The following is a 57345-nucleotide window of genomic DNA, read 5'->3' on the forward strand; positions in this document are numbered from 1 at the left end:
GAAAAATGATCATTTCCAGGGGAGAAAACATCAGGTTTTAAGGTGTGGCACCTGGAATGTCAATCATGTTCCAGTAGAAGGCTCCACACCTTAGTATATGGGCAGCACTTACTAGTTTTTTAAGGACAAAGTTTGGAAGCCATAAGGAGATTGAAGAGTGGATCTTGGAGGAGTTAAAAAGAACAGGGTGCTGAATATGATCAAAATACTTTGTATACGTATATGAAATTCTCAAAAAGTAAATTATAATAAAAAACTTTCAAGAAAAAAATAACTATAAGCATTGTACTTAAAATGATGCACACTAGACCTTCAAAAATTAGAAACAGCATTAATGGAAAATTTTTATTCATTAATCAGATATGATAAGCTAAGAGCAGGAACAGCTTTTAAAAATGAGAATATATGAAGGTAGCATACAATTTTATTGCAAATTAGTCACTTTTTAAAAAATGGATCAGAGAAGACATCATCAAACCATGTGCACTCTGGAGAAATGGAGAAGTGACAACTTCTGATCCACAAAGCTAGATACTTCAGCAGGCTGAAGCTTCCTGGTTCTAGAGGCCTGGGGCTCTTCACTTGATGTTGAAAAGCTGAAGAGATAGAATATGATGCCATCAGAAGACAGTGGTGACAACTATAAATATGTGCTCAGGAAGAGGGATATCAGGTGATGCTACTTCTTCCTTGGACCACCAATTGATAGATATCAACATAGGTACCACCCACTTTGAGGATGAGTCCCACCCCACTCAGTTAATCTCCTCTGGAAAAACCCTTGTAGAAACACCCAGAGGCATGTCTCCCAGACCCCAGTCTTCAAGTAAGACCAACTACCCACAAGACTCAAGAAGGACACTTCTAATTCCTATAGAATCTCTGACTAGTAACAGACTAGCAAGTTTTAAAAACTAACAGTTTTAACAATCAGGAAGGCATGATCTAGAAGCTGTTTAAGGGCAATGTGTCTTTCATCAAACAGGACCTGTCCTTAGCTGTTTTCTTAAGTCATACCTGACAAAGCTGAAAAGTATTAGTTTGGTGTCTCCTTACTTGGGTGGAACTGCAGGAGCAGCTTGCTCATCTCTGGGTATTGTCATATCCACTTCCCATTCAGGAGGATTGCCAGTGAAATCTCCTCTGCTTTCAGCTTCACAGAAAAGAGGATAGCGACTAAAGGTAGGGGAAGAAGAAAGAGAAATATCATATAGGGGGCCAAAGATTTAGTCAGACCTTAGAGTTTAGAAGGCTGTGCTCAAGGCCAAATTCCAGTGACTAGTAGATGTGCTGATTCAAGTGAATCACTTACAACAATGTTAGCTTAGGATATGTGATTTTAAAATCTTAGTTGTAGTGGGCAATGGCTCACAGAAACTCACTACTGGCCAAGTGTAGAAAACAAGCATCAGTAGAGTGTTCAGCCACAAACAGGTCATTTATATCACCATCATACACACAGTTACACCCATGTATACACACACACTCGATACTATAAAGAAAGCATGGAAAGATAGTAAGAGCTAAAGGTCATAGAGGACCAGACAGAGTGTCTCTAAAAATAACAGGACCTCTGCACTCATGAGCTCACAGTACCTGTGGTTAACTTAACAAGACCTGCATAAGAGGAGCCATGGACAGTCGATGGCATAAGGGGAGGGTCAGGCAGAGTCAGGTGTTTTTTAATGGTTTGACTCCTGGTAGGTCAATCATACTCCAGTGGATGACCCCCACACCCATGAGTATATGAAGAGCACAAATTAGAGTCAATGAGTTTTATTCTTTTAATTTTAAAAAGAACACAATGTTAAGGAATAGGTAGGAGGTGGGAGGAGATAGAGTAGAAGTGGGGATGGATATTATACAAACACATTGTATGCAATTCTCTAGGAATTAATTAAAATATTGCATTAAAAATGTTAGCTGCTCCAGGACAGCCAAGGCAGTTACACAGAGAATCCCTGTCTTGAGAAACAAACAAACAAAATTAGCTGCTATGGCAGATATTACTCTTTGTGTGGAAAACATGTAATGTTGGCTTCAGCAGTTACTTGAAGGGAAAATGGTTTCCAGGTGAAAATAATGAATGTTCTCTCACATGTGGGTCCTGAATCATACACAGAGGATATGAGTGTACACGTATTATTTGGGTAAAGAAATAGCATTAGCAGAAAGGAGGAAACGGGTAATGGGGAGAATATGGTCAAAGTACATGAGACACTTGAATTTACATATATTTATGAGCCCCTTCACTATGTACAATGAATATAGGCTAATTAAAGTGTCTAAGTGATTATAATAAAGTGAGGTGATGAGAGTGAGGTTTCAAACATGATGAGGAAGACCGGCCATTAAAAACATAATATCCCAACTTTATGACACATTTATGTGCAAAACCATTTTAAAAACAAACACATTTTAAATTCCTTTTAAGATGTTCATTAAATGATTTTAACCAGAAAAATCTAATAGATTGCCCCCTAAAACCTGCCAAGTTTAACATAACCTTGCAAAAACCAGATCAGAGTTGCTAGTGAACTATACCTTAGACTTTCTCAAATGGATTAACTAATAAGATATAAAAGGAAGCTGAATCTCACCCCATGGGTCAGCTTTAAATCTGCCTCCTCTCCCTGTGGCTTCAACCCACCCACCAATGCTGCATGCTGCCCTTGATTTTTCTGATATTTCTGTATCTTTCAGGCTTTTTTTTCTGTCCTCAGTAAACTTGAATATGGACTTGTTTTTAAAGTAGCCTAGTTTGATTAGTTGGGTGAGACCTGTGAGGTTTTCAGCCATTCTGACACTAGTATTAGAAACATGGATTAATATCCTTCTCTTCTCTAGCATTCTAAAGCTCTAGGAGACAATTGTAATTTTGAAGACTCAGGGCCAAGGATAAAGAGATTTACATTCCCTTTAGACATTGGATTCCACCACCACCACACCAACCCACACTCTGAGTTGTGTGGTTTAACATTTAGGGCTTGGGTCTTTTATCAAGAGGGCCGAGGTGAAGCTGGGGCGTTGGACAGGTGCTCCACATGTGATACTCACCTGTGCATAACACAGGACAGAAGCATCTCAGCCCGTGCAGTAGAGTTTTTTGAGATATATGTAAGTTTAGTCTGAAGCAGAGTGACATCACAAAGAACCTACAGAGGCAAAGAAAGATTTAAAATCTCTGTTTATCTCACAGATCTCAGGAGATTTCAAGGGATTTGAATAAGAGCTTATAGATACTTCAAGTTCTCCCAAAGAAACAGCCATTTCCCTAAACAATTACTCATGAGAAGAACCATCTTCTAAATGAAGAGATAGGTTCAATCTGGTACATTATTGGGGTGTAAACATCAGATAACGCTTGTTTATTGAAAGAGATCAGCTCTTAAGTTCATATTTTTAGAGATCACCCATCTTACACCTCCTTTTCAGAAACACAGTAGAAGGTAATGTGTGCTTATTTTGGAGAACATCAGCTTTCAGATCAGCTGAAGCCCATCTGGAATTCAGACTTCTGAGACTTTCATTTAAATGATTAACTCTGGACTTTTGCTTTGAGACTGGGTCTCATATAGTCTATGCTGTCCTTGAACTCTCTAGGTAACCAGGATGGCCTTGAATTCCTGATCCTTCTCCTCCTGCCTCTGCCTCTCCAGTGAGAGGGTTACAGGCATGCTCCACCAAGGCAAGTTTCTGTGGTGTTAGGGATCAAACACAGAGCCTTGTACATGTTAGATGAGCATGCTACAACTGAGACACATAGAGAGAGCCCCAGTGCCTGTTTCAATTCTTAAAAAGGAAGGAAGGAAAGAAGGAAGCGAGAGAGCGAGAGAGCGAGAGAGCGAGAGAGCGAGAGAGCGAGAGAGCGAGAGAGCGAGAGAGCGAGAGAGCGAGAGAGCGAGAGAGCGAGAGAGCGAGAGAGCGAGAGAGCGAGAGAGCGAGAGAGCGAGAGAGCGAGAGAGCGAGAGAGCGAGAGAGCGAGAGAGCGAGAGAGCGAGAGAGCGAGAGAGCGAGAGAGCGAGAGAGCGAGAGAGCGAGAGAGCGAGAGAGCGAGAGAGCGAGAGAGCGAGAGAGCGAGAGAGCGAGAGAGCGAGAGAGCAGAAACCACCGTGATGAAGTTCTAGTTCTAATCAGTTATCTGGCTGAATTGCAAACAGCCTTCAGGATCACCCACAGCTGTCTGAGTTCACCACAGCCCAAGGGCACTTAATAAACATCCTGAATCCCGCATGCACAGTGCCATCTAAAATATTCTTCCTGTGTTACCAAACCTGTCATTCATCTCAACCTGTCAAAGTTGTGCAATGTCTTGTAATAAGTAATGTTATAGCAAAGTTTCTGATTTTTATTTTTTTTAATCAACTCAAAATCCCAGTTAATGTTAGATAGCAATGAATAACTAACCTGTCGATGCTCCCAGTAGGGAACTCTGAGGACCTTTGTGATGTTTAGCCAATGTTACTCTCTTCCACCTGAGGCTAGCCAAATGTCAAGGACTGTAATGTGCCAACTAGTTTGGGATACTACTTTGTCATGTTCAGAAAACAGGTCTCTTCCCATCAGCAAGTTAACATACTTCCTGGATGTGACTTTTAAAGACATTAACCCAGCTATATGACAAATAGAAACTTTATGATTTCCATTTTGCAGGTCCAAGGAAGGGACCATAGACAATAGCATTTCTTCTTACTTTATTGACAATGCCGCAGGAGTAAGTACGGTAGGTAAAATCATAGACATCGTTTGGCCAGACGGTGTTCACAGGACAGCCAATTCCTAAAAACACTTCATCAGGTTCCATAAATATATTGGGAAATAGTGTGGCCTTAACCCTGAGATAGAACCAATGATTGGTGCACTGCAGACGATAGGCTAATAAAAAGAAAAGAGAATATTCCTGTTAACAGGCTGTATGGGAATCATCACAGAACATCTGAGCAGAGCTACTTAATGCAAGAGTTCATCCCTTAACAAAATAAAACATGTTTTAGAGAGAAGCAAGTCTGTAAAATATAATCATCTGCTATTAATTCATCCCTAATATACTCACATACACTCCTATCTACTAAAGACAATTTTAATAAGTCTTTCAGGGGGAAGAGCAATACAAATTTAAAACATTTTTAATCCTTTAATTCCATTCTCAGAAGTCAATATTTTTCTTAAGGCAAGTCTCACTACATAGCTCTGAATGACCTGGAACTCTCAATGTAGACCAGACTGGCCTTGAACTCACAGAGCTCCACCTGTCTTTGGCCCCCAAGTGCTGAAATTGAAGGTGTGCAAAACCATGCCCGATCTCAAAGCCAGCATTTTGTACAGCTGGGACACAAGAACACATTTCTAGTATACACTCTGTGAAGTGCAGAGCACGGCCGCACTCATAATCAACTCACATTCCTCCACACTAGTCCGTGTTTTCATTTCTAAATCCACAGCCTTGTGGTATATATACGCAAACATGGAGGGTTGATATAGCAATAAACACAAGTCAAGAACACTACAACCAACTTGTTATGCCATGTTTGGTGGAAATCCCTGGGAGGCCTGCTCCCCCCCCCCACAAAGGGAAATGGAGGAGGAAGGGATCTAGGGGAGAAGGGAGGTAGGAGGAGTGGAGGGAGAGGAAATACCTCTAAATAATACTGAGCAAAATAAAGCTATAGAATTAATTATAAATAATACTTTAGATACCTGTAAACCATACTTCTGCTTCTGTAAAGCTGAAGTAAAATTATGAAACGTGCAGAGGAATGGATGATTACTAAGCTTCCGATGGATAGAGGGAAGACACTGAGATCAGAGGTGACCACAGGGACTCCCATTCTAACTCACTTGGATAATTTAAGCAAGGAAAGCAAGTCAGCACGGATTTAACAAGTCTGTGTGATGAGATGGTGGATACTAATATGATGGCTTAGAGCAATCCCCTTTAAGTAGCTCCTAATAACAAGAAATAAAATACATTAACCAACACACTAAGAGTCTTGCAACTTCCCTAGCATCAAGACTAAGTTATCTTGTTGAAAGAAATTTGACAAAAATACCTAACTTTTTGTTGTAATTCTAAACTTTCAAACTAAGAGTTTGCACTCATATTTAGGTGACCAACCACTCAAGTTTGCTTAAAGTAGACTTGTTGGCACTTAAACTGAGGAAACTGGATCAGTTAATCATCTTACCACAAGGAGCTGGCCTTCCCTCTCAGATACTGTGGCTCTACAGAGGATAAGGCCAAGGAAGAATGCTGAACCCTTGAAAAGGCTCCTTTCCTACATGCCACAGGATGTCCTGAGATCATTTATTTATTTATTTGCTTACGTATTTATTGGTTTTTCGACACAGGGTTTATCTGTGTAGCCCTGGTCTGTAAACCAAGCTGGCCTTGAACTCAGAAATAAAGGCATGCACCACCATGTCCAGTGAGTCCCAAGTTCTTAATAGCCCATGAATACCTCTGTGCTTTCCAGGCCACTCCACTTTCCTCAGAGCTAACTCACCTCAAGCACTGAATCCCCAGAATGTAATGTGATCTGGGAAAGATCAAAAGAAAAGGGGACTGGAGAAAGAAGGAACTCAAGTTAGGACAGTGTCTAGTCTCAGTAGAAACGTGAGATTCTAAGATCATGCATCTGAAAGACACCAATCTCTATGAAACAATCTAAAAGCCCCATCCCTCAGCACATGTTAAGACATCCCAATTCTCCAAGTCATGTGTGATACCTGCCCAATCATCAGCCCAAGTTCTCATAAAGAAAAGCAGAAGAAGTTGCCGCAGGCCCAGGAAAGTCTTCATTGCTCAGACTGGAGATCAAACCCCACAGAAGAACAGGAACAGAGAGAGTGAAAGGCCTTCTTATATGCTGGAATAGATAACCCTCAGTTGGGAGTAATTAACTAGCGCCTTTTACAGCACACATGTGCCACGAATACACCCTCAGTCCATCGTTTAAAATGTAACACCTTATTTAGGTAGTTAAGAACTAGTGAGAACATGATGTAAACTGGAGTGTTCACATAGCACACTTGAAACTCACACACAGCTCTCAGTCATGACTGCTGAGAGATGAGACTTCTGCAGGTGGTCCAGAAAAATACAGAAGGCTGACTTGCATTGGAATCTGTGCCATTATGTATAGAGAGATTTTATACACTAAGGTATACTTTGTTAAAACTCCCTACCACCCCAAAATATCTGTGTCTCATTATCTGAACACTACAGGAGTAACTGTATAAGGATATGGTTGCCCTGTGTCACTCAGAATGCAAAGACTCAACACCTTGAGACCTCCTATACTTCCACGTCATCCCACCAGTCCACCTCTGAGCAGAAGCCCTCAATCAGATTCACCTGCAGAGTATTCTTTTTAATACATGATGACTGAATTACAGCCATTCTTTTTTTTTTTTTTTTTTTTTTTCTGATTCAGCAAGGCGAGAGTGGAACAGGGAATTTACATTTCTAAGTCCCCAAATGACACCCTTACTAATGCCCTCAGAATTGATGGGGCATGGGGATTTGCCTCCCAAGCATGCCGTCTTGATACTCATGAGAAGAGCTTGTTTGCAAACTTACATACATACATCACCTGAGTACCTTGTCATAAAGCAGATGCTACTGCAGAAGTGGGGGTCAGACCCAGAGACGCTGCACTCGGGATAAACTCTCAAGTGATGCCCATGATTCTCTATGACTACAGTCCGAGTAGCAAGGCCTGCAAGTAATTTACACGGGACTTCAATTCTTCTAAACAAAAGGCGACACTTCTTCAAAATGAGAAGTTAAAAATCTCACTATGAAAAAACAGCTTAAATGCATATTGAGAGCTGGGAATGTAGCTTAATGGTGGGAAAGTTACCTGCCTTGTGTGGGCCTAGAAGTTTGATTCCCAGCACCTCAAAAAGCCAGATTCAAGCTCACCCTACTTTTCTAGATCATCAGTTACTTGAGTTCAGAATTACATCCCATGATGATATAGCATGAAAGACAGAGCTACTGAAAGGCGAAGTGAATAGAGGAATGTACCGGCTCATGACTGTATTTCCTGAAATGTATTATTGCACTAATAATCTGTCCTAATATAGGGCTGGGGTTGTAACTGAATGGGTAGATCTCTTGCCTAGCATACACAAAACCCTGAGTTTGAACCTCAGCCCTTCATAAATTAAGAGTGATTATGCATAAGACACTATCTCAAAACAAAATACACACACCAAAATAAATAAAAAAAAATAGTAGTTCTACAAGGTCACTATGCTATGAACTCCTTAAGGCAATACATTCCATGTATAGTTTCATCTCCAGGGCTTAAAAAAATCTGTTACAAATGAGAGATTAAAATATAACAGTAGAAAAAAATGTAACTGCTTATTTACCATGTAACAATTTCTTTTTTATATAATTTAAATTTTTCTTTATTAATTTAGGTTTTTTCCTTTATTAAAAATAAAAAGCTGTATTCAAATAGCCCTTCCACTACACAAATAAGAACCTGGGGAAAATACAATTCTATATTTATTTTTTAATTAATTAATTAATTAGTTAATTAATTAATTTCCCCAGCCCTTTCCTTAAGGTTGGGAGTTAGCTCAGTAGTGGAGCACTTGCCTAGAAATCTCAAGGTCTTGGGTTCAGTCTCCAGCACTGGAAAAAAAAAAACTTCTCAAATATTTTCATCCCACTTGTAGTACAGATGCATATTTCAACTTGAAGAGCTTTTGATACTTGCTGCCAAATAAATGAGCAAATTCCTCTCCTCCTATAAGTTACAGGGTGTGGCCCATGTGTGTGTGTGTGGTGTGTGTGTGTGTGTGTGTGTGTGTGTGTGTATGGTGTGTGGTGTGTGTGTGTGTGTGTGTGTGTGTGTGTGTGTGTATGTGTGTATGGTATAGTGTGTTGTGTGTGTGTGTGTGTATGGTGTGTGTGTGTTTTGTGTGTGTGTGTGTATTAACAAACGTTCAGTATGGAATACAATGCCATCAACTATAGTCTCCGCGCTGTATGTTACATCTCTAGGTTTCATCATCTTAGATAAATGAGTGTTTGCACCCTGGGACCTTTTCTTATTGCTGTTACTGTTTTCATTTCTTAATACAATAAAGATGTATTCAACCAATCTCTAATTTTTCTTCTGCTTAAATTTATCTTACTTCTTAGTTTTTAAAAATTAGGGTATGAGGGCTGGAGAGATGACTCAATAGTTAAGAGCACTGGCTGCTCTTCCAGAGGACCTGGGTTCAATTCCCAACCACGTGGTGGTTCTCAGCCATATTTAACTCCAAGAGACACAACACTCTCTTGGGACTTCCACAGACACCAGCCACAAACATAATATGCAGACATATATGCAGTCAATATATAAATATATATATGATATATATACAATAATAAACAGTATTTTTAAAATATGTAGCTTTTGAAAAAAATCAGAGTATTTTTATTTTACTAAATGAACACAATGTTAAACTGCCATTAAATATTTATGTTTGTGCCCACAGTTTACCACTGCTCCCAGATTTCAGCAGAGGAGTTCTGTTTGCAGAGGGCGATGGTCAATGCAGAGAGTCACAACTAGTCAATGTGCTGAGAACAAGTGACTGTGGGGAGCTCAGCCCTAGATGGGCATCTATATCACCTTCTCCAGGGCTCAAGGAGCATCTCCTTAGAAATAATCCTGTAAGTACAGTATTTCAGGGGTCGTCACATAAGAGGGGTTGAAAGAATGTAAGAACTGGGGACAGGGAGGGGTGGTATAAAATGTCCTATAGACATGACATGGCTGTTGCAGCCATGAGCTCACAGTTGCATTGTCTATACTCAGGGAAAACTGTACAACTGAAGATGGGGCCCTCCAACATACCATCATGGATGAAGGAGAAGCCCATAACATCCCACCCTTCCCTGAGGAGCAACAGGCAATTAATGGTTGCTGGAGGAGGGGAAGTCATATGCTCAGGGATTTTGCCAGTGGTAGTGTACCCTCCCTCACACAAATAACCTGCAGGCCCATACTCTGCAAGCATCTCTAATAAAATGCAGTGGAACACACAGACATACAAATAATATAAAACTGACTAAATGAATCTGTGTCTACAGTTTACTTCTGCAGACACACATAGTACATATTTATACAGCATATATGTATCTATACATACACATGGACACTTCATACACACATACATACCTTCTAGAAAACTCTAGAAAGTATTACAATATCTATCACTAAGGAATATATTAAGTAGGCCTTTAGGTTTATGGTTATTTGTTATGTAGGTTTTTTGAAACAAGGTTTCTCTGTGTTTAAGCCTTGGCTGTCTTGGAAATGGCTTTGTAGACCAGGCTGGCCTCCAACTCAGAGATGTGCCTGCCTCTGCCTCCAGAGCACTGGGATGAAAGGTGTGCACCACCATGCCTTGGTAAGGTTTATGTTTTTAACAAGTTTTGTACTTGCAATTTCTTTCATGTTATAGATTTTCTTTCTTTTTTGGTTTTGTTTTGTTTGGGGCCAAGGGATTGAGACAGTAGTCTCACTATGTAGTCTGGCTGGGGTGGAACTCATGCAACAGGCTGATTTCAAACTCACAGTTTGCTTCTGCTTCCTGAGTTCTAGGATTAAAGGTATGTGTCACCACACCTGGCTCATGGGATCTCTGGTTAGCTGGTTAATAGGACTCTGTGCCCTCTCTGCCTCAACATACTTAGCACTTAGATGTTAGGTTTGCTCTACCTGGTTTAACTTTTAAGTTATTGTGAAAAAGTAATGATATTTTCAGACTATCTCTGAAGTGGAAAAAACTGAACTCCAAGTATAGGAGGTTTGAGATGAAAGTTGCGTGTTTGAAATACAGTTTTATTCTAGGTATACACAAAACTTCTCTTTTATTTTTTTTACTTTTTTTTCATTTTTTCTTTATTAAGAAATTTTCTACTCACTCCACATGCTATCCACAGAACCCCCCTCCCTCCTCGCACCCCCAGTCCTCTTTCCCAGCCACCCTGAATCCCCCACATCCCCCAAATTGAGGTTTCCCATGAGGAGTCAGCAGAGCCTAGCACACTGAGCCTAGGCAGGTCCAAGCCCCTTCCCACTGCACCAAGGCTGTGCAAGGTGTCACATCACAGGCACCGGATTCCAGAAGCCTGCCCATAGACCAGGGACAGATCCCAATCCCCCTGCCTGTGTGCCCCCCAAACAGTTCGAGCCAAACAACCATCTTCCATATCCAGAGGGCCTAGTCCAGTCCCATGGAGGCTCCACAGCCACCAGTCCACAGTTCATGGGCTTCCACTAGTGTGGCCGGTCATCTCTGCATGTCCTCCCATCATGACCTCAATGTCCCTCGCCTACAGTATCTCTCCTCTCTCTCATCAATTGGATTCCTGGATCTCAGCCTGGTGCCTGGCCGTGGATCTCTGTATCTGCCTCCATCTGTCAATGGACAAAGGCTCTATGATGATAGTTAGGTTATTTGCTAGGCTGGTCACCAGAGTAGACTGGTCCAGGCACCCTCTGGACCACTGCCAGCAGACCAAGGTGGGGTCAACCTTGTGGATTCCTGAGAGCCTCCCCAGCACCCTGTCTCTTCCTATTCAAAGCTAGACATCAAAATACTGAACAATCCAATTTAAAAATGGGCTATAGAGCTTAACAGAGAATTCTCAATAGAAGACTCTCAAATGGCTGAAAGGCATTTAAGGAATTGCTCAACATCCTTAGTCATCAGGAAAATGCAAATCAAAACAACTCTGAGATACCATCTTACACCTGTCAAAATGGCTAAGATCAAAAACACTGAAGACAGCTTATGTTGGAGGGGATGTGGAGAAAGGGGAACACTCCTCCACTGTTGGTGGGAATGCAAACTTGTACAGCCACTCTGGAAATCAGTATGGCGGTTTCTCAGAAAATTGGGAATAAGTCTTCCTCAAGACCCAGTTATACCACTCTTGGGCATATACCCAAGGAATGCTCATTCTTACCACAAGAACACATGCTCAACTATGTTCATATCAACATTATTCACAATAGCAAGAACCTGGAAACAACCTAGATGTCCCCCAACTGAAGAATGGATAAAGAAAATATGGCACATATACACAATGGAGTACTACTCAGCAATAAAAAACAATGATATCATGAAATTTGCAGGCAAATGGATGGATCTAGAAAATATCATCTTAAGTGAGTTAACCCAGACTCAGAAGGACAAACATGTTATGTACTCACTCATAAGTGGATACTAAATGGGAGGGAAGGGATGGCCAGTCTGCAACCCACAACTCCAGAGAGGCTAGCTAACAGGAAAAGACCCTAGAAGGGACTAATGGATGATCCTGTGAAGAAGTGATGAGATCTGCATGAGTGGACTGGGGGTAGGGGGGTGGCAGATGGCAAGGAATGGGGGATGAGAACATAGGGAAATAGGAGGGTCAAGCTGGAACAGAGACAGAGTGGGAGGGCAGGGAGGAAGATACCATGATATATAAAAACTTCTCTTTTATACCACAGTATCCTTTTCATTTGTATAAAATTGTTTTTCAGATAAGTCATCAAGCACCTCTCTTAATAGACTTCCCAGGATATTTTCCACATGTACTTTTTATTGTTGGTTATATCAAAAACACAACACTAGCATCCTGAGCTTATACAGTAAATACTAGTGTGGGGGAAAAAAGCAATGCTACTGGTGAAGTTAACAAACATCTTTATTGACATACCTGGTCGGGTGGTTTGAATGAAAACAGCCCCCATAAGCTCATATATTTGAATACTTGGTTGCCAGTTGGTGGAACTGTTTGGGAAGGATTAAGAAGTGTAGCCTTATTGGAGGAGGTGTGGTCACTAGGGGCAGGCTCTGAGATTTCAAAAGACCATTCCAAATTTTCTCTCTCTCTCTCTCTCTCTCTCTCTCTCTCTCTCTCACTCTCCCTCTCTCGCTCTCGCTCTCTGCCTCATAGTTGTGTCCTAAGATGTGAGCTCTAAGCTACTGCTCCAGCATCATATCTGCCTACCTGCTGCCAAGCTCTCCACCATGATGGTCATGGGCTCTTCACCTCTGAAACAATAAGCCCCAAATAAATGCTTTATTTTTATAAGTTGCCTTGGTATGGTGTTTTAGCACAGCAATAGAAAAGTAAGACATGTAGATCATAGGAATTTTTGAAGCCTTCATGTTAAACAGACTATGCAGGAAGTAGAAAACACTCTCCCAGGCCATCCCATGGTGCCTGGAACATCAGACTCTAGTGGTCTAGAAAGGTTCAGTTACAAAGGAATAAGAAATTAAAGGCTTAGACATGTCCCTCTTGCATGGGCATTAGGAAATCACTGAAGAGCGCTGGGTTCTCTCAAGGTTGATTTAGGAATAGTCAAGATTGGGGTATCTGACAGCCTCTCCTTCCTTGTTGTTAATGGGAAGTTCTGCTAAGATCATCTCCTAATCCCACCAAGGAATTAACTAATTAATGAATTAACATTTAATTAAGCTAAATATGTATCACAAACTTGGGGCAGATGGGCTTCAACCACAGATGACCAAGTACATCATTGTGTCAGAGTTGGTGTCATCCCTAAATCAACTCATAGAATACCAAAGACTAGCCAGCAATTGACCACATAGTCAAGCATTTTGACTATGGGACAGTTCAAAAGCACCTGATAATGTGTGGCTGTATTCACTTAGCCAACACTCTATTTCTCTAGCCCATATGATAAAGAAAGGCTCAACATTTAGAGTTGATGGTACTGAAGGGTTGTGGTTTTTTTTTCTCCTCTCTGAATTGGTTCATTGAATACACCTGAGTACGGCCTGAGTAAGGCATAAAAACACTTCCAGCTTCCCAGTTCCTCTCACTATCTAATACCTGAGGAGGTCCCAGGCCTGGTCTAGCATAATGAAGACTTTTATAACATCAGGACTGCTACTGCTGCTGCTGCTGCTGCTCACAGCATGGAGGTGTTCTGGGCAAGAGCCAGGTATCAGAGTGGACCTTGACTGGTAATGTTTTCAAGGGGTAGTTCCTCAATGACCATGAGTCATGGGGCTCTTGGTTTCGAGGGCTTTATTGTTCCATCTGAAAAAGTTAACAACTTAATAATTCCCAGCCCTATATGTTATCTCTACCTGGGTTACCAGAACATTATAGTGCCTTCATACAGGTTGCAAACTTTGTCTTCCCTGTCCTCGTGAGTGAAGGTATTTGGACTCAAGTCGTTACTTTGGCTGAGGTCTCAGAGTTGGATTCCCATCCCCTCCTCCCACTTCTTCCCACACAGGCACTCTTCAATTTCCTACCAGGTCACCCTGAGCCATCTGTTCTTCCTCAACTTGTACCTTATCTGTCTTTTCAGGTTCCTGCCAGCACTATTCAACTACACATTCTTAACTAGCTCCCCTTGCATAATCATCTCTCTTGCCCTCCCTACATCATTTCTAAGATATTCTGAATACAATTTTCTTCAGTTTCCCAATAACCAACTCATGGCACAAAGACTAGCCTTCAACATCCCATACAGACTGGTCCCAAGCTGTTCTCAGGCCCCAGGAGGTCTAATGGTTTCCCAAACAACTAAGGAACCTTGTTTCACCACTGGCATGGAATCATGTTCCCTAAGACAAAGTGGGACAGTACTCATTTAAAATACCTCCAAGTCCTGCAGACCACCAGAGACTCAGCTGAAAGGAGGCAGAGGTTAACTTAGGAGTTTTTCATATGAACTATTATAATGTCTCAGAAGGAAAGTTGATTTTGAGTAAGTACAGGTACTAAGAATAATGTGTGTAGTATTTGGAGGACAAAAGGGAGTTCCTGGAGGCAGCATAGTTACCATGGGACCTTAGAAATAATATCATCATTGCTTACAGGAAGGTGGGCTGTTAGAAAGCAGGAAACACTCCCTATTCCTTGCCTTTAGATAAAACAAAAGCAGAGTTCTGCAAAATACCTTTTGCAAATGTGATAGTCCAAGCTGATGAACTGTGTCCAAGATAAATGAAACATTTTCTAATAGGAAAAAATATAACTTGAACGTTAAAATGTTAGACAGGGGAGTGGAGTTTTGAGATGGTGGGAAAGGGCTGTAAGCAAGAGGATCCTTCCATCTGCAAAGGGCAGCTGAGAAGAATGAAGGGCATGAGACTGGGGGGCAATGAGCTCCTCCAAGAGGCTGCTGAGGTTGCCCGGGGAAGGGACAGTGATGGAGCCCAGGGTACAGCCATGCAGAAGTAGATGGGAGATCAGTTTTGAAAGCAAAGTGAAAAGACTCAGTAGGAGACTGGGGTAAGGAAGGGAAGTGGAAACTGGGGCTAGATCCTAAGGCCTTTGGGCTTCAGTGGTAGGTGGGTGTGATGCTGTTGACTGTGATGAGGAAGCATCAAGGGAGGTGAAGGAAAAACCAAGAGTTCCACATAGAACTTGTGCGTGCATGAGGAGGACTGCTTCACATAGCATCTGTATATCTGATAGCTAATTGGAGAGCTGATCCTAAAGCTTGGAAGAAGAATCCAGCAGAGCCCTAATTGAACATTCTGGTCTCCAGGGTGATGCAGTGTAGTGGGTCCAAAGAGCATAATGTTCAGTCCCAGCTCTTTATTCATTCTGGGACCTTGAACGACTCACATCTTCTTTCCATCTGAACTGTATATCTGCTACTATTTGACACACCACCATGGCCTGAAAATTAAAACCTGACGGCCATGGAGATGGCTCAATTAGTTCCATGTGAGTATGAAGAGCTGAGCTCAGATCTCCAGCACCCAGGGGGAAAGCTGTAATCCCAGTGCTGGGGAGGTAGAGACAGATAGATTGCTACTCTAGCAGAGTTGGCAGGCTCCAGGTTCAGTGGGAAAACCTGTCTCAAAAAGTAAGGGGGGGGGGAGCAACTGAGAAAGATACAACATCTACTGATGACCTCCATGTGTACATATACCAGCATGCACTTAAACCGAGAGAGAGAGAGAGAGAGAGAGAGAGAGAGAGAGAGAGAGAGAGAGAGAGAGAGATATTAATCAAGGCTTGAGGAACTTAGTACCCAATATAGCACCTTGATTTAAAAAAATGCATACCTCTGCTTCCATTCCAAATAGCCACCACATTTAATCTCAGGCAGAACTTCGGGGGTTTTGCAAGTTGATTCATTTCAGGGATGTCAGTGGGAAGAAAATAGAAGTGGAGTCATATTATGAAAGGAATCATCTTTGCCCACATCCCTAACCGCTATTTGTTTTGGTTAACTTGGGCCTTCTTTCATGTCAATGTATTGAGGAGGAGCAGCTGACTGCCTTTTCTTCTCTTTCAACAGTATCAGTGGAATGCAATTATCTTAATCTCCGTGTTATAGCTAAAAGGACACTGTTTTATCCAGATGAACGTGTAGGCCCTGATGAATTATTCCTAGGGACAGGCTGTTTGGTGATTCGTGTGCGACCAAATGAACTTGAGTTTAATTATCCTATCAATCTCTGTGGGATTGTTTCAGAGGTAAGAGAAGGACCGTTTTACCTGGTGCCATATGTAGTCTTTTAAGTGTTGTTTCCTGTTCTTGTCTTAATACATATGTAACACTGGTATTGCCAACCTAGTGCCTTAGCCTAAAAGAAACATGAGGAATGTTTTCACCATTTCTACTCATTCCGGACTTACATGAAGATCCTTCAGTCTTCTCTGCCTTGTAGTATCATGCAATGATTGTCTATCTCAGTCTATTTCTCAAGCCTGTGCCTACCCAAAGCAAGATGCCAGACACTCATATTTGTTCCCATACACCCATCCAAAGAAATCCAAAGGCATTTGGGGGTTTTTAGCAGCTAAAAGCAAGTGTCAGATATAGGGCCCTTCACAGAAGTCTAAGACCATAGTTATCAAGTGGGGAAGATCCTTCCAACAGGGAACACTGGGCAATTTGAGGAGACAATGTTAATGACTCCATCCAGAGAGAAGGGTACAACTGACATCTGGGGAAGAGGAGCAGGTGTTTAGCACATGTAGGCACCGGCCCCTCCACACATAACAGAGAGATACCTAATCTAAAGTACAAGTGTCACATCTGAGAAACCCTGGTCAAAATACCCCTACACCCATCTTCTCTCCTTACCCTTTGCTCTGGGCAGATCCTCCACCACTGATGCAACCTAAAGTCTGCCAATCATCATAAGGCCATTTCATGGTTTTAATAGTGTCTGTCTGTCTGACTTCTGGATTTGAAAACTGGATAAAATAAATCAGACCTTGGGAACCACATGAATCATCAATCCTACTATTTATTTAACAAGTTACTGACTTTGGGATCTCTCTATTAACTTGGATAATACATCATCTCTAGTATGATCCCTAATGCATAAATAATAGAGGATCAAATTGTTATAGAACTTGAAGCCAGTATGGTAAAACCATAGGATTTGTAACTTATTTATGAAGTGTAAATGCATTTTATGCTCAGGAAATCTAATTGGTCAGTACAAATACATCTTGTTTTAGTTAACACTCTTCCTTCTGATGAGATTTTAGAAACTTGGATATCCAAAGTAAGAGCCAAATACTGAGATTGACATAAGAAGTATCAGACTCCTTCAATAGTTTCTTCATCTTTTAAATCCTCTTAGAGCAAGTTTACATCTAAGTAAGAAAGAAATACTTGCTGGGTGGTGGTGGCACAAGGCTTTAATCCCAGCACTCGGGAGGCAGAGCCAAGCAAATCTCTGTGAGTTTGAGGCCAGCCTGGTCTACAGAGTGAAATCCAGGACAGGCACCAAAACTACACAGAGAAACCCTGTCTTGGAAAAAAAAAAAAAAAAAAAAGGAAGGAAGAAATTGTTTGTCAAGTGTGATGAGTGCTTCTGTATTTCAGAGAGAACTTTAAGCACATTAATTCAGCTGCATATCTTTATTTCTTGGGATGATAGAGTGGCAAATGATTTATCTTTCAATTTCTCATTTGAATATATTAAAATGTGTTGTGACAAACCATATGCATACTTCAAAGATCTCTCATCTCAACAGATAGTAGCTGATGGAACTATCTTTTATACCTGGCTCACCTATAAACCCAAGAAGTTATATTTTTCTGCTGAGCTTCAGCTGCAGTGTGTGGTTCGCAGGTCAGTACAAAACACACATTGACTCCTTGATTAAATTCCAACAGCTCTTGGCTAGAATGTACCATTGTTTGTCCACAAACCTTGAAATTCATGACTTCTTATGTAGCTGTGTCTACAGCATGTCAATCCATCTTAACCTCTAGTGCAGTCCCGACCAGGGACCAAAATTTTGGCCAAGAAAGTGACACCAGTTACAAAGCCATAAATGGGTCTTGGCTGTTCATCCCATCTACTCTCCAAGAGGAAAGACATCTTGCCAAGCCAAATGCATTACACCAATACTGGCACACAATATCTATGGAAATTTCTAAAGTACACAGATTTGCTTTGACCTTCTGAACAATCCAAAAGACCCTAACTGGGTCTAATGGAAGTCATGTAAAACCAGCTATTCAGGAGGCTGAGGAAGACAGACTATAAGTTCAAGACCTGCCTAACACAACTCAGTGGGTTCAAGGCCAGCCATAAAAACTAGGTGAGACCATCTCAATATAAAAAGAGAGCTGAGGATATGGCTCAGTGGTAGAGTACTTACCTAGCAATCAAAAGGCTCTGAGATGAATCCCCAGTACTGCAAGACAGGGGTGGAAAAATGGAGGGAGGAAAGGAGAGAGACAGAGACAGAGACAGAGAGAGAAAGGAGACTGAAACTTTAGGTTATTATAAGATTAGAGTTCAGAAAGTCAAATGAAAAATTAATTCTATCTTCTAAGTTTGGAAACAATTCAGTAATAAATGACACAGAAGATAAAGCTTTAAAAACAAAACTACACCTGGTTTAAATAGTAATTTTATAATTCCAGAAGTAATTTGGAATTAAATAAGACAAAAAAATCAGAAAGTTGATAAACATAGATTGTGTATGGTATCAGCATTTTGGTAAGAATATGACTGTCCTTGCTAATGGCAATAGCCACTGAGCTCTAATGTGTGCCTGCCACTCACAGCATTTGTGAGCCTGGGGCACTTGAATCTTCACCATCAACTCTGTGTGTACAGCATGAATACCATGCCAATTTAGTGACAGAAAATTAGATACAAACACATTAAATGATCTTCCAGATTCATATAGTCAGAAAGTCCCAGATTTAAATTTGGCAAAATGATCTGAAAATATTGTTTTCTTAACTATGCTTTAGTGCACTGTGCTGGTTAGTGAGTTTGTAGGACTCATGTTCCAAGATGACTCGCTGAAATAGTCTGAAATGATTGTAGTCAGGGGCTGCAGAGATGGTTCAGTGGCTAAGAACACTGACTGCTCTTCCAGAGGACCTGAATTTGGTTCTTAGCACCCACATCTATATCAGTTCACAACAAATCCTTAGCTCCAGCTCCAGGAGGATCTGTCACCCTCTTATGGACTCTATAGGTACCGTACTCATGTACACACACACACACACACACACACACACACACACACACACACACACACATATTTATATATATAATGTATGTATATAATTTATAATCAAATAAAATCCTTAAATAAAAGTAATCAGACTTCATTAGCTCCTGATAACCTGTTAGTTCAACTTGGAGAGATTTTAGGAACATCTTCCCTTCAGGCAATTACTCACAGAATTTTCTGAAAGAGATTTTTCTTAACTGAGAATAATTTCTGTATCCATAGACTTATTAGCCCTAAATGAAGGATTTTAAGCAGGTCTGGGGCTGTTGAACAAGAATAATGCAGCCATCTTAAAGCTATAAAAAGCTATAGCTTTTTAGTAGACTGTGAAATCTATTAGGTTTTGATATCAAGGCTGCTGAATCACCAGACTGTTGTGTTGAGGCTGGAACTAAACAAAGGGATAGTGAGTGACCTTTGGGCCTCTGCACTGCTTTCTAATCCCTGTTTTTATTGTTTTGTTTTTCCTTTGGAAGCTCTTATGCCATGAATAACCAAGAAATGCTCCTTCCTGCTGCTCAATACTGGTTCCTGTTACAACTGAGATACTGCAACTTTTGTGGCTATGCCCACTTACTAGATAACTGGGTAAGGACTCCTACAAGGGTCAAAACTGAATATGCAAACATTCACAGTTTATGGCCAAAGCAAAAATTATCCATTACATTGAGTATTTGTCTGGGGAAAGATCCTATACTTTCTCAACCATATACTCAGTAGAAATGAGTCATACATAGTCACTGTACAAATTGATGAAAGGCTACAATAAGGTTCCAGTCTTACATCCTCTCCTCATCCTTGGGTGTCTCTCCTTGACAGTAATATTTTACCTTACAGTATTTGGAACTAAACATCTGAATCCAAAGCCAATGTCTGTAATGGGAGGAGGGATGGAAAAGTTCTGAACTTACCAATTTGGGACGTTCTCTTCATGTCTTTTCACAAAAAGACCAAATGTCTTAAGCTGCAGGTGGATCTGAAAAGAAAAACATATGAGCAAAACATTGATGATTTACCACTGTGTTGTTGTCAAGTATATTCAAGTTCTCTTTGAGAGCTGTTTCTCTTTTCTGGAAGTGTTTACAAAACCAGGTCTATGTGGCTCCCGCTCACGTAGGATGGATTATGTGCCATACTGCTCCTATTTTAGAGCCCTAAAGTTAGCTGGCTCCAGCACAGAGAGTGCTCAACTTCAAAAATATTCTGGAGCCATGAGGGTCATGGAGCCCCACCCCTCCCAGAGGAACTATTTGCAGTTAATGATGGAGAGTCATTGTCTTCTGTGGTGAGCTACTGGTGGATTGCCCATGCTTCAGTAAATATCCCCTACCTGTGTTCATGCAAACAACCCTAACTAAACCTCTCTCTCTCTCTCTCTCTCTCTCTCTCTCTCTCTCTCTCTCTCTCTCTCTCTGTCTCTCTGTCTCTCTCTTTCTCTCTCTGTGTGTCTGTCTGTCTGTCTCACACAGATAGAGAGAGACAGACAGAGAAACATGCAACATTCCAATAAATTTTTTTCAGAGACATGCAAATAGCAGGGAGACTTGCACAGAAAAAGGCATGGTTCCATAGGAATAAAAAGGATGAGAGAGATTAATGGGTAAAAAGAACAAAATACATTATGTAAATGTATAAATTTGTCAAAGAATAATATTTTTTATTAAAAGTAGATTTTTTTTCACATAGTATATCCTGATACGTTTTCCCCTCCCTCTACTCCTCCCAGTTTCTCCCCACCACCCCTCACACCTGGATCCATCATCTTTCTGTCTCCCATTAGAAAACAAAAAGGCTTCTAAAGAACAATAAAATAAAATAAAATAAAAACACATCGGAATAGGACAAAACAAACCAAAGGAAATGAGCCCAAGAAAAGGCACAAAAAACCAGAAATAGAGACCAACTAATTGATACACTCAGGTATCCCATAAGAACATAAAACTGGAAGTCACAATATATACTCTAAGAGCCTATAGGGTAAAGAGAGATGAGGGGAATAAAAATTAAAAAATAAAAAAGGATAAAAATTTAAAAAGAGAGCACGCCCTGACACAACATTATATGTCAGGAACCTCCAAGGATGCAGTTGAGTTCATTTTCCATTGCCTATCTACTTCTGGGCATGCAGCCTACCCTTAAGAGTAATTTGTTTCCCCAGCTGCACTCCACTGGAGAAAACTAAATTTCCATTTCCAAGTGGTTATTGGTTGGAGTTAGCTTCTATGTTAAGGATAGAGGCATGTGTCCAATTCTTTTCAGATCTAAGACCCCATCAAGTGCAGACTAATAAGGGCCCTGTGAATTCTGCCTCAGTCCCTATGGATTCATATGTATGCCAATCTTGTGTTTAGTCTCTATGGATTCATATGCATGCCAATCTTGTGTTTAGTCTCTATGGATTCATATGTATGCCAATCTTATGTTTAGTCTCTATGGATTCATATGTATGCCAATCTTGTGTTTAGTCTCTATGGATTCATATGTATGCCAATCTTGTGTTTAGAGAGTTTTGTTTCCTTGGCATCCTGCATCCCTCTGGTTCTTACATTCTTTCCACCTCCTGTTCCTCTGGGCTCTCTGAGCCCTGAAGGGAGGGACTAAATGGTGACTTTCCTTTAAGGTCAGTATCCCCTCTGCATACTATGTCTGTGGGTCTCTGTATTTGTTCCCATATGATGCAGGGAGAAGCTTCTCCCCTAATAGTGGAGCAAGGCACTGATCTATGGGTATGGCAGAATGTTACTAGGAGTCATTTTATTGCTAGATTCCTTTAGCAGAATAGTAGTATTTGACTTAACCCTTGGTCCCTGGGCTATCTACTCTCAGGTTTTTTGGTCACTAAAGCAGCAATGGGTATGGGTTCAATCTGTAGGAGTGGGCCTTAAGTAAAATCAGATATTGGTGGATTACTCCCACAAGCTTTGTGCCAACATTGCACTAGCATATCTTGCAGACAGGATACAATTGTAGAAAAGTTGGTGTTTACGTTTCTTCTTTTGTAGTGTGTAGACTACCTTCAGTACCAAGGACACTATCCCATAAGGGTGAAGTCTCTAGGTAGGCACCAGCTTAACTTCTCTGTGTTCAGTGAGTTGTAGAAGTATTGTCTTCAGCAATAGGACAGTGATATCAGTGTGTGAAAAATAACCAATAGCCTTGGCAACAACCTAGATTCTTGGGAGTGCCCATGAGGCCCTTTTGTCCAACAACTCAATTAGATGTAACCCATTCCCAGTACTAGAAGCTTCATTTGGTACAAGAGATGTCCATTTAGGGCTCTGTCTCCCCTGTCAATTGGTGATTTCATTTAGATCATCTTCACATATGCACATATTTTAGGAAGCTTCTACTGTATTAGGTTTCCCTGCTCTTTCAAACGGCCCTTAATTTTAGCTGTCTCTTCCTGTGTTGCCTCTCTCATTCTGCTCCTCACTTGATCCTCCCATTCCAATTGCTCATCCTTGTCCATCATGTCTACTCAATTTCCCTTTCCTAAGGATATCTCTTTGCTCCTCTAGTCTTTTACTTTATACATATCCTCTGTGGTTCTATACATTGTAGTTTGTTTACAATTGAACTAACAGCTAGCATCATGGTATTTGTTTTTCCTGGGCCTGTGTTACCTCACTCAGTATGATTTTTTTTCTAGTTCCATTCATTGACCTGTAAATTTCATGATTTCATTTTTCAATGTCTGAGTAATGTTCTACTGTGCAAATGTATCATGTTTTCTTTATCCATTCTTCTGCTGAGGGACATCTAGGCTATTTCCAATTTCTGGCTATTGTGAATACAGCAGCAATGAACATAGTTGAACAAGTGACTCTATGGTAAGATGAAGCATCCTTTGGTATGGCTGAATCTTGAAGGAGATCTAATCCCTTCTGAGGAACCACCACACTGATTTCCATAGTGGCCATATCAGTTTGCACTCCCAACAAACATGAGTGTTCCCCTTACTCCACATTCTCACTAGCATGAACTGTTGCTTGTTTTATTGATCTTAGCCATTCTGAAAGGTGTAAGATGGAATCTCAAACTAGATTTTATTTGCATTTCCCTGGTTAATGATGTTGAACATTTCTTTAAGAATTTCTCAGCCATTTGAGTTTCCTTGCTTGAGAATTCTGTTTAGATCAGTACCCCATTTTTAATTGGATTTATTTGTTTTATTCATATCTACTTTCTTGAGTTCTTTATATATTTTGGATATTAGTCCTCCATCAGATGTATAGTTTATAGCCATTCTGAAGGCTGCAGAAGTGTCTCAGTTTCATGAGATTAATTGTTGATCTTAGTGCCTGTGCTAATAGTTCAGAAAGTTTTCTTGTGTTAATGAGATCAAGGCTCTTGCCCATGTTCTCTTCTGTCAGGTTCGATGTATCTAGTTTTATGTTGAGGTCTTTGACCTATTTGGAGTTGTTTTGTGCAGAATGAATCTATTTGCAATCTTCTACATGCAGACATCCAGTTTGACCAGCACCATTTGTTTAAAATGTTGTATTTTTTCCAGTGTGTATTTCTAGCTTCTTTATCTGGGAAGAGTTGTGTTGGAATTTTGATAGAGATTGCAGATTGCTTTAAATCTGTAGATTGCTTCTGGTAAAATGGCCATTTTTACCATTGAAAAATTCAACTCAAAGCAGTTAGCCACACCCAAGATACCACAAGGAATAAATAATCCCAGAACAGGAAAAAAAAAAACACATAGCACAACAACAAATAATAGGAATCAACAACAAGCACCGCTTATTGATAACTCTTAACATCAGTGGTCTCAACACCCCATCTGTGGTGGCTGTGTGTTCCTTGGTAGGGAATTCTAGGATCCTGCTACATACGGCCATTGGGTGTTCCAAGAGGAATGCATTTCTAAGTAGTGGGAGCTGATACTTAGAATGGGAATGTGAAGAGGCAGAGGGCTGAGGGTGTCCAAGGAGGAATGAAAGCAGAGCATTCCACTAGTGTCTGCTTGGTTCCCCTGGGAATGGTGGTAGAGAGTGAGGAGAGGCCATAGCAGGTAGTCTGTTACCAAGCTGAGGATGAGACTGGGGGGTTGGACTTGGAGGAGAGGAGAGAGAGTAAAGATCTCTAGCTCACCTACCTGCTTAGCTGACCTACTTGCTTATGTGACAAGCTTGGCTGATGGATTCCCCAGGGAACGCCTATTGGTGTTGAGGGCTGGGATAATGGGATGAGTGGGGAGAAAGGCTGGAGGAGATCTTTGTGAATCACTGGAGATGGGGGCAGGGAGGGAGGGGAGGCCACAACAATAGGTCTGCTGCAGAGGTAGGGGTGAAATTGGGGGACTGGATTTGGAGGAGAGGAGAGAGACATGAAGATCTGCTGTTAGCCTACCTCCATTTGAATTTTTATTTTTATAAATTTTGTTTTTCATTATTTTAAACAATTTTTAAATGTAAATACATTTTTACCATGTTTTCCCCTCCCCCAAGTCACAATCACCAACATATAAGTTTGTTGTGTAACGAACTTTTAGAACAGTAATTGAGATATATTGAGGAACCAATATTGCTATTACTGTTACTCTATTAAAAATAAAATAAGATAAAAAATGGCTCAATAATGAAAGGAAAATATTCTTGAGCCTTGTTATCTCAAAATAGTAAATATCAGTTTCTGAATTTTTTTTCCACAGTCAACACCCTTTTATGGGATGAGGAATTATTCCATTCAAAGATCTTTTCATCCATCCTTTCACCGTTGACTCACCATGGCAACATAAAGTTTAAGAATATGACATGTTTTAATTTTATTTTAATATATGATAACCCTTTGTGACACCTTTGAAAATAATCTATCGTGTTTTTAAGCTTTAATGTAACCACAATCTACAAATAAAATGTTTTATTGTGTGTGGTATTATGCCTCTAAATCAAACTAATTTGAGTTTTTACATTTTAGGATAAATTAGCAGGAAAATGGGAGCAGGGCTAAGTAATTGCCAATCTTGTTTTAATACCTTCTTTTTAATACTTGACTGTTTAATACAGGGACTAATTAGTCCCTGTTCTGTGCAGTAATATGACCTATGAGCTTGCTTGGAAGAGAATCAATGGAGACTGAAACCCACTAGAAACAGAGAACTCAGATGTGTGAACAGAACATCCATTAAGACCCTCCCCCACAGCTAGCCATTGGCTGTATACACTTTTAATACCAAAAGCAGGCAGATCTTTGAGTTCAAAGCCAGCCTGGTCTAAAGAGCAAGTTCCAGGACAGGCAGAGCTACACAGAGAAACCCTGTCTCAAAAAACAAACACAAAGAACAACAAAGAAGTCCTTCCCCAGGGGCTCAACAAATGGATCAGTAGATAAGGAATTTGCAGTGCCAAACATGTCTTTCTAGACATGACAGGGATGTTACACCCATGAAAGACCAAAATATATAGTGGTATAATAAAACCTACATAATGATCATAGCACATGCCAACACAGTTGGAGGAAATCTCACAAGGCTCCAATCCCTAGATGAAGAGCTATGGACAACCAGTTTCCTACAGGGACAAGACTCTGATTGGTTGTCCAACTCCAAGTAAGAAGGGCATGAGGGAAAAGATAAGTCCTTCAGAGACCCCAACTGACACATCTCCCCTGGTAGCTGTGCCTCCTTAGTCTTCATCCAAATTAGGATTCCATCAATGGCTTGATCTATTAATTAAATCACAGCCCATACTAACCAATTACTTCCAAGGAGCCTCAACAAATAGCAACCAAGCCTTTAATACACTTGTTTTCATGAGACATTTCAGATTCACACAACAAAGTCATTCATGTTAAGTCTCCTTGGCATGAGCATAGGTTTAAATTAATAGAAAAATCAGCATTTTGGATGACCCATTTTGTAGAGAGCATGAAGTCTTTGAGTTTACAATTAGCAGCGGGGAAGCCAGAAATGTTAAATTTGTGGGGTTTTGCCTTCAATATAAGGGATTTATACCTGTTTCTACCCAGGAAGCTGGAGTTGGATGTAGTTAATAACCTCTTTTGATGTCTGTGGAGCCAGGTCTATACCAAATCCCCCATACTATTATGTTCATCCCAAACTCTTAAGCTTTTTTCTCAGTCAATAGAATCGTTCTTATGGAAGAAGTCACAAATAATTTGCAAAACACATACACTTTGCAAAGGAGCTTCGATGTAGTCATTCGTGTCTTGAGCCTTGTTGTGGTGATCGTCATGAGGAAACCTTTTTCCAAAGGTGCACTGTCCTTAAATGTGTCAAAAATAAACCACTTTGGGTCAGACTCTACAAGTTTGAACCAACAGGGGCTAATGAAGTCATGTTGAATGAATTTCCTTCTTGCCTCATGCGAATTATTCCTCTGAGGGCTTAGCATTTGCAGAGGGCACACACCATTTCTTTTTATTCCACTGTGGCTGAGAGGTACATGAAATACTTTAATAAAATGCTGAAATACTTTAATAAAATGCTAAAAATTAAACAGTAAGATGGCTCTTCTTTTTTTCCCACAGATTCCCCCCTCCCTCCTCCCACCCTCCCCAGCCCTCTTTCCCAAGCCACCCCGCATCCCCACAATGGCTCTTCTTTGTGATGTCTTCATTTTGACTTTAGAACTTTCTATTTCTATAGCACTGAACTCACATTGTAGAAGAGACCAAATTCCTGCAAGAAGAAATATTTTCCATGAAATAAACAACCTCCCCAGTATAAAGCAGTATAAAGTAGGCCTCTTGAAACTTGCCCTTCGTGAACTTCAAGAAGTCTAACAGTAACTTCCTTTGATCCTGAAGCTAAAACAAAGTTTAGGAAGTTTCCTTAAAGGTCATAGAGGATTTGTATCTAAATAACTGCAATAAGAAAGCATATAAATTACTATTTTTAGCTAGTTTTCAGTGCAGCCATTCTCATTCAAGCTTACAGAGATTATATATAGTTAATACAACTGAAAAAGTTAAATCAGATCCTATGACACCAGTATCTTATTTTAGCGGGTGTGTGTGTGTGTGTGTGTGTGCCTATATATGTGTATGTGGGCATGCTTGGGAGTGTCTGAGGAGGCCAGAAGAAGCTTTTAGTTCCGCTGAAGCTGGAATGATGGGGTTGTGAGCCACCCAATTTGGGTGGTAGGAACCAAACTCTAGTCCTCTGAAAGAACAGCATGAGCTCTTAACTGATGAGCCTTGTCTCCACTCCCATTTAATCCTTTCTCTGGGTTGCTAAGTTTGGCTTGAGAATATGCTGCTGAAATTTGTATGTTTGTATTCATAATGTGAATTGGGATATAGTTTCTTTTTGTGATGTCTTCATTTTTGTTTTAGAATTCTCTATTCAAATGGCACTGAACTCAAATCCAAGACTCGCCTGATCCCTACCCACTGGCAGTTATCTATGTGTATGGGACCCTGGTCTCAAGGATGGCCAATGATGCTCAGATGTGCTATCTGGAGTCTCCAACATTTGCACAGGAAGCCCCTTGTAATGACACTCTAAGTGGGGGAGGCTAAAAGGTATGATGTGTCTATTGAACAATAAGCAGGGAAGGGAAGAGGTGAGTTCTCACTGCACTGCACTGCACTGTCCTGGTAAAGAGCTCAAATTCTAAGCTAAAGTCTACTGTTTAGCTCATTATCAAAGCCAGTTTGTCAAAACAGGAGGGTAGAGTGTGCCTTTTTTAACAGTTTCTTCAGTTAGTTTTTAACTTTTATGTAGATAGGTCCTGTAAATGTCTCCATTGTAGCTTTGCTCCAGATCCCAAGCCTTTAGGGAACTGGGTTTTACCAGATATCTTAATGCTTGGATTACTCCTGAGTACTCACCTTCAGCAAGTCAAGCAAAAATCAGAATCTCATACACTTACATAGAAGCATAAAGAGAGATGAAACAAGAGTATGGATTGGCTGGGCAGTGGTGGTGCACACCTTTAATCCTAGCACTAGGGAGACAGACATTGGCAGATCTCTGTGAGTTCAAGGCCAGCCTGGTCTACAGAGCTAGTTTCAGGACAGGCTCCTAAGCTACAGAGAGAAACCCTGTCTCAAAAAACCAAAGAGAGAGAGAGAGAGAGGATTGTCTTAATTGTAAGGAAATGGAAATGCTAGGTGGATGACCACACCGTACTTAATGCTTGGGCCACTTGAACTAGACTTTGTGCTAAAATCACCTTTCTCCTAGGCCAAGTCACTTCAAATATTTATTTTTTTCATGCTCATTACTGTAAAACTTTTAACATTTCTCCAATGAGATTATCTATCAGTTTTTGTTACTAATTGTCATTTGGCTTAATGGTCTTGGGTTTCTTTCAGCAAATATTTGGCAAACTTTTAGATCACAGACTTTTTGCATTGTGTAACAGAAACACAATAGTGAATGTGAAAGACACACCTGCCTTAAGTCTGGCAGGGAGACAAATGCTAAACTCAGTTAAGAAACAATTCTGCAAATATTTAATTGCCGTTCTCATATGTGCTGTGTAGGAAGAAAGGAGTGAGTGTCAACAGAGTGGTCAAAACCCAGGTCTTAGAGTTCAGAAAGAATGTCGTGGCCCTGAAGAAGCCGTGTTTGCACAGCTGGGTGAGCTTTTGACAAAGCAGAAAGCAATGGCGGCTGAGAGCATGTGGGCAAAAGCCCTACAGGAGGCACAGGGGAGGGCTCCGCAAACTGTGGTTTGGGCACAATGGAGCAGCCAGTAGAGAGTCAGAAAGAGTCTGAAAGGTAAATACATTTAGAGATCATATTTAAAGTCTTGACTTTTATCCAAAGTGAACTGAGTACAAATGGGGTTATTTAAAATTTTTTTATAAACAGTGCAGTTGAACAAAACATTCAAAATTCATATTTTCACAGATTACACAAGTTAAAGGATAGAGTTGCAAACTGTTCCCTGATCATTTATTCTCTTTCAATATGGTCCTGTTTGAAAATGCTTCTGTAGGGCCAGGGCAAAGAAGGACTCAGAGAGGGACACAGGTAAATGCTCAGACACAGATTTCAGAGCAGTCAGTGTTGAAGCAAACTGTTCTGATGTCAGCCTGAGATGGACTAGTAAGGGAAGAAAGCAAGAGACTGTTCCAGAAGGGAGACCCTGGTGACTACTAGGTAGCTTGCTACAGGAGGAAAAACAGTGTTTATCAACACAATCGCCAGACTCCAGGCAAGGACAACAATCAGCAGCTCTTAGTGAGATAAAAATGGCTGTTAGTTTCTTACTCTTTACTGTGTACCAGGTACTATTCTGAGCATCTTCTATGTAGGAAATCATTTAATCCTCATAAAACCCCCAAGAGTTAAGTACTGTTAACTTTTACATTTTACTGATAAGAAGACCGAGACTCAAAGAAGTTAAGAGACTTATCTGTCGTCACATACATATTAAATTGGCATAGACAGAAGCATGGATTTAAAAGGCTAGTTTTCAATAAAGTCAGTGAATTTTAAATGGAAGCTAAGAAATACCCAGACAAGATAAATACAGACTTTAGACTCTGGTCTTCTTAAAAGTGATGATACTTTTTCAATAAGTCCTCACTTAGGTGTGGGACTTCATGAGCCCTTTCCTTACTCATGCTGGGATTTGGACCAGCTTGGTCCTGTGCATGCAGTCACCACTGCTATGAGCTCATTTGGGAAATGGCCCCATCATTTTGACCAACACTGTTTCGATGCTAGATATCCACTATCTCTGGTTCTTACAGTCTTTCCACCCATCTTCCATACTTATCCCAGATTCTTGGGAGGGGTGGGATGTAGGTGTCCCATCTTCCATACTTATCCCTGAATTCTTGGGAGAGAGTTGGATTAGGTGTCCTGTTCAGAGCTGAGCCTGCTGTAGTCTCATCTTCTCTGCACACTCATTTCACAGCCCTTCTGCTTACTTTCTGGCTCTTGCATTTCTTCTGACTCTTCTTCCATGTTTTCTGAGCCATAGAAAGGATGATATTGATGTCTGGTTTGGAGGTAGACATTAATCCATCACTTCTTAGCATCTTGTGAATCCAGTAGTCTCTGAATTCACCACTTATTTGTCATGGCTATTTGATTCTACTGTGATAGTTGGTGTTGAATATATATTTCCTAAATCTATTTTATGGGTGTATAAGACAAAATGATATGTTTTTTTAAAAGTTGTATTGTCTGGGTTTTCCAGAGAAACTGAACCATAAACCATAAAGGTAAGGAAAGGGCATTGTAAGACACCAATATATTCAATTATAGAAACAAAGGAATCTGATAGCCTGTTGTCTGCAAGTTGGAAACCTAGGATTGTTGTTTGTTTTTGTTCTTTTACTTTGGGGGGGGCACCACCCAGCTCCCAAATAAATCACACATGGAGGTTTATTCTCAATTATAAATGCCTGGCCTTATTTCTTGTTTCTTGCCAGCTTTCCATAACTTAAATTAACTCATTTGTCTTTTGCCTCTGGGCTTTTACTTTTCTCTATTTTTTAATACCTTTCTTTCTTGCTCTGTTGCTGCCCCCTGGGTCATCTTCCTTCTCTCTTGCTCTCTCTTCTTCCCAGATTTCTCCTTATACATATTCTCTCTGCCTGTCAGCCCCACCTATCCTTTTCTCTTGCCTTGCTATTGGCCATTCAGTTTTTTATTAAACCATCAGGTGTTTTAGACAGGCACAGTAACACAGCATCACAGAATTAAACAAATGCAACATAAAAGAATGCAACACGTCTTTAAATTGTTAACAAAAGCAGTACTTAAAAAATGCAACAGACTTTAAAATAACATTCCCCAACATAGGATAGCCCATAACATCATTCAATCCAGATCAGAAAGCCTGAGAGCCAGAGAATACAATAGTGTGAATTCCTGTCCAAAGAGCTGCAATGGTGAGGTAAGATGCCCCAACCTAAGCAATCTTATGAAAAAACAAACAAACAAAACAGAAAGTGTTCTTATTCTACTCATCAGAGAGAGAGAGAGAGAGAGAGAGAGAGAGAGAGAGAGAGAGAGAGAGAGAGAGAGAGAGAGAATTCCATAATATTATATCTGAAAAGGAAATCTACTTAATCCATTGATTCAAATTCTAATCTCACCTGGAAACACCCTCACAGGCACATCAAGAAGTAGCATTTCCCCTAGGCGCCTGTGGCTAGTCAAGTCAACAGAGACTTAACCTCCAAGAGATACAATGCTAATAGAGAGGCACAAACTAAAACAAAATCCTCAGTCTACACCAAGACACAAAGAAAAAATTAGTTTCTCATTTCCCACACTTAGATCTTTCATTTCTCCCATATTCATTGCATTATTTGAACAGGTATTTTTGGCCATACCACTTGCTATTTATTGCTCAATATATGCTTCAGTCACAGAGGTTGGAGCAACCTGAAGAAGGTCTCCTTACACATCACCCAAGCCAATCCATCACCATTGCTGAACTGAGGCAAGCCCTCAGTATCCATGCTGGAAAGATGAGACCACCACATCAACTGCCCTTAGTGGGGATCCTCTTGGTTTCTCCTATTCCAAGCCAACTATGTGATATGTGTCATAAATAAACTTGGGGAGGGCGGGGATTTGAGGTCTCATATATGCTCAGGCCATGCCTAGTGTCTCAGACCACTTGCTGTTGCCTGGTCAATATGTAGAACTCTCAACTACCTCTCCAGCACCATGTCTGCTGGCACAACACCATGTCCCACCATGATGATAATGGACTGAACCTCTGAACTATAAGCCACGCAATTAAATGTTTTCCTTTATAAGAGTTGCCATGGTCCTGGTGTCTCTTCACAGCAACAGAAACCCTAACTAAGATATTTAAAAAACAGTACTGGAGTTGTAGAGAGGGCATAGGGTTAAGATCACTGGGTCCATCATCAGTACCAGAGTTCATATCCCAGCATACACATAAAAAGATGTGTCCTCACAAATGCACAAAAGGAAGAGGAAAAGAAGGATCACTGCGACTGACTAGCTTCTAGCCTTGCCAAGAAAACTCAAACCCAAGATTGAAGAAAACAACCCTGTCTTAAAGGAAAAAGATGGAAAGTGATGGAGAACGACATCTGATACCCACTCCTGACCTCTGTGTACACACACACACACACACACACACACACACACACACACAAACACACACACACATATGTACATACAGACATACATACTTAAATATGTGTAATACTCACACATATATGCATAAATTAATTAAATATTTTAAAAATAATAAGTGTTCTATGAGAAAGCTACAGGTAGCAGAGTCCACTTTTATACCTGGGCAGAAGAAACAAAATTAAACAAAACAATTTCCATGAAATTGAAATCTACTGCATATCTAAAAATCAAACAACATAAAGGAATATTGACTAGAACCCAGGTCCATGTTGACTCTATTGTGTATAGGCAGCATATCTACTTGAAGGTAGGTTTCCAACAAAGAGCCAAAAAAAAAAAAAAAAAGGGTGTCCTGCACAATGAAATGAGGTAGTGCCTATCAACCTAAACCTTCATGAAATCATTACAGATAAACATTAGGAAGCTGTTGGGCTAGGAGGAGTCCTGTCTATATTCACATGATGTCCAATTTTCCTAGCAGTAATTACTTGGGAATTTGTAAGAGATACTCATGGTCTTTGCTGAATTACTGAACCCTCAGGATCTTACATCATTCTGGTGCTTAAAAGTCACCTTCACACACCATGGAGGGCCTATACAGTAAGTAAACTGAGATGGACGAATAGAAATGAAACATATCAAGATAGGAGGGGTCAGCATAGGTATTTAAAAGTGGCTGGGTCTGGAGCAGATTGTTTTACAAAATAAGTGAAACAAGACAAGGTAGAGACACACCTCATTAGCAAATACTGGTATTCGTGGAAAGGGAGACGTGGACAGCACAAGAAAGTGTGGCATGGCTTGGCTTACCCTCTACCTTCTAAATGTTCTGTGGGCTGTGGCAGGAACCAGCACCCAAAGCTCTTGCTGTGAGTATGGTGATTATTCCAATGGCAAAGAAGCAGTCTCCCTCCAGAGAGGCAGAGATCTCAGGCACAGTTCTGCTGATGAGAAAGGGGTGGAAGAGCAATCACTATAGGAGCTCTGAAGAGAAGTAGAGGGAAATGAATGCTAAAGAAATCAGTGACTAAGATGTTATGAATAGAAATCATGGTAAATACTTCTGAGATGTACTGCTCAAAGCTGTCATATGAAAAAATTCATTTAAAAGACAGAGATTGTTGGAGAAGATGTAAGGACTAATGAGCCTCTAAAGAAAAATGCTGATATTTTCTGCATTTCTCTTCTGTCTCCTCAGATTGCTCAAGCATTCTGCTAAAAGGCCTAAAAGACACAGCAATTACACTTCTGGGAAAGGGATGAGGGCTGGGGGGAATGAGAGATGAGTGATGTGGGTATGACAAGTGGCTTTCCTTTTCTCAGCTGTCACCCCAGAACAGCAGCCCTGGGTTGATGGCCTACAAGTGCTCATGGAGAAGTCGGTGATGAAGTCAGACTTCACAAACCCCAGCATCCTTATTGCCATGAACCTGGCCGGTGCCTACAATCTGGAGGCCCAGAAGCTCCTGACTGACAGGCTCGTGGCCAGTGACAGTGCAGGTTAGACACTGGAGTCCCTCCCCGAAGCCTGAATCTTCCACATACAGGCTACCCTGGACCCCAGGTGAACATCATCACCCACCTTTCCCCACACAGCAGAAGAACATCTTTAGCTAAACATAAGTGACATCAGAATAGTCAGGGAAGGGGGCAGGGATGCACAGGGAGCTCCAGACTCAGGGCAGAAAGCAGGCACTTCTGCTTCCAAATTTGCTGCTTATGAACAAGTCACTGCATGTCACTTACTCACCCTGCTCTCTAAGAGCCAAAACAATAACAATAGTGGCAGTAACAACAAAGTCTAGGGTCTAGTCACTTCACATGAATTGCCTAGAGGTTCAAGATGCATGACAACTTTACTTTCTGCATCTAAGTCTCCACTGACTCTCATGGGTTTTCTCCTTTCTTTTCTAAACAGACAGCAGATTCTTTTCTTACCATATATTAAACATATGAAATAATTGGTTTCATTGTACAGTCATCAAGTCACAGAGACAACACTAGATTCATTGTTGCCTCAAAGAGTTATTTCCATATTTCTTTCTTTGGGAAAAAAAAAGAGATTTTTAAAATGATGTGAGTGCACTACTGAAAAATCCAAATCCTGGATTTGAGACTCTGGATATAAGGCTGGGAGATGCTGTGTATGGTGACATATACCTGTAACCCCGGCACTCAGCAGGAGTGAGTTCCGGGCCAGCCAGGGACACAGAGTGTCTCAAAAATTAAAGGGAGGTAGTGAGCAGCCACTGAGAGATGGGTTAGTCAGGTGGCTCCATGGGTAAAGGTGCTTGTTCCACAGGCTTCATCATCTGAGCTTGATCCCCAGAATCAACATAACATTACAAGGAATAACTGACTTCACAAAGATGTCTTTTGACCTCCATATACATCTGTGTTGTGGCTTACACACACACACACACACACACACACACACACACACACACACTAATAATAATAATAATAATAATAATAATAATAATAATAATAAAAATAATAAAAATAAATACGTAGTTTAAAAAACAAGTGCAGCACTCAGTCTAACCCTTGGTAGCACTTTGCCCTAAAATACCTGCCATCATAACTCTGCTCTCCTTTCCATAGACCTGACAAGCGGGCAGCTTGCCCTCAACATTTTGGCTCTCACCTCTTCATGCCGAGACACTGGAAGAAAAGTATCCATTCTGCAAAAGAATATGGAGAACTGGGTGCCTCCAAGTAAGACCTCATGGGGAGGGAGGGAAGAGTGGGGTGCAGCATCCTACTGACAATTTTTAACCTGGAAAGGAAAAGTTTGGAAGAGAGAAAATCAAAAAGTCAGGAGAGACACAAGGCTGCCTCTACTCTGACAATCCCACCAGTGAGACACTCAGTTCTCAGCCAGAATGAGCTAAAGAAGCCAACTCCCCAGGCATGGACTGGGCAGCCACCATCCTCCCCAGGGTCAGCAACATCCTGCTTCTCTTCAGATGCCAGATGACATTCTTACTCTGAGAAACACTGATGTCATCCTTTGCTAATATTGTCTCTTTATATGACAACAGGTTTTCTAGTGATTTCTATTTAAAAGCTCTGGTCTATGCTACTCAGAATGTCTCCAGTGTGGTGTTAACCTAAGGATGGTTCTCTATTGTCTTCTGAGGCCCCGGTGCTGAAGCCTCAGCTTTCTATGGGCCCAGTCTGGCCATCCTCACACTGTGCCAGAAGAACTCAGAGGCAACAATACCCATCGCAGTGCGCTTTGCTAAGACCCTGATAAGGGAGTCTTCGCCCTTCAATGTGGGTAAGTTGATGCCATCAGACACTGACCAAGGAGAGAGTATCAGAGTCACAGTAGGTGAGAGGTCGTGATGGAGGGGAAGTGAAGGAGAAAATCCTTCCGTGGAGGTAGAGCTTGGAGCCATGCAGATGGTTGTGGATGAAAAACATTGAACAAATGCTTGTTGAACTTGTGAGTAAAGGACAGACCTCCACTGGGACAATAAACATGTCACACAAGTTACAAGTTATTTTCAAACAAGATGGAGATGGATGTCTTGCCTCACTCCTACCCTGCACTCCTTAATGTGTACTAATTCTCCCCTATTCTGTATATTTCAACATGTTTCTCCTTTTTCCATCCAAATGTCCTCTCTACAAGCAGCGATTTTCTGAAGCCAACACAGGGACCTTCTTATCTTTTTGTGTTACCCACATTGGGCTGCTTATGAATGGAATCCCTTTCCTCTGTGATGCTATTTCCTTCTTAAACGTTCTGTGCAATGATCTTTCCTCTGTTGGGGCCCCTGGCATGGACTCACTGTCATGGCCCTCTGCCTCTCTCTAAGCAATATCATCTCAGGCTTTCTCTCACTTACACAGGCCTCAACAGCAAGCTGTTTTCTTTTTACTACCGAGACAAGCAGGCAGATACAGTCTAGGAGCCTTCCCAGGGATCAAGAACAGGCTGGGAACCCTCTCCATCTGGAACCTCAAACATGGTTGGGGCATCTCTGTCAGTTCAGTAAGTGGGGTGGACTTCTTTGTCTTTAGATGTCAATAACACTGTCGCTCTTAGTGGAGCTATGAGACTTCCAAATGAGGGGAGAAGGACAGTGAGATACAGCTGCCATCTGGATGGCATTTTACTTCTTCTAGTCTTGTCAGACTTGCTCATCTGACCCACACTTGTTTATAACATGCAAATAATGAAAAGTGGGTGTTATGGTGGATGAAAAGCTCTCACTGCCCAAACATGCACAGAGCCCGGGAACCACACACATGTCACAGAATGCTGACAGAGTAAAACAGGCATGAACTACACGTGCTGAAGAGACTCAGGCTGCTGTGCTGGAAAGACCAGGGTGACTTCACGGAGGTGTGACAGCTAGGCCTTCCAGAACTGCTGACATCTCAAAAGATCAACCTTGACATGGGAGAAGTGGGATGGAACACACTGCTGTTCACACTATTTAAAGTTTCAAAGTCTAGAGCTGTCCAGTGGTACACATTTATTTTAAAGCCTGGCCCTGCTTCTTACTGGCCGTGTGGCCATGGGTAGTTCCTTTACTGCTCTGAACTCCCACTTCCTCATCTCTTAAATGAAGATACTTGTAGGTTCTGTTCCACAGGTGGTCCCAAGAATTAAAGGAGCTCTGTAACTAGATCACAATAAGCACCTGATGAACACTGGCTGTGGTGGTGACTGTGGTGAGGATCTGTCTCCCCTCTGCCTTCCAGACACAGGAGCAGTAGCAACCTTGGCCCTGACCTGCATGTACAACAGGATTCCTGTAGGTTCTCAGGAAAATTACAGAGACCTGTTTGGTGAGGCACTGAAGGTTCTTGTGGATAATATCAGCTTGAAGATCAAAGCTGATGGCATCATTGGAGACATCTACAGCACCGGCCTTGCCATGCAGGTAAGCCCATCCCATATACTCCTAATCCAGGCTAGAATAATAACCCTGAACTGTAACACCAAGGGACTTTGTGTCTACTAACACACCTGGGAAAGTCCAACTAATGTGATTTGGGGTCAATTCCTGAACTACCCTTGCCTTAGTCTCTCCACTAGCAAAATGAAGATATATGAGAACTCATAGATAAAATGTAAAGACAAACCTAAAAGAATTCATTCTCCTTTCTTGGAAAAAAATGAAACAAATAAATCAAGAATTTTGAGGGTTTATTAGCAATAATAACCAGTTATTACAGTAACAGTCATACACTACTGAAAGTTTGACGCATACATACTGATTTGAAAACAGATCTTCCAAAAAAAATATTGATGGAATTTTCTGCTTCAAACTTACCAGGAAAGTGTTCTTTTTCCCCACTTATCTTTACCTGCAAAATGGTTGGTTTGTATTTTAAATGATTAATCTATGTAATTTAAAGATGACTCAAACATACACAAACACACACACACACACACACACACACACACACACACACACACACACACACACACACAAATAACCCAGTAAATAGTAGAGCCAAGTCTGAGAAGCTGAGTCTGTAGTCCATCCTATGCCTCCCTCACATATCTCCAGGCTTAAATTAGGAAAGATGCTCCTTGACAGCCACAGATCCATCACCATCTTCCAGCCATTGTTCACTAGAGCAGGAGTCATGCATGGAAAGCAGATATATCTCCTACAGGCCACAGGAATAGATTATAAGAACTCAGCTGGTTATGGCAAAGTCACTACCTGGAGGAATAAAGGAATTCTTTCAGAGGAAGCCAAATTCCAAGGAGCATTTGGTGTTATTTGGCTTGTTATATATCAGCTCTCTTCTGTTATGAAAATCATGTGTGCCTTCATAGCTTTCCCAATTGGTTTTTCCCTAAGAAGGGCTAACAGTGTGGACTGATCACTCTCTGGACGTACACATTCAAGGTATTTGGAGAACTGCTTCAGGAAAGGCTTCCTTCCTCACAGCCCACCCATTTCTCCCCTTTCAGCACTGGAATCAGATATCTCCCTTAGCCAATTTTGAGGACTAACAGAAATAATAGTCCAGACCACCACATACTAGTCTCCTGATTTAAGGTAAATTCCACAAGGAGACACTACCTAGGTCAGGTGGATCTTAAGTAATTACAGTTTAGCTTACATCTTCCTTTCTTACATCCTTATTAACTTATTAGACTGCTAACTTCTTACCTAACCACTTCTCAGAATGTTAGACTGAGCACATACATCCCATTTTGATATACTAACTGGTCATTAGCACTCAGTTGACCTCCTCTTTTGGCACTCCCATTTTGGATTGTAAAATAAAGCCTGGTGGTCACTGCCTGAAGAAAAGTCTTATCTGCCTTTATGACCCAGTAAGAATTCAAGCCTGGTGACCTTGCTCGGCCAGGGGATTGCTATAACATGGGTTTATAACTGGATTCCTGGGAGACTTGGGGGCAACGTAGAGAACTTAGAGGTGGAGAACTGAGAGGGATAAGGAGGATTTTGACCATAGAGAATTTGTGGACAGATAGAAGATGAGGAAGAGACAGATGGGGAAATACTAGCTTTGTAAGAACAAGATGAAAAGGACCTAGATGAGGCAGAATTAAGACAAGAGAATTAAGATAAAATTTAGAGGGAGCAATAGATAAGTATAGAGAGAAATCAGGCAAGAAAGGAGGTAGGCACGAGAACAGAACTGAAGCTGTGTGGATAGGATGTTATCTCAGAGGCATTAAAGCAAGTGGACTAAAAAGCTCAGTGTGGTGAGATTCTATTTCCTAAAAATACTCCTTGCCCTTCATGGTTTTCTTTCCTGAGCCCCTGGGAAGTATAATATTATGTACCTCTCATTACTATTAGAAGGAAATCATCTCCCAGAAAAAAAAAAAAGAGAGAGAGTACTGTTGGTTCCTCCACACACTAAAAATTAGGGAAGAGTCCAAACAGCACATGTCAAGGTCAAGCATAAGAGTGAAGACAAATCACCTGTCCAAGATACCACATGGGCAAGTGACTAAGAGCAAAGCCAGCTTCCTTGTCATGGTCACTGGAATTTTGTCACAAAACAAAACAATTTTCCCATGGTTGACCCATACAAAAGCATCCCCAGAACTCATGTCTAGAAATTCCTGTGGAAAGCAGGCAGCCTGAAGGAATGGGGTTAAAACTGGGTTTGGCAGGGTCAAGTAACATGCTTAACCTTGTCTAAGAACTTTGATTGATTTAGTGCCAGATGCAGAACTATTTATTTTGCTAATTTGGCTTAGAACTTCTATTTGCGATTTCATCACTTTCTAGGTACACTCTGGTAGATTACACCTGAGAATAAAAGCTTTTCCTATCAAAGGGTAAGACCTCATCCATATCCAGACACCACTCACCATGTAGATTTCTTGTCACTTAAGAAACATAACTTCTCCCTATCTGCCTGCTCAGGAGTATCTACCTGGTGCCCCTTAGACTAATCTGCCTTGAAAAGTGCCCTCACTGGGGAGTTATAGTCTTCATTTGCCAACGTTAACAGGGTGACCATACCTGTCACAAATGTCCAAGTGCCCACACTGCTCTCCCTAGCTGAAACAACTGTCTCTGACTCCCCTCCACCTTCTCCCATTTTCTCTTCCAGCTTCACGCAAATGTGTCATTAGCCAACAAAGCTCACTGCCATACTTGGTGGCTCCAGTTAGTGTAACTGTAAAGGAAGGGAGGATGCAATGAGTTTCCACAGCATGCCTTGCAAAATCCTCTTCCACACTTGCACACTGGACTCTCAAATGATAACCCCTCCAAAGACAAGCAGGATTTATACTTTCTAATTTGCCCCAAAGAAAGAAAACTAGACCAGCATAAGGGCATCACTTGGTAGAGTAAGCCAAATTCATTTTTCCACTTCCAAAAGCCCAATTTTAACAATACCAACTTAATATTTCACATTCCTGGGTGTGTCCAAGGCTAAATGAAGTGGTTTCAAGAAAAGCCATAATAAAAAGATCAAATGATGACATCAAGGACCACTATTAGTTGTCTGTCATCCCCTGTTTCACTCATTCTCCCCTGCTGTGTAGATTTAAGATGGTCAGTGACAGCTTGGTGCTTACTCATACAGTCCCACCTGAAGTATAGAAGCAAGAGAAATGTTTTCCTCTTTCAGTATTAGTGAACAAGGAAGGAGTGATTGGGGCAGGCATCCACCAGTCACTGTTCCCAAGGACTCCAGTGTAACCCAGAACATGATTCCATCCCAAGGTCAGGGTTGTGGAAACTATGACTGACAGTCCTGACATACACATGGACTTTGGGAACAGTCTACCAAAAGGTGTGCATGACAACACAAATCAGAACAGTCTAGAGGTGTGCCAGTCCAGCTGCCCTAGACTACAGCTCCTTCTGTGGTTTGCTTTGTTACTCTTGTTCCACATTTAAAAACTATGCACAGATACAGCAGCAGTCTTGGCCATAAATCCTGGCTCCAGTCATTGACTAAATAATTGTTTGGTGGCTATTTTTTTAAATCATTTGTCAGTGTTGGCATTTTAAATTGTTTTATTTTATATTATATGTATGGGGTGATTGCCTACCTGTATGTCTATGCATCATATGCATGCCTAATACCTGAGGAGGCCATAAAGGGCAAGGCCTTGTGCTATTATAGTTTGGACTCTGGAAGATCATAATGATTAGCAATAAAGTTCATCCCTCCTGAGATCCATCTTCCTGCCATGCCTAATCTTTCCTCTCTTTCTATCTCCTTCCCATGCCTGCCCCCTCTATCCTAGGCTCTCTCTGTGACACCTGAGCAACCTATCAAGAAATGGGACTGCCAGAAGACTATGGATATGATACTCAATGAGATTAAGCAGGGGAAATTCCAAAACCCCATGTCCATTGCTCAAATTCTCCCCTCCTTGAAAGGCAAGACTTACCTAGATGTGCCCCAAGTAAATTGTGGGCCTGGTAAGAACATCTCAGTGACTTCCCCTTTTATATCATAAAGTTGCTACTTAAAGTACAGTGGCATGTGGCTTGATGTTGAGTGGAATATTAGATTGTTTTGTAAATTCATCCCAGATAGGTAGAGCTATGCTCTCCGATTCCCAAGCATGTGCACTAGCCCATAGCCAAAGGGCCTAGCTAGGGAAGTCAGCTCCTTATACTGAACACCTGCTTTAAGGAGGTAGACGGCCCGTGGTCACCACAGGGAGCTTCATTCATTTGACAAATGTACTGCCAAACATCACGCATGTCTCATCTGCTCTTTACAAAGTCAGAAAACAGACATACAGTTGAAACTACAGACTTTACAGTAATGAAACCAGTATTAAATAGAAATCTACATTGCAAAGGAAAAAAAAAAAAAAAAAAAGAGAAGACGGAAGAAGGAGAGGAGGAGATGAATAACCAATTGTTGGTTTCATTGGAGGGCTGAGAAGGAAGAAATGAAATTCATCCAAGGATGTAATCATGACAGCCTGACACTCACTCACAGAACACCAACAAGATGAGGTGGAATCATAACATGTTACTTTGTAGCATTTTCGTATCCAATCAAATACAATACTGAAATATTTAATAATTAAGATTGCCCAAAAGGAGCCTTCCTAAAACTTTTGTCACTCCAGAAAATGTCTTTTAAATCAACTCCTTAAATTCTTTTCATTCTTATCAAATACTTCTGCTTGTATGCACTAGTTTCATAGGATAGAAAGAAACTATAAGCTCCTCATAGACTTCAGTGCCAAATTTACAGGAGTCAAACTCAAGCAAACCCACTGCCACCATGTGAAACACCTTAGCCTGACTCCCTGTGCTGCTGCCCAGTCAGTGACAGCACAAGTCTAACATGGAGTCCTTGCCAGGATTCTAGAATAGTTGTCCAAGTATCTGTGTTAATAACCTAAAGATTACTATTTTCTTAAAATCTTTTCTAAGATAAGTTCCCAATAACATTGACTTTTGCCTCCATAACTCAAACACCAAAATTTTTAATAAACTTGGCCTTTTTGCTTCTCACAGATAATGGAGTGCCACCAACTCCAGCTGACTATCCTACCCCCGTGCCCACCTCACCATCTAACATCACCGTCATATACACTATAAACAACCAGCTGAAGGGGGTTGATCTGCTCTTCAACAAGACCATGGAAGTTAGTGTGAAAAGAGGATCTGTATTACTTGTTGTCCTGGAAGAAGCACAGTGCAAGGACTCCATGTTCAAGTGAGTGGTGCAAGCGATGTCGTCGTCCCTAAGACGGACTCAGATTCCCATATATTCTCTCTCCCTCCCCCTCTCTTCTCTCTTCCTTTCTCCTTCTTTCCCTCCCTCCTTCCCCCTCTCTCTTCTTAAGATCAAGCAACATGTAACTAACAGAGTTCAGAGCTAAGCATGTATTTGACTGTCTTTGAAATCCATGTTTCTACCCACTGTCCCATTAAGAAAGAGTAGAATGTGGAAATGGATCAGAGCGGGAGAATTAAATAAAATGTTAACCATTTGCAAAAAGAGGAAGCAATAAAGGAAGATTGGGAAATCACAGTTTAGTAGTTAAGGGACCATGCTAATTCATGGGGGCGGGGGGAGGACACTTGATGCCCAAATCTGTTGGAAATATTTTACAAATTTAGCATTTAATATTGCCTGATTTTTCTTCTGTCTGTAAATATGAAAATGACACAAGATACATAATAGAAACTTGGAGAGAGAGAAGAAAAAACATAAAGAATAAATTGCCTTCACAACCACAATATAATCAGTTATTTAATAATCTGGTAGACTTTTTTTCTATGCATAGTACAAACAGTTGTGATTCTTCATATTCATTGGCTGGCATACGTTTCTCTAAAATCTGAGTCCTTATTTTTTAATATATATTTTATGTTCAGTTATGTGAGGAATGCATATGTGCATGTTAGTGCAGCTACATATAGAGGCAAAAGGTACAAGACACCATGCTTCTTTGAAGACAGTCTTCTGAGAATTTGGACATCAATAAAGTTGACCAATAATAGAACACATCCCCAAATGATCCTCATGCATACTGTCTTCTATGATGGCTGCTCCTTTTATTGCCATGTACTATTCTATAGGGGAGAACCTTGGGCATTAACTGAGCCATGGAGATGTATGTAAGAGTAGAAATGTTTTATTGTACATACATGAAGGAACTCATTAGTCTGGAGTCTTCACCATACCAAACAAAAATTAACCCATGGAATCCGGTAAACACATAAATTGTGCAAACTAAATTGTTTGTTCTAAACAACGTATCCACAAGACATGAATGTCTAAATATGGAAATACCTATCATCCTACTTAAGTAAAAATATAAAGAAAACCCCTTTATTAATTGAAATTCCATTTTAAGTGGCATGATTCTATACTCATTACTCATTTACATTTTCTCTTTTGAACATTATTTTTAACTGCTCTTTAAAGCATTTGAATGTCTGTCCTCCCTCTTGCCTCCTGTTGCCTGACTTCAACTGAGGTGGTAACTATTTACATTTTATTCTTAGATTTGAAACCAAAATGACGTCTTGGGGCCTTTTTGTTACTTCTATCAACAATATTGCTGAAAATGTTAATCACAAGACATACTGGGAGTTCCTTAGTGGCAAAACGCCTTTGGATGAAGGTAAGGAAAGCAAAGAAATGTGTTTTTCTTCCAGTTGGTGGGCTACATTTACTAATTCTTTAATTAATGTACTTGATAAATGTGATGCTATACGTGCTTATGATAAGGATATACATGGGAACTTAGTGTCATATGTAGTCATTACATAAATACTCTGCAATTTTTAGTGACTCTCTTTACAGGAAGGTAACCAAATCCAAGAGATGATCTTGTTACAGATGGTTATGAGCCACCATGTGGTTGCTGGGGATTGAACTCAGGACCTCTGGAAGACAGTCAGTCTATGCATCAGTGTAGCATTAAAGAAAGAAATAAAACACATCCCCCTTGGTGGCCACTTTACCAAGAGCAAGTCCAGATTTGAATTCTCTACTTCATTAAACCTGTGTCTTCCATCCTCTGTCTTTCTGTTGCATGACTCTGAACCTGTGCTTGCCTGAAGAAGACTGTCTTGTCAGTCTGTCTGGCCTGTGTGTGCTGTGTGCATCTGTCATTATATGTCTCTGTCTGTATATGCCTGTGTGTCTGTGCCTCCCAACTGCTTTTATCGGTGTTTACTTAACAACACAGAGAGCATCACAAGGGGAAAAAATGTGATACTTTACAGATATCTTTAATAGTACTACAAACATCATCAGTGTTTATAAACCAATTTCCATAAATGGATGCTTTCAAACTTTACGGTAGATTTTAGGAAGTTCCTTTCAACTTCTGTATTTGCTGCTTTCAGCAAATGACACACATGCATTGCTCTGGGTAAGGGGCAAGGAAGAGTACATAACTCAAGAACTTAATATTACATCTGTGCATCAACTTTGGTTGTAAAAGTTGATTACATGGGAAATTCAAGGCAAGTATGTTGATTCTTGTAGTGTTCTCAGAAAGCCAGGTTAAGTAAACAGGCTGAGTACTCAGTAAGGTAACAGTCTTAAATCCTAAGTGACCACAGTTATATTATTAACACTAGCAGTGAGTTCCAGCAAAAATTCCAGTCTCTTAGAATGCAAGAGATTTTCATAATATCACATCACCATGAGATGTCAAAGTGACCTGTGTGAAACACAAGTCTAGAATTTGATAGAACAGACATCCAAGTCCAGGTTCCCAAACTCTAGGACAAGTGAGCTTTCTAACATAGCTTCATCAAAAATTCAGCCCTCACCATCTGTTTAGTCTCTCACAGAAGGAATGTTGTGATGGCATTTATGTGGTAAATATAGCTAGAGTGAAACTCAGGTTCCAGCAGAATCTTAATTTTTCTGAAAGTTTTTTATAAATGCTGAAACATCTTCCCACTTAAAGAGCACTGAGGCATGCTTTTGTCTAAGCATCATGTTGACCTGACATTGACTGTTACCATGAAAAGGACTGTAAACCCAAGGAGTCACAGGAGGCCAGTGCTGTATCTTGAAGGCTCCACCCTACAGTTTTACCATGGGAGAGATGTTTTGCTTGTCTTCTACCATATAGTTAGGAAAAACTGGCCAGTCAGAATTCATGAAATGTAGCAACAGGCTTTGTAGAAAGTTCTTTTCATACTCATAATGTACATTACACAAATAAGGAATCAGTCTCTATAGCTATAAAATGGAAATACCACTCCTTGGGTTCTTGTAAGGATTAGAAAAATTGTTTACAAATATTAACTACAATATCTTTTGCACATTATGTGTTCAAAACATTGTTATTATTGTCATTTCTCCCACCATTTTGATCTCAAGAAATCATTCTGAAATTTTAAAGGGATTATTCCTCTTGTCCTGCCAATTACTTCCCTTCTCTGGGAACAAGGATAGTAAAAGTAAAGATATCAGATTCAAAAACATTTGGGCATGAAACTATCATACTTCCTGTTGCCTGAATACCTAAAAGGTAAAAGATATCAACATCATTTATCATTATTATCCTGAAAGATCTTCAGCCTAATGTCCCTTCTATTTCTTCCCAAAAAAGTGAGATACTCCCTTAAATACTTTAATTTGAGCTATTTATTGCATGGTTCCTAAGTATATGCCAGATACAGCTTCTAATTCTAAAGATAACAGCATTTCAGAGAAAATATTTAACAAAATTTTCTACATGAAAGAAAGGAGATTGGTACATCTTAAGGGGTTACCCCCCAAGACATGATCCATAAAATGGCAACCTAAATGCTAAAAGAGAGAAATATATAGATATTTGTAAAGCAAGATTTAAAAAAAAAGCAAATACAAGAGGAAAATAAAGTATCTTTACCAAAAAGAAGATGTGGAGGAGAAACAGGGAGAGAGAGAGAGTCACTCCACCTGTCCTCAGGACTGGAGAGATGGCTTCATAGTTAAAAGCACCTACTGCTCTTGCAGAGGACCCAGCACCCACATCAAATGACTCACAACAGCCTGTAATCACAGTTCCTCTTCTGGATTCCACCAGCACCTTCACACATGTGGTACACACACACACACACACACACACACACACACACACACACACACACACACAACTAATAAATCTTTTTAAAAGAAAGAAAGAAAGAAATCCCTAAACAGGACTAGAAAGAGCTGGTAAAGACATCTGACACCAGACTTGGTTACCTGAGTTTGATTCCTGGGAACCACATGATAAAAAGAGACAATCAACTCTGACCTTCACATGCATGCATCTACACACATACATACAAATAAGTAACAATAACAAAAGTATTTTAAAAGAAATCCTTAAACATCCCAAATTCATATTTCTGCCTACTTCTCCCCATGGTAACCTAATAAGCTTAATGGGCTGATGTTTTGGAATGGGAAGTTTACATGCACCATGAACATTTGTTATCCTTCGTCTCTTTCCAGGGGTTTCTTACTATGTTCCCTCCAACTACGAGCACATCACAGCCAACTTCACCCAGTACTGAGGAGGATCTTCTGCTGCATGGGACTAGAGGATGGGGTTGTTTTTTGTTGTTGTTGTTTTCTTTTTGGTTTTTTTTTTTTCATTTCATTCCAAATCTATGCCAAGAAAAGTGAATGTTAAAAGTGCTATTCTATTTCTGATGTTAAAAAAAACACACACAGAGCCACTGTGGGGAATAAACAGTGCACGATGCAAACTTCCTGGGGTACTCACCATTGTTACTCATGAAATAGAACTTCTGGCTTCTCAAAACAGACTGTTAGTTGTCATTTACACCTCTGGTAAGGGAGAAGGAAAGCCCCAGTGATTTGGGGAGGTCAAAGCAACCTTCTGGATAAAGCAACACACTCACTACTTCAGACTTCTCTGAAGTCTCCAGAAGGAAGATGGGGCCCCACAAAAATGACTCCACTTGATCCAGAAGTATGCCCTTGTACCTAAGAACATCACTCAACGATCAGCCTTGGACTGATAATTCTTTAGGACAATTCCAAGATGAGATGGTCCATCGTACTACACTTTTAGCCAGAATCTCAGACAATCTTATCCATTACTCTGAGACTGGCTGCAGACTCTACAGCTAGTCCTTTTGAGACCCAACTCTAAGCTTTCTTTCAGGACCCCACGGAGATACCATCATCATCCCCAGAACAGCAGGAATCAGTTCTAAGGAAACAGCACCCCTCTCCCGAAGGTTTCATTTTTCTCAAGGTTATGGATGGACGGTTATAGAGTTGGGGTGGAACAATAAAATTTATATTCAGTATTCTCCTTTAGGAAAGAAAAGGGGGAATGGATAGATCTGGGAGACCAGCTGAGAGACTGGCTCCCACATTTTACCCCAAGGTACCCTTGAGGAGAGATGGATAAAAGACTTAGGAGGAGAGAGGAACAGATAGAAACACAAGATAGCCTCGGGAGGGCCTGGATCCTAATCCACTGGCCCCTTCTGTCTCTTCTCAAGGACTATTTCTAGGAATGCCAAGGGGTGGAGAGAAAAGACCTCCCCCAGCACAGCCAAATGCAGACCCTTTCCAATCACCTGGTAACCATGCACATGGTCAAGCAATCCTCTAGTGCAGCTCTGCTGGGTAAAGCAAGTTCAGATCTCACTAGAAAACCTTTGTGGGTCTCCACAATTCCCCCTTCTTGATATAAAAGAGAGCCCCCCCCCCCACGTCACTCAGATAGACTGTGCCTGTCTTAGGTCATCTTTCTTGATTAATTTTACATTCGTACATTCAGGGAGTTATAAAGAACAACGTTCCCTGTCTTTGGCTACCAAACTCTGGCAAGAGGGGGTACAGAGCTTAACTCACCTCTGGCCCAAGCCCCTCCTAAGAGCTTGCAAACATCCAAAGTGATCTCCACAGCTGCCACACCTCCCAGTAAAGGAGTAGAGGATATAATAAAGATGGAATATCCCTATTGGAATAGGTCTAAGGTGATTACAGCACTCTTAGCTGGACCAAGCCCTTTTCCTGGATCAAAACTTTCTCCTAACAGATGTTCAATAAAATTTTCAAGAGACTATTTTGATACCCAGGAAGAAACAGTCATTTCAAAACACTTCAAAGTATCCACTCAAGTAAAACCCATGCTAATTATAAAGATAATTTTACAAACTAACTTGATTGTGGGAGGCTTATACCTTTGTGGGAGGTCTACCCCTTTCTAAACAGAAAAAGAAGGAGTAGAAACTTCCAAGAAAGGCTCCCCTAATTATGGCACCTTCACTTAAGTTTTCCAGGGGCTACTAAAATCATAAAATTATATTTTAAGCTATCAAAAATATTCAAATATATCTGAAGATAAAAGAGTAATAAAAAACTTCAAGATGTTTCTAATGTGATTGATTTGATTTATCCTTTAAAAATTAATGTTAGCCAATTTGTCTGGACTAGATAGATATTGATGGAGTAATAAATATAATTCTAGTATGAACTACACTATACACTTTTTACAAACTTACATTCTACATTTACACTTTTTACATTCAATATTTACACTTTTTACATGCTTAATTCAAAAGGAAACTCTATGGAACTATTTTAGCACATATCTCGAAGAGATCTCTTAACAAAACTAACTTACATTCAAAAGCAAACTCTACAGCAAACATCTAGAAAGAATCTCTTAACAGAACTAACTTGCTTTCTTTCAAAAAGATAGATAGTACACAAATCATAAGTTACCATAGCAAAAATTATAAGTGAACTCAGCACTGCTTTATTTCTGAAAGTTTGGAGTTCATGGTCAGCTTTAATATCCTTCTGAAAGTTTTCCTGACAGTTTGAAGTCAGAGGCTAATTTATCAATGGCTCCAGTTTCCCTAGATCCCAGAATTCAGTGAATGTCATTGCTAAGAGGCTGTAACACTTGCTGCTAATTAGGCTGTAACACTTGAGACAATGCCATTCCCCCAAAATCACCTTTCCCTCCAGGCTCTCTCGGCCATTCTGGAACTGGCAGAAATGTGCTCAGTAGCAGATGGGTTCTAGCTAGAGGCTGTCTGTCCCTTTATCCAAACTCATTACAGCTCCCCTGAGTGCCACAATTCAAACAAACGTTGCTGAAATGAGGTTACTCTACCAAAAAGCCTCGCCTCAGGGTGAGGGTGAAATTACCATACTGAGCTGCCATAAAGCTCTTAGAAAACACTTCCTGTGCAGCTATTTTTAAAGGAGCCTGCATTGATGCAGAAGTGGTGTGGCTCCAGGATCCATTTCATTCCAGCTTTTCTGGAAAAAAACATTAGCAGCTACGGTATTATTAGAGCTGGTATTTCTTTGTTCCACACACCTCACTAAACTCGGACAACCAACAAGCTTTTCACAGGCTGCCTTTCTCTATAGCATCACGCTATTATGTTATGGATTACATTTTCCATGCTACCTTCCTCTATATAGTCACTACATTTCCCAAGTTCCTTTTCAAACTACATTTCCCAGGTTGCCTTTTGGGATCTGGGAGAAAACTCAGCTGCAGACAATGGTAGCCATTACTCTCCCAGTTTCATTCACACAGTCTGTATAGTGCTTTTGCTTTTACCACGGGAGATTGTTTTCTTCCCTAAGCTTGCATTAGGACACCTGAGTTACCTTTTGACATGTGTACCTCTCCAATCAGAATTTTCACCTGCCACTCTTCCTAGAGCTGGTCACATCTGTCTGCTGCACTTCAGGCAGGCATCTTGGTGCCTGAAGCAAAAACCCCTAAGGGCTTGCTCTTCCATCTTACTGGGTCAGTGAAAAAAATGAAAGTAGTTAAAATAAAAGTCTTTTCAGGCTTCTCAAAAAGTTTTTGGGAACTCAAGCCCTGTGTTCCTCATTGCAGGGAGGATTGCAAAGCCTCCACGGCTTCCTCAATGCCAGTAGACCTTCCCTGGCTCTGTTGCGGCTTCACCTTGGGGGAAGTTTTCCCTGCTTTGGTTTTTGGTCTGCACTTTGTTGCTAGGCTCTAGCCATAGAGAACTCTGGCTGCTGTTTTTCTAATACTAGCTGGAAGGAGAGACAGGAATAGCAAAGAGGTTTGCCCAGTTTCAAGAGGTTTTTTGTTTTTTCTTAGAGCAATGACAGGTGATTTTCCCATACTAATAGTTGTTGTTTCCAGGTGAGTTAAATTTTTGCCCTTACAGAAAGAGGAAAAAAAATCAGAGAAAGAAAGACCTGAAGAGCTTCTAGTCTTTAAGAGAGAGAGATGGATAAGTTTTTCCTAAGACCCCTGTTCTCCTTGGCTTCATGGCCAAATGGAAACTAATTTTGATGGTATGGTGTTATAATGACATTTGCTGGCAGAGAATTTTATTTCATTCATATCTGCCTTGGGGAAAATTCTTTCCTCTGCCGCTTGGGACTTAGAATTGAGCTGTTCACAGGCCAAACGCTTCCACAGGAATCTTTTTCTGCCCATTTTATTTCATCTTTGACAGATATTTCTGATTCTTCCCCAGGATTTTGCATTCATAGCCCCATAGTCGGAAATCAAGGACATAAGTTCCTCTGCTTATCTTATCCTAAATTTTTCTTAAACTATATTCCTAACCCAATATTTCTATTTTCTACCATACTCTAAACTTTTCCTACACTATTTTCCTATAGATAGGAACAAAGAGAGAGAGAAAGAAAGAAACCTGGTAGAGATAAATAGACACTGCAGTCTCACTGTTCTACTTCAGCATTCCACCAGACAACTTGACTCCTGAGAACAAAACATCTTCACTTTATTAATTCCTCATCAGCCTGCCTTACACCTGCAATACCCCGGACACTCCTTTCACCATGTCCCCGGGGCCCTGTTCTGGGTGCCGTCTGTGGGACGCCATCTGAGAGATTGCCTCCCACATTTTACCCCAGGGTACTCTTGAGGAGAGATGGATAAAAGACTTAGGAGGAGAGAGGAGAGAGAAACAGACAGAAACACAAGATATCCTCGGGAGGGCCTGGATCCTAATCCACTGGCCCCTTCTGTCTCTTCTCAAGGACTATTTCTAGGAATGCCAAGGGGTAGAGAGAAAAGACCTCCCCCGGCACAGCCAAATGCAGACCCTTTCCAATCACCTGGTAACCATGCACACGGTCAAGCAATCCTCTAGTGCAGCTCTGCTGGGTAAAACAAGTTCAGATCTCACTAGGAAACCTTTATGGGCCTCCACAGATAGGTATAGTATATTAAGATAGATTATTGTATCTACTAGTAAACTGATTTAACAAACTATCAGCCTTGGATAACTTGCACTGATATGGATTCTTGTATATTTGAAACAAATGTAAACTATTCTTATATCCCTATTTAAGATAATTTGTATATTGTTACAAATACAAAACTATATTTATTGTATTGTGCATATATTTCTACTCCTATTTGAAATATTTTGTCTATTGATACAAATGTAAAATTATATTTGTCATACTATATGTGTATTCAACCTTTATTTAGGATATTTTGTATATTGATACATATTAAGGATATTGTTGTCATATTACATGTTGCACTATACATTTCTACCTCTGTTTAAGATATTTTATGTATTGTCACAAATTTGAGGTCATTGTCCTTATACAGTACATCTGCTTATGGACTGTTTACCTTGTTAATGTGTGACTTTAGTCCTTAGGTTATTTAGGTAGATAAGAACTACAGAATTATAGTCACCCATGCTGTCATTTCTATAGTTGTTAGTTAGGTTCTCCAGATTTACAGAAACATATGTCAGATGGATAGGTAATCTTCAAACACTTTGTAGACCTAGAAAATATGGCATTTAAATGTTTTGATAACACAGAATTCTGTTGATGTGAGACATGATTGCTCCTGGCAGCACTGATCTGATCCTAAGAGAATGTTGAGCTTCTGAGACATTTCTGTTTGGAAGATTGTCTTCTTCTTGGCACAAAATTGCCTGCAGGGCAAAGAACTGCCCTTGCCTGGACTGCTGACAGTATGAACACTGTATTTCCAGATGAGCAGGACACAAGGAAAAGTGACTACTGAACCTTGCAAGATAGGGTAATATGGTCTTTCAAAATTCCTGCTTCTGAAAATGGTTTGTCAGATGTAGCCAAACCGGATGCCCCAGTGATGCTGAGAAACTTTAGGTGACTGTCCAGGCTTCCAGCTGTCTCTTGTCTATTCTCGAAAGATTTTTGGAAATTGCTTGCTTGCATTTTCCATTTTCTCAGGTATTATTATGTTCCTTCTCAGGTCTTTGATGGAGATGAAGACTAGATAGTTACAGTTACAATCTTCTCATATCTTAGCTTGAACATATTAAGTATTAGAGTTAGAATCTTCAGGATGGGACAGCTATTGGATTAATCTCGGTAATTTTCCATTTGCCTATGATCTGGACACTTCTGGACATTGAGCATGTGTTTCTTGTTTGATGTTGTTCTTGTGGTTTGAAGTTCCATTTTTGTTTAAGTTATTACCCTTTGTTTGTCCTGGACAATACTTGATAATCATTCTTCTTGTGTATAGTTTGCATTAAGTTTAGAACCTTCTTATTTAGATAAAAAGGGGAAATGTAGTGGTATTTTCTCTGCTCATGACCTTGGACTATAGAGCTCAAAGGAGGCAGTGCTTCTTGCTGTTGTACTATGACCTCTTAAAAGGAAATGAGAGAGGTCACAAGTCCCTTCACCCTGCTGCCTGATTTCTGGTTTGATCAGACTGCCAGATGGATTTGCTCCTGGTCAGAACAGAAGATGACTTCAGCTGTTTACTCAGTTCTGTATTTGTGAATGTATTTCTTCAATTTATGTCCTAATAAATCCCTATTACGCATTAAATAGACTCATGTGGATTGATCTAATACATGTGTTTGTAATCCCAATGCTAGGGAGGTGGAAATAAAAGAATCACTAGGGCTCCCTGGTCAGGCAGCTCAGCCTTTTTGGCAAGCTCCAGGCCAGTGACAGATCCTATCTCAAGCAAGGGTCATTCAGACTATTAGATATCTCCAGTCCTGGTTGTGGGAGCCCCTGGCTATACAGGTAAGGGTCATTTAGATTACTAGCCAACCTCCAGTCCCGGTTGTAGGAGCTCGATATGGCCTGGCTCAAACAATAACACAGATCACCAGGCTGTTAACCACAGCCTTCTGGAATAACAGGTTATATGTATCTTCCATTGAACAGATAATCCTGTGTGCTTAACATTCCTGGTTTTCCTGGAGATCTGTGGCCACATGGATCATCATGCTCCCAACAAGTAGTTGTATTCTTTGCAGTATTTTTTTTAAATGCCTATCTGAAAAGATTTTCTCCAACTAATCAAGAAAAGCATGTATCCAAAGTACCCCTGTTACAATTATCCTAGTTGTATGTAGCTGGGGATGAGGAATAGATGACTCTAAATATACATCCCATGCCCATTTCAAGTTAGTGTCTTCTAGAGACACCAGGGAAATATTCATCAATAAAATCTCAACCCTAGATGAAGAATTACAGGCAATCTGTGGCTGCTTCAAGGAAAATCAGTGTCCTAGGGATGATCCCCTGCTGGATTACCCACCCAAGTGTAGTCAGACCTAAACACAGGACTTAGGAGCAACATTAAATGGACTCAGTAGGTTACATACACACATTTGCAGTAATATATATATATATATATATATATATATTACATATATGAATATGTAACAAAAATAATGTTTAAAAAAGAGGCTATGATTTTTGAATTTGGGAGAGTGAAAGGTCCGGGAAACAGGAGGACTTGGAGTGGGAAAAGGGAGGGGTGGAAAGGATGTAAATATATGACTCACATAAGAAATTCTCAAAAAATTTTTAAAAAAATGTAAATTTAAACAAAAAGAAAACATGAACAAAAATATTAAAAGAAAAAGAAGTTTATGACTATATAGTGAAGAGTATGCCCTGAAAATGAGTAAATTATTATTCTGGCAAGAAAAAAAAAATCTCTCCAAGAGCTAGTGAGATGGCTCAGAAAGATAAAGTCTTACCATTAAACCTGAAGACCTGAGTTTGATCCTGGGAACCCACAAGGTAGAGAGAGAGAACAGACTCCTACAAGCTGTCCTCTGACTTCTACATGCACACCATGCATGTTCACCTACCACACAAATAACTAAGTAAATAAATAATGATAGATAGATAGATAGATAGATAGATAGATGGATGATAGATAATCCATATTTCCTATGCTATAAATAACAGGCTTCGTGTCCTAAAAACAATTTCCATTCAAAAGACCACAAAGGTAGGGATGAATATGATCACAGTACAGTGATATACATATTCAAAAACGCCATAATGAAACCTACAATTTTATACACTGAATAAAATAATAATACAAAATGAAAAGGAGGCCATGACAGAAAACAAAAGATGTGGACTCTCTCTTACACATTAACACTGCATAAGCTAGCTGGAGTCAACCACACAATGATATAGAATGTAGCTAAGAAAGCCTACAGTAGAGAAGAAAGCAAGGAGCAATAGAGGTTTGACCAGGACAGCCTTGGGCCAGGCATATTAATCATGAGCCTCTGGTGCCTCGTTAATATGAGAGAGAGATAAATCCACACTCATCTCCTTATAATGATATTCTAAGCATCAAACCCTGAGAATTTTGATGTCCTATAAGGCAGATCATAAATTTCACTTATTGCTATTCTGGAAAAAGATACCATAAAAAGAAAAATCCTACCTTTTTATTATTTATCTGTTTTCTCTTTTTTCATTTTTCTAAATACTGCATGATTCTCAAAAGATCCCAAAGCATCATGAAAAGACTGTTAGCTACCTTTCATGATACAGTTCATCCACAAAAAGCTCCCCTGGAGGATAATGAGAACAATGAAAGACTGGTATAAGGTGGAGAAAGAAGTGATAGGCAAAATGAGTTTCGAAGAGAGGAGGCAAAAATAAATAAAATGAGAAGCAGTGGCCCTGTAAAACCTGAATGCTTTCCTTTTCAGGGATGTATTTAAGCTTGGGACAGCTTGCTTTGATTATACTGGCTTTGAGAGCATGTAAAACTGATTTTGTACCATATGTATATATTGGTGAAATTATTAAGGCCACTCCACATAGTTAAAAGGGAGGTTTAAACCTAGATGCCCTTCAACTGAAGAATGGATAAAGAAAATATGGTACATATACACAATGGAGTACTACTCAGCAGAGAAAAACAATGACATCATGAGGTTTGCAGGCAAATGGATGCATCTAGAAAAAATCATCCTGAGTGAGGTAACCCAGACTCAGAAGGACAAACATGGTATGTACTCACTCATAGGAGGATACTAGATGTAAAACAAAGATGATTAGACTGCTACACAACTCCAGGGAGGCTACCTAGAAAACAGGCCCCTAGGAAAGACACAGGGATCACCCAATGACAGAGAAATGGATGAGATCTACATGAACAACCTGGACGACAGTTGGAGTAATGAAGGGCAAGATTTGAGGGAAAGAAAGTTTAGGGGAGCAGGAAATCCCAGCTGGATCAAGAACAGAAAGGGAGAATGAGGAATAACAGACCATGATAAATGAAGACCACATGAGACCAGGAATAGGCACAGTGCTCCAGAGGTCCCCAGAAATCCACAATGGGTCCACCACGGAACTCCCATCTGGACCAGAGGTGAGTGCCTGGGTTATAGTCAGAGAGGCAACTGCGCCTGGGTCCCACCGCTGGACACAGTCCACTCTGGGAGGACCTGACCAACTTGGCCCCAGTTGCCTGCCAATTGGTGGGCCCTGCGGGGAGGCTCCCCTTTTCCAAGACTGCAGGCAGACACTGCAGTCTCCACACCCTGCCCCCACACCCATTTGCCCGAGACCTCAGCCACTTCCTAAGAATCAGAGACCAGCCCCCAGCTTCTATCCTGCCCTGGAACTCCCATCTGGACCAGAGACCAGAGGAACTCACATCTGGACAAGAGGAGCTCCCATCTGGACAAAATAAGGAGACATCAGGGACTTCCAGAGACTCAGAGTCCAGCCCCCCAGCTCCTATCCAGCCAGCACTCTCATCTGGACCAGCGCTCCCATCTGGCTCAGAGCTTCCATCTGGACCAGAGAGAGGCTCCCTAAATCTGTCAACTCTCTCTGGACCAAGTACACTGATAAGACCAAGAATGAACACAAGAGGAGATGGGCAGATGTCAAGGCAGAAGTACATACAACAAAATAAAGAGCAACACAACATCACCAGAATCTAGCCCTTCTCCAACAGCTAGACCTGAACATCACGGAATGCAAGAAGAAGAAGAAAACAACCTTATAAGTAACATCATGAAGAGGCTAGAGCCTTATATAGAAGAAATCAAAAATAAAGTAGAGGAACAGACAAACAAAAAATGGGAAGAACGCTATAAAAAAAACTAGAGGAAAGGACAATTAAAGCAGAAGAAAACAATAAATCCTTGAATGAAAATCATGAAAAAGCAAGGGAGACAATCCAAGACCTGAAGAAGGAAATAGAAAAAATGAAGAAGACACTAGCAGAAGGAATGTTGGAAATAGAAAATCTGAGTAAACAAACAGGAACTTCAGAGGCAAGTATAACCAACAGAATGCAACAGATGGAAGAGAGGATCTCTGGTGTTGAAGATACGGTAGAAGAAATAGATTCATCAGTCAAAGAAAACCCAGAAATCCACAATGATACATCCACTGTAGACTGCTGGCAATGGTCGAGAGAAAGCCTGATCTGACCTAGTCTGGTGATCAGGTGGCCAAACACCCTAACAGTCGTCTTGGAACTCTCATCCAATAACTGATGGAAGTGGATGCAGAGATCCTCAGCCAGGCCCCAGGTGGAGCTCCAGGTGTCCAACTGTCAAGA

At 40.6% G+C, this 57345-nt stretch overlaps 2 protein-coding genes across 2 annotated transcripts; one reads left to right on the forward strand and one right to left on the reverse strand.

Moving 5' to 3' along the window:
* Positions 1-447: 447 nt before the first annotated feature.
* LOC118579656 (oocyte-secreted protein 1-like) lies at positions 448-26702 on the reverse strand. The gene is made up of 6 exons (XM_036181153.1): positions 26648-26702; positions 20419-20483; positions 4694-4875; positions 3058-3155; positions 1057-1176; positions 448-596 (listed from the first exon to the last, which is right to left on the reverse strand). Exons 2-6 carry the CDS (start codon positions 20438-20440, stop codon positions 473-475), a joined length of 546 nt encoding a protein of 181 aa, XP_036037046.1. The 5' UTR covers positions 20441-20483; positions 26648-26702; the 3' UTR covers positions 448-472.
* A 6559-nt stretch (positions 26703-33261) lies between these two features.
* Positions 33262-47032, forward strand: LOC118570846 (cobalamin binding intrinsic factor-like). The gene is made up of 9 exons (XM_036169500.1): positions 33262-33433; positions 33888-34064; positions 35169-35282; positions 35707-35847; positions 37284-37465; positions 41290-41467; positions 42527-42728; positions 44027-44145; positions 46971-47032. The coding sequence occupies exons 1-9, from the start codon at positions 33361-33363 to the stop codon at positions 47030-47032; spliced, it is 1248 nt and encodes a 415-aa protein (XP_036025393.1). The 5' UTR covers positions 33262-33360.
* The last annotated feature ends 10313 nt before the right edge of the window (positions 47033-57345 follow it).

This window comes from Onychomys torridus, chromosome 1 (genome assembly GCF_903995425.1).
Source record: "Onychomys torridus chromosome 1, mOncTor1.1, whole genome shotgun sequence".
Taxonomy (NCBI): Eukaryota; Metazoa; Chordata; class Mammalia; order Rodentia; family Cricetidae; genus Onychomys; species Onychomys torridus.

Excerpts from the sequence above, each read along its gene's own strand:
- LOC118579656 (XM_036181153.1), bottom strand. The coding sequence starts at position 20,440 with ATGAAGAGAACGTCCCAAATTG. Across the intron at positions 3,156-4,693 it reads CCTGCGGCATTGTCAATAAA|GTTCTTTGTGATGTCACTCT; the intron begins GTAAGAAGAAAT and ends TTGCCTCTGTAG. Across the intron at positions 597-1,056 it reads GCTCCTGCAGTTCCACCCAA|CTTTTCAACATCAAGTGAAG; the intron begins GTAAGGAGACAC and ends CTATCTCTTCAG.
- LOC118570846 (XM_036169500.1), top strand. The coding sequence starts at position 33,361 with ATGGCTTGGCTTACCCTCTACCTTCTAAATGTTCTGTGGGCTGTGGCA. Across the intron at positions 34,065-35,168 it reads CGTGGCCAGTGACAGTGCAG|ACCTGACAAGCGGGCAGCTT; the intron begins GTTAGACACTGG and ends TCCTTTCCATAG. Across the intron at positions 35,848-37,283 it reads GTCTTCGCCCTTCAATGTGG|ACACAGGAGCAGTAGCAACC; the intron begins GTAAGTTGATGC and ends TCTGCCTTCCAG.